Source organism: Nicotiana tabacum, chromosome 6, assembly GCF_000715075.1.
Source record: "Nicotiana tabacum cultivar K326 chromosome 6, ASM71507v2, whole genome shotgun sequence".
Taxonomy (NCBI): domain Eukaryota; kingdom Viridiplantae; phylum Streptophyta; class Magnoliopsida; order Solanales; family Solanaceae; genus Nicotiana; species Nicotiana tabacum.
In genome coordinates, this window is record NC_134085.1 from 101,447,030 (window position 1) to 101,519,118 (window position 72,089).

At 39.3% G+C, this 72,089-nt stretch overlaps 2 long non-coding RNA genes across 2 annotated transcripts; both read left to right on the top strand.

Annotated features, from left to right (window-relative positions):
• Positions 1–30,213: 30,213 nt before the first annotated feature.
• On the top strand, positions 30,214–32,425 carry LOC107772202 (uncharacterized). The gene is made up of 2 exons (XR_001645013.2): positions 30,214–30,425; positions 32,179–32,425. It is a non-coding gene; the product is annotated as an uncharacterized LOC107772202 (long non-coding RNA).
• A 2,986-nt stretch (positions 32,426–35,411) lies between these two features.
• On the top strand, positions 35,412–51,919 carry LOC142181658 (uncharacterized). Its single transcript, XR_012710542.1, has 2 exons — positions 35,412–39,231; positions 49,786–51,919. It is a non-coding gene; the product is annotated as an uncharacterized LOC142181658 (long non-coding RNA).
• The last annotated feature ends 20,170 nt before the right edge of the window (positions 51,920–72,089 follow it).

Below are 72,089 nucleotides of genomic sequence, written 5' to 3' on the forward strand. Positions count from 1 at the left end.
AAGTACAAACATAAGTAAATCAATGAGTCCTGCAGCTTATGTGCTTCAGTGCTATTGCTGGCCTGAGTCGTATCCCCTGTCGTCCGGGTACACTATTGGGATCATCATCATCAAGTTGCCTTTTTATGTGAGGATGCGCAGCAGCGTCGACAGTACAGCAGGCAGGATCGGGAAAAGAGGCTGTCGGTCGGTCAACAACCTACAAAAAAAGTACTAAGATTAGCATGTGAAAATGTATATTAGTATTGTACTTGTTAAGTCAAAAACGTTTTCTCACCGTGGTCTCGTCGGCCTCCTGAGTATATGCATCTGTGGTGTCCTCATCAGTGCATACAGTGGCCTCCGTGATGGGTTGGGACGAAGCCTTAATAAGAAAATTAAAAATTAATTAATGGCAATTCATTAAGGAAAAGAAACCAAATTGAAATTTACAGTAATAAAAACATGCCTGCGCCTGTGGTAGATCCGGATCAACCGCCGGGGATGAGGCATAACTCAACCTGCGCCCACCATCCACGTCCCGGGTCGGCCGATCCTCAGCTGCAGTAGATGGGCCTGAAAAGAACTAGTCTACATCTCCGTGGAATGTACCCGTGATCAACAATGCATCTGCTGGGGTGACCTACGATGCTGGCAGAGGTAGCTGAAGGTTGTACGACGGCATACTGCTGGAAGGCTCATCTAGCTGAGGGAAATAACCCGACTGATCATCTCTAAGATCCTCATCATGTGTCTCAACAGTTGGGTCGACAGGTGCCTCAATGCCCCTTGCTAGGGACCACCTCCTCGCCGTCCCCCACGACCTCGTGGGGCACCCCTGCCTCGCGGGATAGCCCTGCCTCGTGGGGCACCCCTCCATCATGCCCTACCCCTACCTCGTGGGATAGCCCTACCCCAATGGTACTTCTCTGGTGACGCATACTCAGCCTCGTGATCCAACCTTGCGCCATCTCTCGCTTGATACAGGGTCCGACGAGCCAGCTCTTCCATCCGCCGGCCATACTCAAATACTGCAGCACTGTCGCCATGCTGCTGCATCTTCTGTCCCAACTGGTAGAACATGTGATGCCCAATAGCCTGTGCAACATTTAAAATATTAATTAAATAACGCTATATCACAATTATAAGATATTAATAAGCCACAAAAACATACCAGTGCCTCGTGCCTCCCGGCGTATGGTCTGTACCGATTGCCAAGTACATGAATGGGGTTCCCGATCAGCAGTCGGGTGTGACGGCGGTACCATGACGTATGCAACTCAATAGTGGCCTCCTGGATATGTGAAGGTGGTGGTGGAATACGGTGCTCTTGCTGGTCCCAAATATGAACCTGCTGCTCTAGCCATCCTACAAATGCATCGTCCACCCTGGTACGATCATCCCGCTGATAATGTGTAGGCACCCATGCAGGCTCCCCCGTTATAGGCTGGGGACGGTGAAACTGGCGAAGCACACGCTCTGTGGCATGATGCTCAACCACATCGAAGAAGATCATCGGGATGGAAGTGCTCCAAGGCAGTCAGTCAACTGAGCAATAATCGGGTAGCTGAGCTAGCAACTCGTCGTTGTATGGCGTCCAGATGAACTATCAAATAATAACATAAAAGTGAGTATGTGCAACACAAGTGAATTTATAACAAGTAAGTTTAGGTACATATTTACCTGTCTGGCCACCAGCATATCTAACACATCCCTGACAAGGGGGAGATTATGATGAGCATCATTCCCTCGGTAGTTTCGACGCCGGAGAACCCACTTCGTAGCTAGAGGGAGAAATAGAGGTGCTACACCCGACTCTAGTGGTGGTAGAGGTGGCTGCAATGGCAGGATCCGCTGCCAGGCCCAAACCTAAGATAAAAGGTTAACGTAAAATTTAAGAGTCATTTTGACCATATAGAATTCGGAGTAATAAACAGAGTATTCGAAAATGTTGTCACCTCTAGAAGTGGCAGAAATCCACATATGTCCACCTAGCTGCCCATGCTCGCCTAGCACATACTCATGTACAAGTATGCTAGAATAGCAGCACCCCAGCTGTACTGGGGTAACTCATCTAGCTGCTGCAGATGATGCAGAAAGCGCATACTCACTAGATTTCCCGAAGTGTTCGGGAACAAGACACCCCAAAAAAAGGAGCATCGTGTACCGCTCAATATGGATAGCCTCTGTCTCGCCGGTAATGTCTGGGTGCAATACCTCCATATGCTCTCTGATAGCTGTAATAGAAATGCGACTGCCCCTCTAAGTGCAGCCTCACCCTGTGGTCTGTAACCAGTATACTGCCCCATCAAATCCAAATATTGGGGACGCGTCATAGCTCTCATGTACTGGGGCAGTGCAATGGCCAGTCCGTCTACACGCAGCCCATACAAAACCTGAACATCCTCAAGCGTGATGGTGACCTCTCTAGTGGGTAAGTGAAAAGTGTGCATCTTCGGTCGCCACCGCTCTATCAACGCCGTGATGAGAGACCAATCGAGCTGCATCCGTCCAATCCAAAAAATCGTAAGGAAGCTCGTAGCCTCTAGGCGCTCGACTACACGGGGATGGAAATGTTTCTGCCCAAGAAGTCCCACAAATCGTCAGGTCTCATGGCGGGGAGAGTCTGATCCAATAGATGTCCCTCCCATACATAGGAGGACCTATGGTTGCCCTACAACACTAATATCTGATCCTCGGCTGGTCCAGGATGCACAGGCAGCAAGTCCGTGTCGTCTACTGTAATTTAAACATTATTAATTTTGTGTTTGTGTTATAATAAATTAAATAATTAATTATTTAATTGGACTGAGTAATTATCTATGAGTTCCAGACTCGATATTTAAGGCCCGGTAGCACCAAGTTATCCTTAATTATTATGTGTGTCAATTTCAACATTTTTAGAATTTTGTTAGTTTAATAAATAAAATAATTAATTATTTAATTGGAACGAGTAATTATCTATGGGTTCCAGTCTCGATATTGAGGCCCAGTTGCACCAAGTTATTCTTAACTATTATGTGTGCCAATTTCAACATTTTTAGAATTTTGTTAGTTTAATAAATTAAATAATTAATTATTTAATTGGACTAAGTAATTATCTATGGGTTCCAGGCTAGATATTTGAGGCCTGGTAGTACCAAGTTATCCTTAATTATTATGTGTGTCAATTTCTAACATTTTTAGAATTTTGTTCGTTTAATAAATTAAATAATTATTTTTTTAATTGGACTGAGTAATTATCTATAGGTTCCAGGCTCGATATTTGAGGCCCAGTAGCACCAAGCTATCCTTAATTATTATGTATGTCAATTTCAATAAGTTTAAAATTTTGTTAGTTTAATAAATTAAATAATTAATTATTGAATTGGACTGAGTAATTGTTTATGGGTTCCAGGCTCGATATTTGAGTTAATTTGACAACATATATTAATTTGTTAGTTTTGTAAGTTTATTTTTATAAATTAAATAATTAATTTTGTAAAGTGTAATTGGATAGAGTTTGTAGTTAGTACATACTTAAACTACAGAGACTCTACGCTAAAAGGCTCTATATTTTACTACGCTAAAAGGCTCCATATTTTACTACGCTAAAAGGCTCTATATTTTACTATGCCATAAGGCTCTATATTTTACTATGCTAAAAGGCCACTATTACATATAAAAACAACAAACATAACATACATATGAACAAAAAACTAAATAAATAATATTTATTTATTATTTAAGCAAATAAAAACATAACATTAACAATAAAAATTATTTATCAAGTTTTAACTATTTTTTATCCCAAGGCTAATAATTCAATCCGGGTAAAAATAACATACAAATTTAAACATAAACATAACACAAATCAACGTGGAAACACATTCAACAAAACAAATATGCATATGCTCTACGAGTTTCGACATAAACAAAATCGAAATACCTCGATTTAAGTTTTTTGAAATAGATCCAAATCGAATTTTTGAACCCGAAAGAAGGAATCCAAGGCTTGTGCTATGTGCGGGACCTACACTCTTCGCTTTTTGTATGACGGGTGGGGCCCAAGATTTTTTTTAATTCGCGAGGGGAGGGGGACCAGCAGTGGTGGGGATTTTTTTTTAAAAAATGGAGGTTCTGTCGTGATCGTGGGAAAGAAGAAGGGGCCCTATATTTTATTATAGGAAAACGCATTACAATACTGTGTTTTCCTTAAACGCAGTATTGTAATGCCTTTTCCTATAATAAAATATAGGGATTTAATTAAACGCAGTATAATATAGGGTACCTATATTTTTTATAGGGAAACGCAGTACAATACTGCGTTTAAGGAAAACACAGTATTGTAATGCGTTTTCCAATAAAAAAATTAATTTTTAATAAAACGCAGTATAATACTACGTTTAACTTTAACGGCTAACTTTCCGTTAAAGTAAAATGCAGTATTATACTGCGTTTTATGTAGAAATGTAACTTTTTTAACCGTAAAAACGTATTTTGTGCCAAAAATGGCACGATTTCAATTTCGGCTTCTAGAAAATTTCCAATTACAGTTATGGAAGTAATTTAATCCATTTTAATTTCTTTCCTTTTTTCTATTTTCTGAGAAATTCATTAGTGGTGTCAGTTGATCAGTAGTGAACTAGAATTTACATCAGTAGATTAACGTACTAGTAGAATCACTACTCATTTGTGATAATAGGTGAGAAACATGTGAACCTCTAATTAATTGTGGTAATGATCCAAACTTAGTGTAAATGTCTTCTATACACTTCAAATCAGTTCAATTATTAATAGATGTGATTCATTTATCAAACATAGATTTTCCTGTAATATAAGTTGATTCAACAGGTTTTGCGAATATTGCCGGAACCAAATTAAAAAAGTTTTTTTTGGTGAAATATAATATAAAAGATATTAACCCAGATACATTTCAGGCCCAGTCGACAGAGGCCCAATCGAACAAAGGCAAGCAGAAGGCCTACTTATAAAACTTAGCCCACACTTGTAATATTTTCTTCTATGTAAATACTGTACATTTTATTTTTTTTATTTTACATCTGTAAATATATATAGACCCCAATACAATAATGAGATCAGTTTTGGTCAATTATGTTTTGACCGACTCAGTCATGTCTCTCTTTTTCTCTCAACCCTCCTAGGGTTTTCTCTCTTTTAATTCCGCCATAGCTGACAAATTCCTAAGCTAACATGGTATCAGAGCAGGAATATAGATTCCTCTCGTCACGCACTTACTTTCGATGGTAATCTTGGTTGAAATCGTCAATGTTTGATTCAGATTGTTGATGTCGAGGGTACTGCGGTGAAATTTTTGGCTTCTTTCAATCTCCACCTTTAATCGACTGTTCGTGCTTGGATCTTTGCTAATCTTCAAGTTTCTCGAAGGTTTTTGCTGAATTTCCCTACCTTGGGTTCATGACTGAACAAGACCTTACTTTTTCGAATTTTCAGAAGAAGGCCAGTAACGTTGCTACTCCTATTCACACGTTTTGATTTTTTTTACTGTTGTTGTTCATTGCATGTACTGATTTTGGTTATATCTCTGATTACCCAACACATTGTTGTAGTTACTCAGTATTAGTTTTAATTACTGTTGATAATGGGTAGTGTTATGGATAATGCTGACTCGGCTTCACTCTCCAACGGGTTTGCTTCATTTTCTGTGGATCCCTCACATCCCTTGTATATCCATTCTTCTGATAACCCCGAGAGTCAATTGGTATTTGTACCATTCAATAGATGTGGGTTTGTGTTGTGGCGTAGCAACGTGCTTACTTCCCTTTCTGCAAAGAACAAGCTCAATCTATTAGATGGCAGAGTCAACCAACCCACCCCTGACTCCCTTTGCTATCCATATTAGGAAAGATGTAATGATATGGTCAAAACCTGGATAATTAATTCAGTATCTAGAGAGATAGATATTGCTTTAAAACTTCTAAGGATGTCTGGAAAGACATAAATGAGATGTTTGGACAGTCAAATGAGTCAAAATTCATTCAAATCCAAAGGGAGACCAACTTTACTACTCAAGGCTCCTCTGATATGGCTTTTTTAGTTCACCAAAATGAGGAGTCTGTGGTAGGGGTGGACGTCGGTCGGTTCGATCGGTTATTATGAAAGTATAGTTCGGTTTATCGATTTTCGATTTTGTAATATTAATAATCAAATCAAACTAAAGTATTTACGGTTTGTTGCGTTTTTTTCAAAGTTCGGTTCGGTTATTTCTGGTTTATTTATTCGGTTTTAAACGGTTCAAGGAAATTTTAAAATCCGTATCTAATAAAGGAGGAGGGAATAACAACGTGGAAAAGTTTGATGTAAATCCTACAGTAATCTGCTTCTGATCAACAACATAATCTGCACCAAGGAGATAAATACGCTGAAGGTGGTTGGTTCACAGGATCTCCACGACCTTTCTGCACAACTACATTCACATGGAACTAACCAGATAAAATTATGCATTACTTTATTAGTCAGTAGTGTAGTTTCTACATAACTATTAGAGTAATTTTAGTAGAAACTTGTTGTCTGCCCTATTCTCGGACAGGAGCACCTTCGTCTCCAATACAGATTTAGAGGGAAAAGTTTCACTTGCTTCCGTCGAGCTAGTATTATTTCATAAACAACTACAGAAAAGAACTCTGGACGACAATTATTGTAAAGGCAAGAGCTAATTAGTAGTTTCTACAACCACCTTCAATGGAATTTCTTCACCTAACAACCACCTTCCATACCGATGTGATGTTTTAAGCGTCAATACCACACAAGAGGGGGGGTGATTTGTGTGGTATCCAATTTTCGATCTAGAAGAACCAGGTTCTTCTAGGTGTTCTAACTACTACTGTTTGCAGAATTAAAAGTACATAAAATAAAGAACACAGAGATTTTTACGTGGAAAACACCCGGCTCAAAAGGTGAAAAAATCACGACCTACTACTCAGTAGGATTTTCCCCAACACTGAGCTAAATCACTGAGCTAAAATAACATTTACAAAACTCTTTGTAAACCTAAGGATTACCTCTAATCCCGTTGTAGCAACCAACCGCTAACTGTTGCGACAACTTCAAGTTAGCCTATAACTTGAACTCTCAAAGTACCTAATACAATTGCTTATATGAAAGCTGGAAAGGTACAACTTTGAACCACCTACTCAATTGAACTAGAATAAGAAAAAACACAATGGAACTGGTTCTTCTATCTCGTTCAAGTAGCTTCAGGAGTGCACACTCAAATCTCACATAAATTGCTTGCAAAATTGCCTTGCTCTTTTGCTTTCAATTTAGTTTAACTTCTACGTTTGTACGATACCTATAAAAGAGAACAATCACTGTTATTTAATGAGCTAGTAATTAGAGTTTGATTGAGACTCAATTGCTGATCTTCTATCGAAGTTGAGTCCTTGAACAACACAAACTCCAACACTATCTTTTATCCGAATTGTATTCTCTTCACATAAGGAGACTTTCTCCCCTTATCCAATATGCAACCTTTTCGATCAGATCAGAAGATATTGCTGCTTGATCAGTGGGACTTATCTTCTTCACGTGCATCTCACATGTATAGGTTGATCATGACTGTGCTTCACATGATGGACCTGGTCCATGACTGAGTTCATTTGTTATTCTTCAAAACTTCACCTGTTCTTGGGCCAACAAATTCCCCCTTTTTGATGATGACAAACTTTGTGCTTTTTACTGATTAAAAGACCTGTAAGAACTCAACTTAACCATCAACACTAGACTTAGAAAATTTACTTCTCATCAAGGACCAGGTTAATTAGGTTATAAATATCACTTATTCAGAATAATGTATAAAGCACAATATCTCTTCCCCCTTTGACATCATCGAAAAGTTGCATACACAATATGAATTCCAGATTTTAATAAGTATTCATGGCCACTAGGCAACTGCAAGTGAAAACATGGTGCAATTATCAATAATCAACAGACATATTTAAACTATTAAGGTTAGAATCATCATAGAATAAGAGAAAGCTGGTGTTGTCATTGATCATGATATGTTGCCATTAACAGTCCACAAAAAGAAAGAAAAACTTTCAAAACATGAGCAAAAATAGAAAAATCCCTAATCCGGGTCGCTGGGGTTCACTGGGGGTACTAGACAGGTTCAGAAGACAAGTGCTAGGAGACCTAAGGCTTAGAGGAACTAGAGGGTTGAGTCTGGAGAAGGTTCAGCATATTCTGAAGGATTCCATCACTCTTCTACTTTTCTTTTTCTAGCTCAGTTCTAAGGCTATCCCTCTCAGTTTCCAATTCAGCCACACGAGCCTTGAGCCTACTAATTTCAGCATCCTTAGTTCTACATTCCTGAACCAAAGTCCTAACCTTGCTGTTGATGGGTGTCTTCAAAGATGAACCAGGTTCAACTGGGATGGCATTGACTGGATAGTCACAAGACAGAAGAGTCTTAATGCCAAAATGTTCCTTTCTTGATGCCATTTCCCATTTCTTTAAAGGCACATTTAGCCTGTCCAGAACAGTGGTCAGTATGAAGCCATATAGAGTAGCATGAGCCTTGGAGCCATTGATGACCCTGTCTAGCAATTTTACAATGAGAGCAGGCCAGTTGATCTGCTTTCCTCTCTCAAGGCACCCCATAAAAACTAGGTCCATGCAATTTGCAGTATGTCTTCTCTCTTGTCTGGGCAGTAGGCACTTGTTGACAAACTCAAACACAACCTTGTGCTCAGCCCTCATCTCACTTTTCTGCACAGCCCTGGCTTTATTCACATCCTCTGAATCACAGAACCTCTTGGTGATCTCAAGAGCAGTAGGTAGGGAATCCAGGTATGGCCACCTTTGCCTAGTGTAGTCATCAAATCCTTCAGAGAGTATATTCAGAATTTCTCCCAGTTTCGCAGCATCAAATTGCACTAGGACTGCTTTCACCAAGGTACTGACAACCCCATCCTTAACATCAACATTAGCCATGAACTTAATTAGTTCCTTTCTGGTTAGTATCCCATCCATCTGAAGGACCATGTCCTTCCAACCTTGAGCAGTTAAAGAGTCAACCAACCTCATCATCCCTGGTTCCATCAGGTCCTTCAACAATCTACCTTTCAAAATTTTTCTTCTGCCAAAAATGACAAACTTGTCCTGTTACTTCTTAGATTCCTCTTCTTCTTCTTCTCCACTCCACTCTTCATCATCTAGAACTTTTGCTTGTTTAGCTTTCACTGCAGATCTTGTTCTCTTGGCTAGTGAGGGTTCAGCAAACACAGGTACAGAAAAAGACTTCTTGGAAGAAGTCTTGGACTTTGTAGGTTTTAGTGTAAGAACCTCCACTGTTGTACCCCTTTCTTGATAGACCAGTTCCATCTCCTCTTCCTCTACAACCTCAGAGGATTCTGCAACCTTTCCCTTTCCCTTCTCCATTTTCTTTTTCTTGCTTTCTTCTAGAGCCTTTTGTAAGTCAGCTTCACTTTGTTTTACCCTTGTTCTTGTGGCTCTTCCCTTAGGCATTGAAGAGGCAGTAGGTTTTGGGAATGAAGTTTTTCTTTTCTTGGATGGCTTGGGAACGTTTGGGGCTTTTGGTGTGGTAGCTTTGCGTTTCTTTGTGTCATAACTTGTCTCAATATTTCTCAGTAGATCAGCTAAGGTCTCTTCAGTAGATGAAACAAGTTCATCTCTCCTTTTGCTCAGATGAACCAACCCCTTAGCAGCCTCCCCAAACCTACTTCCCCCTGACTTCATGACACTCTCTTCTAACCTCTCTTGTGCAACCCCACATATAACAAGAACTACTCCCTTCCCATTTCCCCTTTCTTTACCACATGCACCCTCTCTCTTTTTCTTTTTCAGACTTCTTTGTACCTGCACTCCTACTCGTCTCAACCAACTTAACATCCCTAATGGGTCCAACTAGAACAAACCTAGTTTCAAAGTTTTCAACAACAGGTGAACTTACCTCAGTAGGGAATTCTTGAGTCTTTTCAGAGTCAGAAGACCCATGTCCTTCCCCCTCAGTCATAGATTGAAAGGATTCAGACTCAGAACTGGAATCAAAATTTGGAGTTGGGCTTTCTTTCACTTGGCTAGCTTTCAATCTTTCATTTAAAACCTTTCTCAGAGCCCCATATGCTACAGTTTTTCGAGCCAACATTTTTTGCCTTCGAAACCTAGGTTTTGGGGATTCACTAGGAGGAGTAGATGAGGATGAATTTGAGGATGATGGTAGCGGAGGAGAACCAGGATGATCTTGTGGGTTAGACATTTTTGTTCGTTTCTTGAGTTAATTTGGAATTTTGGAGAAGAGAGCAATTAGAGTTGAAGAAGAGAATTTTTGACGGTTTTAGAATAATGAAGAAAATTAGAGATGTGGTGTGTATTTAAAGAGAATTAGACATTAATTCAGTAACATCAGTTTTTCAAGGGTCAAATAGAAGTCTAATCAAACTGTAATTCTGGACTTTTAATGATTATTTGGCTTCCCTAGATATTAAGCAAAAATCACGGTTTTAGAGTTCTAAATGGACGAAACTGGTTCAATGCTTCAACGGATAGAATTTTCTAGGAATTTGGCAAGTATAGGACTTCTGCTCATGATTGAATTGTTAATCTTTCTAATTGTGCAAAGTATTGAAACCATACCTGAGCTTTCACATGAACTCATATTAGTGAACCAGGAGATCAGTGAAAAACTTTGTAAGAGATCAGTGAGTCATATATACACATGTCACAGGAGTATACTAATTAAAGTATGAGACTGAGTAAGAATTAATCTAGATAATTACACAAAGTTAGAATTCCTAGCCAATTTTTTTTGTATTATGAGCTGGACCTATTACGTGATCTTAATCATCCATAATTCCAACCTGTTCCTCTCAAAGTTTTCTCTATTCAGTGCTTTAGTGAAGATGTCAGCAATTTGCTTATCAGTAGCACAAAATTCTATGGAGATCAAACCTTTCTCATAGTTGTCTCTTAAGAAATGGTGCCTAACATCTATGTGCTTAGTCCTTTTATGATGAACAAAGTTCTTTGTCATACTTATAGCACTAGTGTTATCATAGAATATAGGAATGCAACCTACTTCTATACCAAAATCTACCAGTTGTTGTTTGATCCATAGCAATTGAGCATAATAAGAAGCAGCAGCAACATATTCAACTTTAGTAGTTGACAAGGCCACATAATTTTGCTTTTTAGTAGCCCATGACACAAGACATGAACCAAGGAAGTGTGCCATACCTGAGGTGCTCTTCCTATCCACTAGAAATCATACATAATCAGCATCAGCATATCCTACGAGATTGAAATTACTGCCTTTGGGATACCAAAGACACAGGTCAGTGGTGCCTTTCAAGTATCTTAGTATCCTTTTGACAACAGTCAGGTGAGACTCTTTAGGATTTGCCTGAAAGCGAGCACAAAGCCTTACACTAAAAATAATGTCAGGTCTGCTAGCAGTAAGATACAAGAGTGAACCAATCATACCCCTATAAAACTTTTGATCAACTGATGAACCAGGTTCATTAACATCCAATTTAGTGGCAGTTGCAATGGGTGTGTCTATTTCTTTAGATTCATCCATTTTAAACTTTTTGATTATCTCCTTTGCATACTTCTGCTGATGGATCATGGTTCCATTTGGACTTTGTTTGATCTGTAAGCCTAAGAAGAAGTTAAACTCACCCATCATGCTCATTTCAAACTCACTCCCCATTAATTTTGCAAAGTCCTTGCTTAGCTTATCAGTAGTGGCCCCAAAGATTATGTCATCAACATATACTTGTACAACAAGGAGATCCTTACCTTTTTCCCTTAAGAATAAGGTACTATCAATTTTACTTCTTTTGTAACCATCACTACAAAAAAAAATGGATTTAGCTACGAACGTCGTCGCTAATCTGTCGCTAAAATGCTCGTTGCTAGAAGAATCTTTTGATAATCCGTCGCTAATCCGTCGCTAAATGAGATTAGCGACGGATTTTTCTGTTTAGCTACAGATTTTGTCCATCGCTAAACCCTGGTTTTTTTAGTAGTGCATGCTCCAGCAGGAATTTGGACAATCGTTCATACCATGCTCTTGAGGCCTGCTTGAGTTCATAGAGAGCCTTGTCTAACTTGTACACATGCTCTGGACATTCCTTGCTCTCAAACCCTGGAGGTTGCTTCACAAACACTTCTTCTTTCAGGTAGCCATTCAGGAAGGCACTTTTGACATCCATTTGATGAAGAGTGAATTCCATGCGTGCTGCAAAGGCTATGAGGAGTCTGATTGCCTCTAGTATTGCAACTGGAGCAAAGGTCTCATCATAGTCTATGCCCTCCTCTTGGCTGTAACCTTGGACCACCAGTCTTGTCTTGTTTCTTGTACTTGTTCCATCTTCATCGAGTTTGTTTCTGAAGACCCACTTTGTACCAAAGACTGATCTGTCCTTAGGTCTTGGAACTAGATGCCAAACTTGACTTCTCTCAAATTGATTGAGTTAATCTTGCATTGCAATCACCCAATGTGCATCCTGCAAAGCCTCAACAACATTTTTATGCTCAATAAGAGATAAAAGGCATCAAAAGCACACAGATTCTTTAATTGTGATCTAGTTTTGACTCCAGATGTTGGATCGGTGATAATGTTCTCAATATGATGAGAACTTTGATACTTGTGAGGTTTCACAACCAACTGGTTTCTGCTAGATGTTTCTCCCATGTTCTGTTGCTGAGGAACAGGGTCATGAACAAGTTTCTTTTAGGGGATTTATTTCAATTCCTCCTTGATTAATTCCCCATGTTAGGTTACCCTGGATGGAAGAACTTGTTCCATCACCTGTTTCTTCTTTTGGTGCCACTTTGACTTGTGCTGAGGCTTCAGTCAGATCCTTTACCAATCTAATGGCTTCATCTTCATGTTCCTGTCTCTCAGAAAGAATGTTAGTTTCATCAAATACTACATGTACACTTTCTTCTACACATAAAGTTCTTTTATTTAACACTTTATATGCTTTGCTATGTGAAGAATATCCCAAGAATACTCCCTTATCACTTTTGAGATCAAACTTACTCTAGGGAGTCTTTTCCATTATTGTGCATAAAGCACTTTCAACCAAATGCCCTAAGCTATGGGGCAATTTACTAGAAAGAAGCATAGCCCTAGACATGTCTTCAAGAGTCCTATTCTTTCTTTCAACTACTCCATTTTGTTGAGGTGTCCTAGGGGCAGAGAAGTTATGATCTATACCATTTTTATCACAAAATTTAGAAAACTTAGCATTCTCAAATTCAGTTCCGTGATCAGACCTAATTGATGCAAGTTGATTTCCTAATTATTTCTGAGTTTTTCGAACAAAGGCAGTAAACATGTCAAATGCTTCATCTATAGATGTTAGAAACAGTACCTAGGTAAATCTAGAATAGTCATCGACAAGTACCATTACATACTTCTTTCCACCTCTGCTCATGGTTCTCATTGGACCACATAGATCCATATGGACCGGTTCCAACGACTTGATTGTGCTTACCATTTTCTTGCTTTTGAAGGATGATCTTACCTGCTTCCCCCTTGCACAAGCCTCACAAACTTTGTCTTCCTTGAACTTGATGTTAGGTAACCCTATCACCAAGTCCTTAGAGACCAATTTGTTTAGCTGATTCAGACTGGCACGACCAAGTCTTTTGTGCCACAGGAGGGGATTATTATCCAGCACACTTAAGCAAGTGAGTTCATTTTCTGAAAGAGTGGACAAATCTACAATAATGTAAATATTGTTAACTCTTTTTTCCTGCAAAACAATCTTGTCAGTGGTAAGATTAATCACAAAGCATTTAGTAGAGGTGAATGCTACAAGGTTATCTCTGTCACACAGTTGTGACACACTAATAAGGCTGTATTCAAGCCATCTATCAAGTAGACATTCTCAATAGAGTGAGAGTCTGTCTTACCTACCTTTCCAACACCAATGATCTCACCTTTCTTCCCATTTCTAAAGCAGACATTGCCTCCCTTTAAGTCCTTAAGTAAAAGGAACTAGTTCTTGCTTCCAGTCATATGTTTTGAGCAGCCACTATCCATGTACCATATTTGGCTGCTTCCCTTCACTTGGACCTGCAAAAAAAAATCAGGGGTTAGTCTTAGGAACCCAAACTAGTTTGGATCCCTTTCTATGGGCAAAGGGATAAATCAGATTCCTTCTAGCCCACCCAGACAACATATTTTTTTCTTCAACAAAGGTTTGTTCTTTTGACTGGCCTTTTCTTTTGCATTACATTCATTTTTGTAATGGCCAGTCTTGCCACAATGCGTGCAAATTTTGTTTTTAGGAAGAGTGAGGTACTTGATTTTAGGATCCCACTTAGGTGCTTGAGTTCCATAACCAAGTCCTCTTTTGTTGCTACTGTGATGTTCGTGTAGCCAGGAGAGTGCATCAGAAGCCTTGTTCCATTTGCAAGTTCTGTCTAGTTCATGTTTTACCTTCCCTAGATCTTCTTTTAGTACTCTTATCTGCTCATCTTTACTGTATAGCTTATCCTTCATTTTTCCTAAGTTTTCTTCTAGGGTGAGATGAGTGTGATCAGCTTTCTTCTTTCCTATTCCTAGTTTCAGTTTTACGTTCTCAGACCTAAGTTCTAGGACACTAGTGTCAAGTTCAAGAACTTGGTTCTTCAACTCAGTATTTTCACTTTCACTCTCATTAGCCCTATACTCTAGATTTTTGCACTTGGCTTTTAGGATAATACATTCCCTAAATAGCTCTTCCTTTTCATTGTTAATTATCTCAAACTCATCAATGAAATCCTGCAATAGCTCAGACAACCTTTCTTTCGACAGGAATTTAATCTTGTCTTTGAGATGAAGAATACTTACCTCTTGTTCATCATCTGATTCTCCTATGGCCATAAGAGCTTGTTCATCTCCAGCTTCATCTTCTGATTCCTCATCTGATGTTTCTCCCCAGGCAGCAACCATAGCCTTTGTTGATCCTTTATTCTTTTTTGGTTGAACCTGTTCCTTCTTCCTGCTCCTTTGTCCAGCCCTTTCCTTCTTCTACTCAATTTCCCATTGAGGGCAGTTCTTGATCATGTGATCAGTCTTACCACACTTGTAGTATCCCTCATTGGTTTGTTTCCCAGGAGCCCTTGGTTTGTTGAAGGTTGTACCTCTTGAAGAACCCTTTCCTCTCATCAAGTAATTTTGAAATTTATAGTGATCATAGCCATTTCATCATCCTCCAGATCTGAACCTTCAGCAATTCTGAGAGCCAGACTTCTTTCCTTCTTGGGTGCATCCATTTTCATGGACTGCCTTCTCAGTTCATAGGCAGTAAGGTTTCGTATTAGTTCATCCAGCTTGAGGGTAGCAATGTTCTTTGATTCCTGAATAGTAGTGATTTTGCTTTCCCAAGAGACTGGCAGAACCCTGGTCAAAATCTTCTCAACTTTGTCTTCTTCGAGAATAATCCTTCCAAGAGATTTAAGTTCATTTGTCAGTATGGTGAACCTTATATACATCTCTTGGTTGGTTTCTCCTTCCTTCATGGTGAAGTTCTCATACTGGGAGTACAGCAGTGTTACTCTGGACCTCTTCACTTGAGGTGTTCCTTCATGAGCCACTAGCAAAGTGTCCCAGATTTCCTTAGCAGTAGTACAGCTTTGAATTCTACTGTACTCATCTGGACCTAGTCCACACACAAGCCATTTCTTGGCCTTGGAATTTTTCTCCCACTTCTTCAGGTCTTCAGCAGTGCAGTCAGCCCTTGTCTTAGGCATATCCACTCCTTCAGCATTCTTCTTTGTAGTTGGTAGAGGACCATCAGTGACTATATCTTAGAGCTCATAGTCTTCTCCTATGATGTGATCCATCATCCTGTTCTTCCACCAAGAATAGCACTGACCATTGAAAAGTGGAGGCCTAGCAGTGGATTGCCCTTCCCAGTTCCCAGGTGGTGCACTCATGTTGATCTTTTCCTAAGGTGTTAGCCTCTTCAAGGATAACCTGCTCTGATACCCATTGATGTTTTAAGCGTCAATACCACACAAGTGGGGGGGTGATTTGTGCGGTACCCAATTTTCGATCTAGAAGAACCAAGTTCTTCTAGGTGTTCTAACTACTACGGTTTACGAAATTAAAAGTACATAAAATAAAGAACACAGAGATTTTTACGTGGAAAACACCCAGCTCAAAAGGTGAAAAAACCACGACCTACTACTCATTAGGATTTTCCCCAACACTTCACTAAATCACTGAGCCAAAACAACATTTACAAAACTCTTTGTAAACCTAAGGATTACCTCTAATCCCGTTGTAGCAACCAGCCGCTAACTATTACGACAACTTCAAGTTAGCCTATAACTTGAACTCTCAAAGTATCTAATACAATTGCGTCTATGAAAGCTGGAAAGGTACAACTTTGAACCACCTACTACAATTGAACTAGAATAAGAAAAAACACAATGGAACTGGTTCTTCTATCTCGTTCAAGTAGCTTCAGGAGTGCACACTCAAATCTCACATAAATTGCTTGCAAAATCGCCTTGCTCTTTTGCTTTCAATGTAGTTTAACTTCTACATTTGTGCGATACCTGTAAAAGAGAACAATCACTATTATTTAATGAGTTAGTAATTAGAGTTTGATTGAGACTCAATTGCTGATCTTCCATCGAAGTTGAGTCCTTGAACAACACAAACTCCAACACTATCTTTTATCCGGATTGTGTTCTCTTCACATAAGGAGACTTTCTCCCCTTATCCAATATGCAATCTTTTCGATCAGATCAGGAGATATTGCTGCTTGATCAGTAGGACTTATCTTCTTCATGTGCATCTCACATGTATAGGTTTATCATGACTGTGCTTCACATGATGGACCTGGTCCATGACTGAGTTCATTTGTCATTCTTCAAAACTTTACCTATTCTTGGGCCAACATGCAGAAACGTTTGATGTAAATCCACTTCAGATTGAGAACTTCACGTCCAACGACCAACAGGGGTAAATGGAAAACAATTCCACTTGGGAAGTAACGTACGTGGTTGTGGGGGTAAATTGGGTGGGGTGGACTTGGACTATTGGCATTTGGGCTTAAGCCTAAGATCATAAGATGGGTTATAACTTATAAGTTTTGAACGTGAATTTCGGTTTTTCAGTTTAATCGAAAACCAAAATACAAAAACCGTAAACCGCACCGAAAAACCAAAAATTAATAATTTTAAAATCGTGCACCGACCGAAAAACCGATTAAACCAAAGCCAAAAAATTGAAATTCACGGTTCAGCCGGTTTTTTCGGTTCGGTCGGTATTATGCCCACCCCTAGTCTGTGGGATGATCTGAATTCTTCATATGTGGGTCCTGTTTCTTCATGTGGAGCACTGCCCATATTCATATAGGACCAACAGTTATTTCAATTTCTTAATGGCCTCAATGATTCCTACACAACTGCCAGGAGTGCCATCATGTTGATGAATCCTCTCCCACCTATCAACAAAGTTTATTCCCTCTTGCAACAAGATGAGAGTCAAAGAGAAGCTCACTCTGCTACTCCAAACTTCACTGGTGATGCCACCTCTTTCTTAGTGTCTCCTTCTATTTCTACCACAAATAGGAACTTCAGTCAAAGGGTGAACTTTGAGGCAAGAAAAAGTACTACAAATGTCTCTTACAAGTACTGCAAGAAACTTGGCTACAGTGTAGACAAGTGCTACAAACTTCATGGGTTTCCTGCTAATTTCAAATTCACTAGGAGTAAGAAGTATGCTTCTTTTGTCCAGACTGAAAGTCCACCTACTACTGCTGTCACTTCCACCTCTCAACATGCTGATACCTTAGCCCATGGATTCACCGAGGAGTAGTATTGTTGACACCTAATTTTGTCCCTCCTCCTATTGAATTTATTCCTTTGAGCTTCTATTTTTTTGTAAATTATAAAGATGCTATTTTTTACTCAAACTATATTCTAAAGGAATTGTCATTTATTATTATTATTATTATTATTATTATTATTATTATTATTATTATTATTATTATTATTATTATTATTATTAATATTATTATTATTATTATTATTATTATTATTATTATTATTATTACTATGATTATTATGTTTTTTAGTTAAAATAGTAGCCCAATGTCACAACACGAATTTCCCACCCTCGGGAGTCGTGATGGCGCATACTAATACGAACTAGGAAAGCCAATCAATTGCACAATTTACCTCTTTACCCATTTTATATTCATTAACCATTTCAAAATAATAAGTTAAATAGTAGAATTTAACATAAGCGAAAGAAACAAACAAAAGCTATCTGAACATGAATATCCAATACAACTATTTGAGTCTCGACTACCCAGAACTGGTGTCACAGTTTCACAGACGGTCTAAGATTACTACAAATAAAGGGTCTAAAAGAAAGAAATAAATATAACACTGTCTCTAAAAATGCATGAAAGAAATAGGAATAGTAGATAGAAGGAGACACCAAGGCCTGCGAACACCTGTAGGACTACCTCGGGTCGCCTGATGATCAAGAATCAACAATCTCACTGCGATCCGAAGTCCACAACACTGGGTTCTGCACAAAAGAGTACAGAATTTAGTATCAGCACAACTGAACCCATGTGCTGGTAAGTGCCTATCCTAACCTCGGCGAAGTAGTGACGAGGCTAGGACCAGACTACTAAATAAACCTGTGCAATTTAACTATATACAGCGGAAAAAGAAGTACAAAAAGAAACTGTCATATACAGTCAAGTATGGGAGGGGGAAAACATGTTGCAGGGAACATGGAATAGTAACAGAAGAGCAACAAATAAGTATGAGGTTCACCACAGTTCAATTGAAAATAGGAGGGGGAAATCATGTTGCGGGTTACAACAAGTATCAAAAGGAAACCAACAATTTAGTGTAGAGAAACCGTAACACAGTTATCAATAAAAATTTGGATATCAAATACAAGTGCACGACATCATCCTTTGTTCTTTTACTCTCTTACCAAAACAGTACACGGCATCACCCTTCGTGCTTTAATACTCTCTCAACAAAACAATACACGGCATTACCCTTCGTGCTTTATGCTCTTCCTCACCCAAACAACAATCACAAGGAAAATAGGGTAAGGGAATCTATAACCTCGAAATAAAATCAAGTAATAACATAATATCAGGAAATAAACGTAAAGGACAACATAATTCAATTATCAGCAAGAATCAGGGAAAATCAAGGATAAGTGCACGGCATCACCCTTCGTGCTTTTACTCTCGTCCTCACTATAAGAATCAATACAATAGGCACGGAATGGTACATCGTGCGGCACGACATCACTCTTCGTGCTTTACACTCTTTCCTCACCATGAAATTAATATAATAGGCACGGAATGATACATCGCGCGGCACGGCATCGCCCTGCGTGCTTTACACTCTTTCCTCACAAAAACAATGCACGACATCACCCTTCACGCTTTAACTCTCTTCCTCACCCAAACAACAATAACGAACAATAGGGCAAGAGAATAACTGGAATTTGCAATAAGAATCCCGGCAAGGGAACAATATCAACATCCCGACAAGGGAGATAACAAATAAATCAACAATAGCCCGACAACGGTGACAACATAATGATCTCTTCTCTTTCTCACTTTTACTTCACAATTCACTTCACAACTCGAGCCAATGCTCTAGAGGTTCAATTATCACTTATACTTTCACAATTCGTTATACAACTTGAGCCAACGCTCCTCAATGTTCATAGGTCATCAATCCTTCCACAAACTTTATACAACAATTAGAAACCACCACTAAGGCATGAAAGATACAATGAAGTCATGATAATCACAATATAAAGACTCACGGGCATGCTAGACACCAACGTATAGATACTCATCACCATGCCTATACGTCGTACTCAACAATTACCGCATAGCAAAATAGGACTCAACTCCTAATCCCTCAAGCTAAGGTTAGACCAAACACTTACCTCGATGCCACAAATACAATTCACGTTTCAATTATAGTTTTACCTCTTGATTCCAACACCATTTCGCTCGAATCTAGCCACAAGTTACTTAATTACATTAATAAACGCTAAATGAATCAACTCCAATGCATGAAAATGAGTTTTCAAAAGTTTTTACCCAAAAAGTCAAAAATCGTCCTGGGCCCACATGGTCAAAACCCGAGGTTCGAACCAAAACCCGATTACCCATTCCCCCACGAACCCAAATATATGATTTGTTTTGAAATCGGACCTCAAATCGAGGTCCAAATCCCCAATTTTTTGAAAAACCTAGGTTCTACCCAAAACACCCAATTTCCCCCATGAAAATCATTGATTTTGAGTTGAAATCATGTTAAAAGATGTTAATGATTGCAGAAAACTAGTTTAAAATGACTTACAATTGATTTGGAGAAGAAGAAGCCTTTGAAAAATTGCCCTAGTGTGTTTATGTTTTGAGAGGATATGAAAAATGGGTTTAAAATCATCTAAAGTTGCAGGTATGGGAAATACGAACAGGGGTTCGCAATTGTGAAACCCGACCTCTGCTAAGCTGGGAAATGTGAAACAGGGCTCGCATTTGCGAACCCTTCATAAATGCTGGACTTTCGCATTTGCGACTTGGGAATTGCAACTACAACATCACATTTGCGATCACTAGCCAAATGGGAAACTTCGCATTTGCGAGGATAACCTCGCATTTGCGAGAGGGAGCTAGCCTGGGCTTCTTTCGTAATTGCAACAAGCCGCTCGCATTTGCGAGTCAGGCTTCGCAAATGCGAAGTCTGCTGGCCTGCTATGCACAACTAAAAAACCTGCAATTTTCTAAGTTCAAAATGCACCCCGTGGCCTATCCAAAACTCACCGAGCCCTCGGGCTCCAACCCAAATATACACACAACCTCAAAAACATCCTATGGACTTATTCGTATAATAAAATCATCAAAATAACATCATGAATATCGAATTAAACTTCAAGATTAATGAAATTTCTCAAAACTTCTTTAACATCAAATTTTGCATTTAAGGTCCGAATCACGTCAAACGGATTCCGTTTCTTACCAAACTTCATAGAATTATCTTAAATCATATATAAGACCTGTATCGGGCGCTGGAACCAAAATACAGCCCCGATACCAACACGTTCTAATCAAAATTCATTTCCAAACCTTATGAACAATTTCAGAAAACGATTTTCTTCAAAAATTCATTTCTCGGGCTTGGAACTTCGGAATTTGATTCCGAGCATTCGCCCAAGTCCCATATTTTCCTACGGACCCTCCGGGTCTGTCCAATCACGGGTTCGGGTCCGTTTACCCAAAACGTTGACCGAAGTCAAATTAATTTATTTTATAGTAAAAATTTATCATTTTTTTCCAAATTTTCACATTTAGACTTTCCGGCTACGCGCCCGGACTTTGCACGCAAATCGAGGTGATGCTAAAAGAAGTTTTTAAGGCCTCGAAATGTAGAATCATTTTAAAACAATTGTTCGTCCTCGAACGGACAGAAGAAGGAAGTACCTGAGTCGGGGAAAACATGGGGATAATGGCTCCGTATATCGGACTCGGACTCCCAGGTCGATGCCTCAGGAAGCTGATCTCTCCACTGAACACGAACAGAAGGAAAAATCTTCTATCTCAACTGACGAACCTGCCGGTCTAGAATAGCTACCGGCTCCTCATCATAAGACAAGTCCTTGTCCAACTGGACAGTGCTGAAATCTAATACGTGGGATGGATCGCCGTGATATTTCCGAAGCATGGACACATGAAACACTAGATGTACGGCCGATAAGCTCGATGGCAACGCAAGTCTATAAGCCACCTTTCCCACTCGATCAAGAATCTCAAACGGGCCAATGAACCTAGGGCTAAGCTTTCCCTTCTTCCCAAATCTCATCGCGCCCTTCATAGGCGACACTCGAAGCAATACCCGCTTACCGACCATGAATGCCAAAGCACGAACCTTGCGGTCTGCATAACTCTTTTGCCTGGACTGAGCTGTATGAAGCCTATCCTGAATAATCCTGACCTTGTCTAAGGCCTCCTGAACCAGATCCGTACCCAATAACCGAGCCTCTCCCGAATCAAACCATCCAACCGGAGACCGACACCACCTACCATATAAAGCCTCATAAGGAGCCATTTAGATACTCAACTGGTAGATGTTGTTGTAGGCAAACTCTGCTAAAGGAAAAAATTGATCCCATGAGCCTCCAAAGTCAATGACAAAAGCTCGGAGCATATCCTCCAAAATCTGAATGGTCCACTCGGACTACCCATCCGTCTGAGGATAAAGTGCTGTGCTCAACTCAATCCGCGTGCCCAACTCTCGCTGAACTACTCTCTAGAAACATGAGGTAAACTATGTACCTCGGTCCGAAATGATAGAGTCAGGCACACCATGAATACAAACAATCTCCCGGATATAGATCTCAGATAACCTCTTAGAAGAATAGGAGATTGTCACAGGAATGAAATGCACTGACTTGGTCAGCCTATCAACAATGACCCATACTGCGTCGAACTTCCTCCGAGTCTATGGGAGTCCAACAACAAAATTCATAGGGATCCGCTCCCACTTCCACTCGGGAAGCTCAATCCTCTAAAATAAACCACCGGGCCTCTGATGCTCGTACTTAACCTGCTGACAATTCAAACACCGAGCCACATACGCAACGATATCCTTCTTCATTCTCCTCCATCAATAATGCTGCCACAAATCCTGATAAAATCAACTCTCGGAGTCCATCCACATTAGTCATACAAACTCGACCCTGCAATCTCAAAACTCCATTATCACCCAAGGTAACCTGCTTGGCACCTCCGTGCTGCACCGTGTCTCTAAGGACACATAAATGGGGATCATCATACTGTCGATCTCGGATCCGCTCCCATAATGAAGAACGAGCAACGGTGCAAGCTAAGACACGACTGGGCTCAGAAACGTCCAATCTCACGAACTGATTGGCCAAAGCCTGAACATCCGAAGCAAGCAACCTCTCACCGAGCAGAATATAAGCAAGACTCCCATACTGGCTGACTTCCTACTCAAACATCGGCCACCACATTCACCTTCCCCGGATGATATAAGACGGTGATATCATAATCTTTCAACAACTCCAACCACCTCCTCTGCCTCAAATTCAACTCCTTTTGCTTAAAAAAATATTGAAGACTCATGTGATCCGTGAACACCTCACATACCACGCCATACAAATAATGCCTCCAAATCTTCAACGCGTGAACAATGGCTGCCATCTCCAAATCATGAACCGGATAGTTCTTCTCATGAATCTTTAACTACCGCGAAGCGTAGGCAATGACTTTGCCATCCTGTATCAATACCGCACCAAGTCCAATACGAGATGCATCACAATAAACTGTATAGGGCCTTGAACCTGTGGGCAAAACCAACACCGGTGTCGTAGTTAGAGCTGTCTTGAGCTTCTGAAAGCTTGCCTCACACTCGTCCGACCATCCGAACTGGGCACCCTTTTGGGTCATCCTAGTCAACGGGGCTGCGATAGATGAGAACGCCTCTACGAACCAATGGTAGTAGCCTGCCAATCCCAAGAAACTTCGAATCTCTGTAGCTGATGCTGGTCTAGGCCAGTTCTTGACTGCCTCAATCTTCTTCGGATCAACCTGAATACCCTCTGCTGATACAACCATGACCTAGAAATGCAACTGAACTCAACTGGAACTCACACTTCGAGAACTTAGCATATAACTGACCATCCCTCAAGGTCTGAAGAACCACTCTAAGACACTTCTCGTGCTCCTCCCGACTACGGGAATATATCAAAATATCATCAATGGAGACTATCACAAACAAATCCAAATAAGGCCTGAATACTTGGTTCATCAAATCCATAAAAGCTGCTGGGGCATTTGTCGACCCGAATGACATCACCAAGAACTCATAATGCACATACCGAGTGCGGAAACTGTCTTAGGGACATCAGATGCCCTAACCCTCAACTGATGGTAGCTAGATCTCAAGTCAATCTTCAAAAATACCTTGGCTCCCTGAAGCTGATCAAACAAATCATCAATCCTCATCAGTGGATACTTATTCTTGATTGTAACCTTGTTCAACTGCCGGAAATCCATACACATCCTCATCGATCCATACTTCTTCTTAACAAACAACACTGGCGCACCCCAAGGCAAAACACTCGACCTAATGAAACCCTTCTCAAGCAAGTCTTGCAGCTCCTTCAACTCTTTCAACTTAGGCCGGGCCATACGATACGGCGGGATAGAAATGGGCTAAGTGCCCGAAGCCAAATCAATACAAAAGTTAATATCCCTGTCGGGTGGCATACCCGACGGGTCTGAAGGGAATACCTCAGGAAACTCACAAACAACGGGCACAAAATCAATAGAAGGAACCTCAGCACTAGAATCACGAACATATGCCAAATAGGCCAAACACCCCTTCTTGACCATACGTCGAGCCTTCACATAGAAGATAATACTACGGGTAGAATGACAAAGAGTCCATCTCTACTCTAAACGAGGTAAACCCGGTAAGGCTAAGATCACAGTCTTGGCATGACAGTCCAAGATAGCATGGTAAGGTGATAACCAGTCCATCCCTAATATGACATCAAAATCAACCATGTCCAAAAGAAGCAAATCTATACGAGTCTCAAGACCTCCAATCACAACTATACATGAATGATGGACTCGATCTACCGTAATAGAATCACCCACCGGTGTAGACACATAAACAGGATCACTCAAAGAATTACTAGGCATGACCAGATATGGTGCAAAATAAGATGACACATACGAGTATGTAGACCCTGGATCAAATAACACTGAAGCATCTCTATCACAAACTAGAACTGTACCTATAATAACTGCATCGAAAGCCTCAGCCTCTGTCTTGGCTGGAAGAGCATAAAATCGGGGCTGGGCCCCACCACCCTAAACTACATCTCTAGGACGACCTGCTGCTGGCTGGCCTCCACCCCTAGCGACCTGAGCTCCACCTCTAATACCTCTACCTCTACCTCTAGCACCTCTACCCCCACTTCTAGCTGGCTGGGCGGGCTATGGAACACCTGGTGTCTGAACCATGGCACAGGAACACTAATGTTAAGAGCTACTCAGTGCTCAAGGGTAATACCTAGAAATGTGCCTCGTGGTGCCACAAGTAAAACAAGCCCTCGGCTGCTAGGGCTGACGACCCTGGAAACACTGAAGCGGCGGTGCATTGATAGGAGCTGATGGTGCACTATAGGACTACTGATTAGAATATTGCATCACGGCCACCTGAAGCACCATGAGAAACCTGAAGTGCTGACTGAAAAGGCCTATGAGTATGGCCTCTACCATATGAATCCCTACCTCCAGACGAGGTACCACTGAATCGGACTGAATGACGGGGCTCTTGTCTGACCCATGACTACCTCCCTGCGACAGAACCATCTCCACTCTCCGGGCCATATTGGCCGCCTCCTGGAAAGATATCTCACTCCCAATCTCCCTAGCCATCTGAAAACGAATCAGCTAAATAAGTCCATCAATGAACCTCCTCACCCTCTCTCTCAGTGGGGAGTATGACAAGATCATGACGAGCCAAGTCGATGAATCTCGTCTCATACTAGGTAACAGTCATGGAACCCTGCTGAAAATTCTTGAACTGCCTCTGATAGGCCCCTCTCTAAGTGATGGGGAGAAATTTCTCCAGTAATAGCTGAGTGAACTACTCCCAAGTCAAATCTGGCGATCCGACTGGTCTAGCCAAACAGAAATCCCTCCATCAAGTCTCGGCGGATCCAAACAAGCGAAAAGTGGCAAAATCGACCCCATTGGTCTCAACTATCCCCATGTTCCTAAGAACCTCATGATAGTTGTCTAGATAATCCTGGGGATCCTCAGTAGATGCACTGCTGAAAGTAGTAATGAAGAGATTGGTGAACCTATCCAGCCTCCACAAAGCATCGGCAGACATAGCTGCTCCATCATCGGTCTGAGCTACCACACCTGGCTGAACTGCTCCAACTGGCAGAACTACTGGAATCTGAATCTGGGGAGCTACCTGCTCTGGAGTGCGAATAGCAGGAGTCTGGGCTCCTCCTCCAGCCTAAGAGACGGCTGGTGATATAGGAAGCAAACTGCCCGGGTGACACTCCCCATAAGGCCCACTAGATGGACCAGAGCATCCTGAAGAACTAGGGTAGCAATAAACCCCTCTGGGACCTGAGCTGGGCCCACCAGAAGTGCTGGGTCCGGAACCTTATCATCAAAATCAACTTGAGGCTCCGCTGTAGGTGTTGCTGCTCTGGGATGAGCTCTGCCCCTACCTCGGCCTCTAGCACGGTCTCGGCCTCACCCTCTGCCCCTCGTGGGAGCTCCTATTGGGGGCTCGGGCTGCTGGTCAGTGGATGAGGAAGCACGTGTTCTCGCCATCTGCGAAAGAACAGAGTAGAAGTTCAATTAGCATTGAGAGACCAAACCGCACGATAGGAAAGAATAAATGTGAAGTTTTTCCTAACTCTGTAGCCTCTGGGGGATAAATACAGACTTTTCCATACCGATCCCTCAGGCTCTACTAAGCTTGTCTGTGAACTGTGAGACCTATGTAACCTAGAGCTCTGATACCAATTTGCCACGACCCGGATTTCCCACCCTCGGGAGTCGTGATGTCACCTACTAATACGAGCTAGGCAAGCCAATCAATTGCATAATTTACCTCTTTACCCATTTTATATTCATTAACCATTTCGAAATAATAATAGTTAAACAGCAAAATTTAATATAAGTGGCAGAAACAAACAAAAGCTATCTGATCATGAATATGCAATACAACTATTTGATTCTCGACTACCCAGAACTGGTGTTATAGTTTCACAAACGATCTAAGAATACTAGAAATAAAGGGTGTGAAATAAATAAATAAATACAATGATGTCTCTATAAATGCAGCGAAAGAAACAGGAATACTAGACAGAAGGAGACTCCAAGGCCTGCGGACGCCTGCAAGACTACCTCGGGTCTCCTGATGATCAAGAATTAACAATCTCACTGTGGTCCGAAGTCCACAACACTGGGGTCTGCACAAAAGAGTGCAGAGTGTAGTATCAGCACAACCGACCCCATGTGCTGGTAAGTTCCTAGCTAACCTCGGCGAAGTAGTGACGAGGCTAGGACCAGACTACCAAATAAACCTGTGTAATTTAACTATATACAACGGAAAAAGAAGTACACAAAGAAACAGTCATATACAATCAAGTATGGGATGGGGAAAAGAAACAGTCATATACAATCAAGTATGGGAGGGGGAAAACATGCTACGGCGAAACATCGAATAATAACAGAAGAGCAATGAATAAGCATGAGGTTCACCACAGTTCAATTGAAAATAGGATGGGGAAATCATGTTGCGGGGTACAACAAGTATCAACAGGAAACCAACAATTTAGTGTAGAGAAACCGTAACACAGTTACCAATAAAAATTAGGAAATCAAAGACAAGTGCACGACATCACTCTTTGTGCTTTTACTCTCTCTCTCTCTCACCAAAACAATACACGGCATCACCTTCGTGCTTTAACACTCCCTCACCAAAATAATACACGGCATCATCCTTCATGCTTTACGCTCTTCCTAACCCAAACAATAATCACAAGGCAAATAAGGTAAGGGAATCTATAACCTCGAAATAAAATCAAGTAACAACAGAAAAATAGGAAATAAATGTAAAGGACAACATAACTCAATTATCAGCAAGAATCAGGGAAAATCAAAGACAAGTGCACGACATCACCCTTCGTGCTTTTACTCTCGTCCTCACCATAAGAATTAATACAATATGCACGGAATGGTACATCATGCGGCACGACATCACCCTTCGTGCTTTACACTCTTTCCTCACCATGAAATCAATATAATAGGCATGGAATGGTACATCGTATGGCACGACATCACCCTTCGTGCTTTATACTCTTTCCTCACAAAAACAATGCACGACATCACCCTTCGCGCTTTAACTCTCTTCCTCACCCAAACAACATTCACAAATAATAGGGCAAGGGAATAAATCAAATTTGCAATAAGAATCCCGCAAGGGAACAACATCAATAACGTCAACATCACACAAGAGAGATAACAAATAAATCAACAATAGCCCGGCAAGGGTGACAACATAATGATCTCTTCTCTTTCTCACTTTTACTTCACAATTCACTTCACAACTCGAGCCAATGCTCTAGAGGTTCAATTATCACTTATACTTTCACTATTCGTTATACAACTTGAGCCAACGCTCCTAAATGTTCATAGGTCACAAATCCTTCCACAAACTTTATACAACAATTAGAAACCACCACTAAGGCATGAAAGATACAATGAAGTCATGATAATCACAATATAAAAACTCACAGACATGCTAGACACCAACGTATAGATACTCGTCACCATGCCTATACGTCGTACTCAATAATTACCACATAGCAAATAGGACTCAACTCCTAATCCCTCAAGCTAAGGTTAGACCAAACACTTACCTCGATGCCACGAGCATAATTCACATTTCAATTATATATTTACCACTTGATTCCACCACAAATTCGCTCGAATCTAGCCACAAGTTACTTAATTACATCAATAAACGCTAAATGAATCAACCCCAATGTATGAAAATGAGTTTTCCAAAGTTTTTACCCAAAAAGTCAAAAATCGCCCCCGGACCCACATAGTCAAAACTCGAGGTTCGAACCAAAATCCGATTACCCATTCCCCACGAACCCAAATATATGATTCATTTTGAAATCGGACCTCAAATCGAGGTCCAAATCCCCAATTTTTTGAAAAACCTAGGTTCTACCCAAAACACCCAATTTTCCCCATGAAAATCATTGATTTTGAGTTGAATCATGTTAAAAGATGTTAATGATTGAAGAAAACTAGTTAAAAATGACTTACAATTGATTTGGAGAAGAAAAAGCCTTTGAAAAATTGCCCTTGGTGTGTTTATGTTTTGAGAGGATATGAAAAATGGGTTTAAAATCGTCTAAGTATAAAGTTGCAAGTCGCAGGTATGGGAAATGCGAACAGGGGTTCGCAATTGCGAAGCCCGACCTCTGCTAAGCTGGGAAATGTGAAATAGGGCTTGCATTTGCGAACCCTTCATAAATACTGGACTTTCGCATTTGCGAAAATAATGTCGCATTTGCGACTTTGGAATTGCGACTACAGCATCGCATTTGCGATCACTGGCCAAACGGGAAACTTCGCATTTGCGAGGATAACCTCGCATTTGCGAGAGGAAGCTGGACTGGGCTTCTTTCGTAATTGTGACAAGCCACTCGCATTTGCGAGCCAGGCTTCGCAAATGCAAAGCCTGCAGGCATGCTATGCACATATGAAAAACCTGCAATTTTCTAAGTTCAAAATGCACTCCAAGGCCTATCCAAAACTCACTCGATCCCTCGGGGCTCCGACCCAAATATATACACAACCTCAAAAACATCCTAAGGACTTATTCGTATAATAAAATCACCAAAATAATATCATGAACATCGAATTAAACCTCAAGATCAATGAAATTTCTCAAAACTTCTTTAAACATCAAATTTAGCATTTAAGGTCCGAATTGCGTCAAACGGATTCCGTTTCTTACCAAACTTCACAGAATTATCTTAAATCATATATAAGACCTGTATAGGGCACCAGAACCAAAATACGGGCCCGATACCAATACGTTCTAATAAAAATTCATTTCCAAACCTAATGAACAATTTCAGAAAATAATTTTCTTCAAAAATTCATTTCTCTGGCTTGGGACCTCGAAATTCAATTCCAAGCATACGCCGTAGTCCCATATTTTCCTACGGACCCTCCGGGACCGTCCAATCACGGGCCCGGATCCATTTACCTAAAACGTTGACCGAAGTGAAATAAATTTATTTTATAGTCAAAATTTATTATTTGTTGTTACAGATTTTCACATTTAGATTTTTCGGCTACGCTCCCGGACTGCACACGTAAATCGAGGTGATGCTAAAAGAGGTTTTTAAGACCTTGAAAAGTAGAATTTCATATTAAAGCAAGTGATGACCCAAAAGGTCATCACACCCAAATACTCCCCTATTTATCTAGCCCAACATGCGTTCTCTGTCCAAATGAAGCCCACTTCACCCAACAATATCCTAAGCCCAACCACTTTAAACCAAATCTCAACGAGACTAACCCCAAACCAATTCTCCGATATTATACCTTCCTCGCCAGCAACAAACGTCAATTTTCCCTTCTTTAGTCCATTATCTTATTTATTCTCTTACTTTCCTTCCTTTTTCTATTTAGTTATTTCTTTAATTATTTTACTACTTTATTACCAAATGTCATAGCATAGTTTCTTCACAAATCACTCAAAAATCAAAAATTATATCTCTTCCCGTAAAGAAGGAATTTTAGTGGAAGATTTGGGTACGAATTTCATTAAAAAATCTGTTCAAGTTCATAGGAGTCCCCAAATAGGTAAAGATTTTGATTTTATCGCGGGTTCCGCTTTCTTTGATTTGATATAATAATTTTCAGAGAAACTCAATCCCGTAAGTTTCTTTCCTTCTTGACATGATTTAGTATTGCTTTAATTATATTATAGTTGAATTTGATAAATATTCATATACTTTTTATATGTAGAAAGAATCACTTTTTCTCCCAAAGTTGTGGTCTCCGATTTCTGCTAATTGATTCTCTCAAGTACTAATTGTTAGCCTTAATTTCTATCCTTTTTACTTAGAGCATTAATAATTTTTAGCTATAAATACTACTACTATTAAGGCAAAGAAAAAGAAAAAAGAAAGAGGAGGAGGACTTTTGATCATTGCTCTTCATCACTTCCATAACTTTTCTTTTACTGTGATATACTCTGCATTCACTGCTCTTCGGCTACTTCTTCGCTTATTGCAAGCCAACGCAAAATTTCTTTTCTTTTATTTCACTCGACACAAGTGTTGCTCGAAATTCTTAGAAGTTTTGGTGATCTCGGAGCATCGAGATTTGAGTATTGGTTTCTTGTCACTATCATTCGAGTTTTTTTCATTGCAATCACTGCGTATTTCTGGAGTTTGTTTGGCATATTTACTGTTGTTGAAGCTCTGTCCGTGAATCATTATTTAGATTTCTAATTTTCTTATAAATTTGGTACTCCACAAACCGGTTAGTTTCCTGATGCCGCATTATGATTCCTTTATGTGTTGGTTGTTGTTAGAATAGACTAGTCCTTCTCTTTAGTTTTGTATTCTATACACTCTTGGCCATGACAAGATATCGAATGCCATGCGGCACTCTATTGAAATTATGTCAATATAATAACTAGGTACGTCTCTTAAATTCAGGTGTGTTTTTGATCTTTTGACTTTACGTGTGAGTTTTTGAATATGAGACGACCTGATCATAAATGTCTTTAGGATTTGTTCTGGCACCCTAGTAACTAGGAAATAATTTCTTTTATTTAGGACTAAAGATTGCATAAATAAAAGTAGCACCAACTTATCTGCTATGTTCAACGATTTAGTGTAGGAATTCTGCCTAAAAGATTTTGAATGATATTTGTAAGTTCCATGATCTTCATTCTTTGAATAGAGCTGAATTCATGTTGCATAAGTATCATTTCAGTGAGTATTTCTTAGTTAATAAAAGGCGGCATTGGATTGTTAAAACTTCCTCCCTTAAACCTTAAGGTTGTTTGCCGGTCTTATGTAGTTAAAACTACCCTGCCTAAATCAGTGCACTTGTTTTGACACTTAGACACCATGTTTAGGATAAACTGGCCTAATATACTGCATTTCCAGTTGTGGATAGTATGTCGGAAGCTAAGAATTATATTTGTTTGCTTTGTTGGCTATAACATTACTGCCATGATGTTCTTAAACACGGATACCATGTCCTTAGGATTTTAATTCATCTAGATATTCAGTCTATGGATAAAGCATCCAGATAACTTGTTATCCAATAATGCTTGTACTTTATTTTGTTTGAGTAATTATTTATTTGATTTGAACACTAGAGGTGCTCTATTTAGAAACTAATAGTAAGAGAAGTCAACAACTTCGTTGGTGTTATTGGCTAGCGAGTTGTATTTTTCAGCATGTTCTTTATCTTTACATGACTAAATTACAAATCGTTTGAACCAAATACTTGAAGTTATATTATTTGGAAGTAACGAGTTAAATTTATTTTTGCGATAATTCGATCACCATGTGCGCTGCATATGTGTTCTGGTTAGGCTATGATGTTACAGGATGGCCTAATTCGAGCATTGAGCGAGGATTTGGAGTCGCCTGGGAAAGGGAAGGTTTAAGAATTATTGTGTTGGAATTTACTTTGTGCCTGAAGCTCATTAGTTTAGCTTGTGTTGTAATGTTGGCCTTATAGTGCTACAAATAATCTGTAATTGTGTAAAAGGGATGATTGGGGCTGAAACTTGTTTGTCACTTGTTGCTGCTATATGCTATTTGCTATTGTGGTTTGTTTCTATTTTTACTAATCATTGAAGTCATGCTTTCATTTTCAATATTATTACCATGCGTATAGAATTTAAGTAATAGGGAGAAGTAATTTTCTGTTTGTGTTATTGTGCTAGTAATAATAATTTTTAATGCACTCAATTTTCTTTTAACAGTGGAGATTGCTAATTATTTTAAATCTATCATCAAACTAGTTTTACAAAAAACATCCTTGATTCATTTCATGGAAACAAGAAATGTTAAGTAAGTATAGTCTTCCTATAATATTTTTATTATTTATTAAAGGCTTGGGGGCTAGTAACAATCTTTGTATACAGGTAAATTTTCTGGCATACGATTTTCAAATCAGGTATCTTATTTCAATTCCTCTTTCTTATCTACCTTTAAACAAAAGAGTACGTATCTTTATACTTTAATCCAAACTACTTTATCTTCTACTTGACATTTTTAGTAATTTTATAATTATGTTTATTCTAGTATGCTTATACTTGAGTTGTGTAGTATCAATTCAAGAAAGTTATTATATTATAAGAGTTCATTTCACTACTTCAATTATCATCTCTCAATTTAATTAATTCGGAGGCCAACATGAGCCCTCACATGCCTTATGTGTTACTTGTTTAAGTCCCAATGTGCTCCCTTTTATGTGATGCTAATAAGAATAGTAATAGAAACCTGAATTTTTTTTTTATGTCTAGAGCAATCCTTTTAGAATAGTGTCCAAAGCCTCCTGGACTATAAGAAGGGACGGGTAGTTTTAAATTAAGACGCGCTTTAGAATTAACTAGTATGCTCTTAGGTTAATAACTCGAAGATAGTAATGAGGGTAGCTGGACATGATACACAAATTGCCCGAATAGCCATTGCATTTTTTGGCTATAAAAGTCTTAGCAAACTTTGTACGGGAGTTGATCCATCAGGCTTAAAAATTTAGGTCTCCCCTTTAATGTAATTAAGTAGGCTTTAATAATTTACCATTCTTATATTTTTGTCATGACTAGTTTTAATTAGTTGCTTTTAATTGATGTATATGCTTGACCACTAGGATTAATTCACAGCTTAGCAACCTACAACCTAGTTTAATTCAATAATCCCACATAGTCTAAAATTCGGCCGGGAACCACAGTTGTGGACCTCGAAGAGTGCCTAACACCTTCTCTTTGAGGTAATTTGAGCCCTTACCTGATCTTTGCTGGCGTTGTTTAGTTAAAACAGAGTTATTTGCAAACAGGTGCCCTAACGCACCTTAAAATCGTTAGGTGGCGACTCTTCTCTTTTAATACCCATTTAAAAGAGTTGTCACACGTTAAAGCCCTTCTTCACGAGAAAATGGGGCGCGACAGCATGGCGAATCTGCTGGGGATATACTTAGGCTCTTACCATAATGAATTTTGCTTGTGTAGATTATTGGATTGCTTGTTCGATTTCTTTCATGTACCTCCCTTTCCCGTTCCTTTATTTGCTCAAAATTGCTATAAACCTCCCTTCCTTTTCTCCTTTATTCGTTTCATTTAACTATGTTTTGAACTTTTTTTGAACTATGCTAACCTATTTCCTTTGTATTTTTTTTCTTCCCTTTCTCTTTTGCTTTTTTTATCGCATTATTTAATACTGCCTTTATATGCTTTCACCATGTAAATTACTTGATCATATGTTATGACTTTTGCATAAGCATATTTTAAACTCATATTCTACTCGTGCTAAATATCAATATAGCGACCCTTGATGAGTGTCCGCGCTCTTCCCATATATCACTCTTTAAATTCGAAAAGGCATATTTGCGGTAAAACTAGTCGATCAGCGGTGCATTCGATGGTTCCGTGCCTTTCCCCTTCAAGTTGTCCGCTTGAGGGTCCCAGTCTAGACCTCTATAGCAGCCTTACTCTGATCAATTGCGCATGCATCATGGTCAAACCTAGCCGGGTTAATATGTTGTCCACATAATAACCCTTTAAGATAAGCCTTGTCCAAAGTCCACCGGGATTTTCATAACCCCAATGGACACAATCACCTTATGTGCATTATTTGGAAAAAGATGTGTTAATATGCTGACTGTTGTCTTAAATTTTTAAATTTAGGAGTGTTAGGGCTAAATCAACCTTATCTCTTTTGCCATCCCCATAAATGCTTATTTGCACATTATTATGTGTATCTATATTCTCTGTCACATATTTCCATTTATTCGTTTGCTATTTATTTCAAAGTACTCATGACATATTCTTTCAAAATCACTCCATGCCTAATACAATCAATTTTAGGGCATTTCTTCGACTTCTATCCTTAGGCTAAAATCATACGAATCTTGGGTCTGAACAAACTATCTCCCCGTCCCAAGGGCATAATATCCTATTTTGCCTAACGAGAGTATTTCGTCCATTGATTACACGACTTGACTGACCTATCATTTTCATCAGATGTAGTTAATGACGTAATTTCTTCTTCAAATGATGTTACGTCTCAATTTTTCTCATATGGGTATAACATTTTCAAAATGAGATGTTTTACCCTTCAATTGCTTCTATCCTCTATTGAACTCAATCCAGATCATACTTAGGGCTATTGTCCGACTAATATTATTTTTGGGTTTTTGTTTTGTATCCCAACTTATGCAATACTAGAGTCTTCTAGTGACTTTCTCCAAACTGGCATAATATTCTATTTTTAAAAGATAGGACATTTTCACGTTCATACAATCAATCTTCCCTCTATCCGATTAATTCTATTCTGTCTTAGTAGCCCAATGTGACCTAATCTTGTTCAGACATTATGGTCCTGTGTCTTGCTCATCTTGCACCTTTTACATCCAAGCCATAAGACTTGAAATCCAAGTATGCTAGACTCATGTGTTTGGCTTTGGTACTTTATTTGCTCAATTCTAAAATACTCTCACAAGTATTAGTAATAATCTCCACGTACATGTTGAATCATAGAGACCTTCTCGAGAACTGCAGTCTCAATGGTCAATACGACTGAAGCGATACGTGTTCCTCTACTAATCTCCACCCACCGACCCGTGATACTCGTCTAAAAATTTTATTTCTAAGCTCGATCTTCTAGTCACACTCTATTCTTTTGGAGCATCCACCTAAACTTTCAACAGGTGACTACTCGATTACATCAATCTTGCACTTTCTAGCGATTCTATAAGCTTCAAATACAATCTATGTTTTTATCTGATTTCTGTTTAAAAGGGATACGTATGTAACCCATTATTTGGTTCAGTCTCATTATTATAAAAATTCAATTTCCCTCCAAAAAGGAAACTGGGGCAAAATTTTGAGTTTCCTCAAAATTTGGGATTGTATCATCAAATTCTTTGAAAAGGAATGATAGGTACAACAACGTCAAGAATATTCTCACCAGGCATACACTACAAAGCACGAACACCACCACCTACATAGGGATATACACAACAAAGCACAAAGTCTTCATCTTCATAAGGCTAAGAATTGCTTTCTCTCATTTACATAACTATCTTCCTCTACTTGCATAAGGCTAAACAATGCCTTCATCCTTGCATAAGGCTAATCCCTGCCTCCATATTTGCATGAGGCTAATCCTTGCCTCCATATTTGCATGAGGCTAATCCCTACCTACACACCTGCATGAGGCTAATCCCTGCCTCCATATCTACATGAGCCTAATCCCTGCCTCCATATTTGCATGAGATTAATCCATGTCTTCTCTTTGCATGAGACTAAGCTCTGTCTCCAATCTTGCATGAGGATAAGCCTTTCCTCCATATCTGCATGAGGCTAATCCCTGCCTCCAAATTGGTATGAGGCTAACCCCTGCCTCCATATTTGCATGAGGCTAATCCTTGCCTCCAAATATGCATGAGACTAATCCCTGCCTCCATATTTGCATGAGGCTAATCCCTGCCTCTATATCTGCATGAGGCTAATCCTTGCCTCCTATTTTGCATGAGGCTAATCCCTGCCTCCACATCTGCATGAGACTAATCCCTGCCTCCATACCTGCATGAGACTAATCTCTGCCTCCATATATGAATGAGGCTAATCTCTGCCTCCATATTTGCATGAGGTTAATTCCTACCTCCATATTTGCATGAGGCTAATCCCTGCCTCCATATCGGCATGAGGCTAATCCCTGCCTCCAAATTGGCATGAGGCTAATCCCTACCTCCATATTTGCATAAGACTAATCCTTGCCTCAAAATTGGCATGAGGCTAATCCCTGCCTCCATATTTGCGTGAGGCTAATCCCTACCTCCATATTTGCATGAGGATAATCCCTGCTTCTATACTTGCATGAGGCTGATCCATGCCTCCATATTTACATTAGGCTAATCCCTGCCTCCATATTTGCATGGGACTAAGCATTGTCCCTCCTTGCATAAATATTGCTCTATTCCGGTTTTTGCTTTTCTTTCGGGCTAAGCTCTGCCCTCAAGCTCACAAGACTAAGCCTTGTCTTGTTGATTCTATCATCATATTATTGCATCTCATGGGCTGAAACATCGCCAACTTCTCCAAAGACGTCACAGTCTAAAAGGCATCATCCTCATAGCCGGAAGACACCATGCCATAGCTTGAGGATTTATCAAATTTGAATATCATTATTCAAAGGCGTCATGGTTCAGAGGCACCATCCGCATGGCCCGAGAACACCATTTCATGGCCTGTGATACCTTATCATACGCTTCATGGCTCAGGACATCATGGTCTAAGGACATCATCCTCATCGTCCGAAGATAAATTTCATGGTTTAGAGGGAATTTGCATCATGTTTAAATATTTTTAGTAAATTACATTCATCGCATTAATGCTTACATACTAATTATCTTTTATAGCAATACTTGAAGTTTGCAAGTACAAGGCGCAAAATATCACAACAAGTTCTTGTTATCAAATTGGGGCAATTTTTGCATCCAGTATCTCTCTATTTTTTATTTCTACTCAATATCAACGCCAACTTGAGACCGGAATAATTTCTAGAAATAACATCTCCTTGAATTAGTAAGTGCGCCTTTATCCCCTTTATAATATTAGTTTTTACTACCTGCTTTTCTTTTCTCAATTTTTGCAACAATCTCTACCTTACTCAAAATCACATAACGTCCCAATCCTATTTTTCATCATACCCCCTTCTATTTGTTTACGATCACAATATCCACTATGATCATAATTCAATACTGGGGCAAATTTTTAAGGATTCATATCCTTCCCTAATCTAGAACTACACACGGCCCGATTCTCAAAAAGCCCGGAATATATGTAGGCAACTCAGAAACCGGAGTTCGACCACAATATTTTTCAAAACTCTTATTCCCAGTTATTCTTACACAACTATATCATCAGTTGGACAAAATTGGCTACTACGTCAATTTCTTTGCCCAAAAACTCTTTCATCGTTCTCGGACAAAGAGGGGCAACTGTTGACACCCAATTTTGCCCCTCCTCCTATTGAATTTATTCCATTGAGCTTCTATTTTTTTGCATATGTTAAAGATGCTATTTTTACTTATTTTATCACATACAAAGTTTATACTGCTATCATTTATTATTATTATTATTAATTATTGATTACTATAATTATTATATTTTTTAGTTAAAATAGTAGCCCAAATACTCCCCTATTTATCTAGTCCAAATGAAGCCCACTTCACCCAGCAATATCCTAAGCCCAACAACCTTAAAGCAAATCTCAACGAGACTAACCCCAGACCAATTCTCCGATCTTATACCTTCCTCGCCAGCAACAAACATCCATTTTCCCATCTTTAGTCCATTATCTTATTTATTCTCTTACTTTCCTTCCTTTTTCTATTTAGTTATTTCCTTAATTATTTTACTATTTTAATACCAAATGTCATAGCATAGTTTCTTCACAAATCACTCGAAATCAGAAATTGTATCTCTTCCTGTAAAGAACGAATTTTGGTGGAAGATTTGGGTACGAATTTCATTGAAAAATCTGTCCAAGTTCATAGGAGTCCCCAAATAGGTAAAGATTTTGAATTTATCGCGGGTTCCGCTTTCTTTGATTTGATATAATAATTTTCAGAGAAACTCAATCCCGTAAGTTTCTTTCCTTCTTGACATGATTTATTATTGCTCTAATTATATTATAGTTGGATTTGATAAATATTCATATACTTTTTATATATAGAAAGAATCACTTTTTTTTCCAAAGTTGTGGCCTCCGATTTCTGCTAATTAATTCTGTTAAGTATTAATTGTTAGCCTTAATTTCTGTACTTTTTACTAAGAGCATTAATAATTTTTAGCTATAAATACTACTACTGTTAAGGCAAAGAAAAAGAAAAAAGAAAGAGGAGGAGGACTTTTGATCATTGCTCTTCATCACTTCCATAACTTTTCTTTTACTGTGATATACTTTGCATTCACTGCTCTTCGGCTACTTCTTTGCTTATTGCAAGCCAAAGCAACATTTCTTTTCTTTTATTTCACTCTACACAAATGTTTGCTTGAAATTCTTAGAAGTTTTGGTGATCTTGGAGCGTCGAGATTTGAGTATTGGTTTCTTGTCGCTATCATTCGAGTTTTCTCATTACAATCACTGCGTATTTCTGGAGTTTGTTTGGCATATTTACTGCTATTGAAGCTCTGTCCATGAATCATTCTTTGGAATTCTGGTTTTTTTACGAATTTGGTACTCAAAAAACGGGTTAGTTTCCTTAACGATGCATTATGATTCCTTTACGTGTTGGTTGTTGTTATAATAAACTAGTCCTTCTCTTTTGTTTTGTATTTTGTACACTCTTGGCCATGCCGAGATATCGAGTGCCATGCGGTACTCTATTGAAATTATGCCAATATAATAACCAGGTACGTCTCTTAAATTCAGGTGTGTTTTTGATCTTTTGACTTTACGTGTGTGTTTTTGATTATGAGACGACCTAACCATAAATGTCTTTTGGATTTGTTCTGGCACTCTAGTAACTAGGAAATTATTTATTTTATTTAGGACTAAAGATTGTATAAATAAGAGTAGCATCAACTTATCTGCTATGTTCAACGATTTAGTTTAGGAATTCTGCCTAAAAGATTTCGAATGATATTTGTAAGTTCCATGATCTTCATTCTTTGAATATAGCTGAATCTGCATAGGTATTATAGCGACCCAAATTCTACTAAGGGTCGTGATGGCGTCGGACACCACTGTCAGGCAAGCCAACCAAAATACTTAATTAAATTCTCGTTTTAATAATTTTGAAAACTATAATTTTCCTTCATTTTTACTGGTAAAAGATAATCGTTTCAAATCAAATATGATTATTAAGCAGTTACTACAAGATACCCCATAATCATCCCAGAACCTGGTGTCACAAGTGCATGAACATTTATTAGGGAATGAAATAAAATGCGGTAACTGTCTCGAATACAAAGTGGACAGAAATGAAAAAAAATACAGTACAATACTGTGAAGGGGACTCTACGGGCTGCGGGTCGTCTCGATAAATGCAGCTCACCAAAGTCTCCATATCAACCATGCTGCTATGCCACTAAGCCACTAGCCACATATAACCTCGTGCAATAAAAATGCACAGCAAGTGTAGTATGAGTACGAAAACAACGTATACTCAATGAGTATCCCGTCTAATCTCGAAGAAGTAGAGACGAGTGGTCGACTTCGACACTTGCTAATGGTCCAATAGTAATATTATTAATGCGATGAATCACAGATTTAATAAGAACATCAGTAAATTCAAATAAGTCACGAAACAGGAAAAAGTTCCTTTTATTTAAAAGTCTCCGAATTCATAACTCATTCATTAACAATTATCTCAAGTCGGGGAGAGCAATATCAATATCAATAAATCTCCAGGCAAGCAATACAAGCATGTGCAAATCATGCCGAGGTCGTACGGCCTAATCCAACATAAATGTAAAATGTGCACTGCCGAGGGTTGAACGGCGCGAACCATAGATGCATCTATTACCCCGCTCGCGAATCATACATGTGACACCGTCAAATTTAAATAAACAATCATCCTACTCGCGAATCATACATGCGATGCAGGTACATATAAAAATACATGCTCAAACAACCAGTTAAGAATTTATCGGGGAGCATTTATCCAAATGAAAGCCAATTATCTTTTAACTATTTAAGAAAATGAAGTTTAATCCTTTTAGAAATTTATTTACCAATTCGATAGGATTTAAGCAATTCAACTGTCAATAAGATTACAGGTATTCCAAGTATAGCATGCTTTTGGGTCCTAGACTACCCAAAATTACACATATTAGTAGCTACGCACGGACTCTCGTCACTTCGTGCGTATGTAGCCCCAACAAATAGGAGCACATAACCAATTATTTCACTTATGGGGACAATTCCCTCTTGCATTGTTAGAAAGGAGACTCACCTCGCTCCAAAGATCCATAACCGGTATTCCACGCTCTTCCGAAGACTCGAATCGATGCACAACGCTCCAAAACTAGCCAATAATTATGCAATTCCATTAATATATGTTCAATTACTCATTACAATCCAATTTATAACAATTCCTAACCCCGATCAAAAAGTTGACAAAATTGCCCTCGGCCCACGTGCCTGGATTCCGAAATTTTTCAAAGATAATGTTTACCCATGAACTCACGAACTCAAATATATGATTTTCTCCTAATTTTGTACCAAAAATCGTGATCACAATCCAAGAATACGAATTTTCTAAGTTTTCCTCAAGCCCCCAAATTTCTACCAATTTACATGCAAATATTCATACATAATCAATGTATTTAACTCAAGATAGGTGGGGTAAGCTTACCTTGTTGATGATAATGAAAAACCCCACTTGAAGCTCTCTAAATCGCCCCTACCAACTAAAAATGGGAGAAAGATGACTATCTCCTGATTTTTAAAAAACATACTGCCTCCAGCATTTTCTCACCTGCGGAAATTTCTACTGCAGGTGTGGTCTCAGCCAACTCGCTAAAGTCCTCTTCTGTGGTCTCGGTTCTGCGGAAGGTTCATCGCACCTGCGGTCCCAACCAAACCCAGCCATTTTCTGCTTCTGCGACACAAGGGCTGCTTCTGCGGCTCCGCACCTGCGGCCCAAGTCTCGCAGTTGCGGTTACACCAGCAACTTCAGCTCTTCCTCCAAGTTCCAATTCGATCTGTTAACCACCTGGAATCCACCCGAGGCCCCCGGGACCCCGACCAATTATACCAACCAGTCCCAAAACACATTACGGACTTACTTGAGGCCTCAAATCATATCAAACAATGCTAAAATCATGAATTGACCTCCAATCCAAGCTTAATGAACTTTAGAAATTCAAACATCTACATTCGATGACGAAACCTATCAAATCACATCCGATTGACCTCAAATTTTGCACACAAGTCATATTTGACATTACGGACCTACTCCAACTTCTAGAATCGGAATCCGACCCCGATATCAAAAAGTCCACTTCCGGTCAAACTTCTCAAAAACATCAAATTTCTATCTTTAGCCAAATAACTCCAAAATGACTTACGGACCTCCGAATTTACTTCCGATCGCGCTCCCAATACCGGAATCACCATACAGAGCTATTCCTAGACTCGGAATCCCAAACGGGCATTGATAACACTGAAATGCACTTCAACCCAAACTTATGAGATTCTTCCAAAATGCTAACTTCCACAATAGGCGCTGAAACGCTCCCGGGTCTTCCAAAACCCGATCCGGACATACGCCCAAGTCCGAAATCATCATACGAACCTGCTGGAACCTTTGAATCCCAAATCCGAGGTAGTTTACTCAAAAATTCAATCTTAGTCCATCCTTTCGACTTAAAGCTTCAGAAATGAGAATTCTCTTTCCAAATAAACTCTGAACTTTCCGGAATTCAATTCCGACTGTGCGCACAAGTTATAATACCTGATGTGAAGCTGTTAATGGCGTCAAACTGCTGAACGAAGCACTAGAGCTCAAAACGACTGGTCGGGTTGTTACATTCTCTCCCACTTAAACATACGTTCGTCCTCGAACGTGCTAAGAACTGCATTGGAGTTGCCCGAAATCACTGTTTAACACCTCGAGCACCTACCCGTGCTACCACAACTCAGCTAGGCACCATAGCTCGATCAATCTGAAGATACCCTTTTCCACTTAGGCAAATAGGCCATAGAGCCCAATTCCAACCTCCGAAATTCTCTACCAAGACTGTTCCAACGTACGCTCACTGAATCAATAACTACACACAACACCAAAACATGACTACATACCTTAGCTGAATTCACACCTTGCACCCCTTTACTCACAGGACCACAATAACATTCTCTGATCAATTTAGTCGAAATTCCATGAATCTGATGCTCCCATTGCACCTCATGACATACATAGGTCTTGCTCTAACTCTTACAATACCGCCACGATGGAAGGGATGTGTAGAAATTCATAACCAACTGCCGAACCAACAAATCATTAGGTCTATACTCCTGACAAGAACCATCACCTCATTCTGAATCAAATAATGGTCTTAGCTCCTTAATATACTTCATATAATCAGATTGCACTGATCCTAAATTCAATGATCTCGTCTCACCTAGTACGAACTGCTTAGGCAATAAGCCAACCCGAACATGATCAAAAATCTCATATGATGCCACAATATGCCAATAGGCTACCAATTCGAACATGATACATAAAGGAAACAAACTCTGAAAAAGAAATCCAATTACCCCACTTGCGAATCATACATGCGACGCGGTCAACATAATTGAACAGACACCCCACTCGCGAATCATACATACGACGTGGGCACACAACTAATATGAGTGTTCCTCAGAAAAATAGGAAACAAAATGCATAAAAATAGATATAGGGAACTGTACTCAACATCACATTGTTGTGGCGCGCAACCTGATCCAGACAACATACCCATGGCGGCGTACCACCCGATCCACCCAGAAAATTCACATAAGGAGATACACACCGAGCTAAATTGCTCATTACAACAAAATATCGAATATCGGACACAAGCACGCTAAGTGCATAATACCATCCCTGGGGAGACATATAGTGCCATAGGCTACAAAACTCAAGCACAATTGAGGTGCGATATATGTTCTGAAGCTAAAGAGCCATCCTGCTCACATATCACCATCGCTACGCGGAACCTCAATACATAAGAAAATTATCGAGTCGTTCACAACTCACACAGCACAATATAGCATTGCATGAAATAGCTGACGATGAAATAACACCCCATGTCTGAAAATTCCTCCATAAGAAGCGCCATTCGGCCTGATATAAGGCCCATATTCACATTTAAATCCATCCACATACCTCAAGCTGATTTTGATCGCACTGAACTAGGCTAATAACCTTTCGAAGGTCCATAATAACTACCTTTTCCTCAAAACACACGAGAACTACCATCATAACCGGGACAATCCTCCACAGTCCACAACCCAATAAGTCGAGTGCCCTCCGGGCATAAATTCTCAAATTAGTGATATTACCACGATCTTCATACTTGGTTTAAATCTTTAATCAATCAAGTGACTACATGTCACACTTATACAATCTTCCCGTGAGATATGCTCCCACGACCTTCCGCACTAGATAACGAGTCTGCACATCTATACCACCGGTCACACTAATGTTATAGAGCATATCAAAAAACTGTAACCAAGATGCAAAGCCTTCAACACAAAATGCCGATCTTAGGTGACGCCGAAGGCAATAACAGCTTACTCAAAATACCCAAATCCCCTTCTTGCTCATCCGAGCTCGTGACATCCTCGTCAAACATCGAACCGCAACCTTGATCCTCACTTTTAAATTTCATACTGCTCATTGCACCTAACAAGCCAACATGCGATAGTACAAGAATTTCATCATAATTTCTGAACCACTATTAGGGTAAACACTTCATCACATAGAACCTTTTTACTTAACTCATTCCAAGAGAACCATAGCTACACGCGAGTGAATTCTCATAACTGTAGAACATTCAAATCCTCAGATAGTGGCCCAAACTACCATGATCCTTCCGGGATCCGCCTACACTTAACGAGGCCATAATACTTGAATATTTCTGAATAACATCAATTACGGCGGCCGACAAGCCTCACACTTATCGTCACAAATCACTTGCATAACTTGATCACGCTGAAGGAACTGATCACTACCACCAATATGCCAATTCAACTATGTCTAGCCAATCTATCTTCGCCCAATTTATCCTTGATTGCCTTTGAAATAATAATAACACCATTCAATACATAGTTCACTCCATCCGTACTCATCCCGAGTGACCTTGAATCACGAGACCATGTTGTCTCAAATTCCACGAACTATTTCATACCTCCCTTGTGCACACATTCGCATCCTTAATCGGTACGCCCATTCTGATAATCCCTCTATGTATCCGAAGTCCTTTCTCATTTTCCTCCCAAATGCAGCCTGCAAGTCAAAACATCATAGAACATTCTGGACCTCTTCTCATAAGCTGCTACAAAGCTTGATCCTTAACCGTATCTATAAGCTCGAAATCATTATGTACCACACTTTATCCCTTTGAATCCACTAGGACAGTTGTTGAGAGCCACCCACTCTGACTTGGCCCCGAATATAATCTACTCCATAAATCTTCTAGCACATGAATACCCTCTCGACGAAGCACCCAGCAGAATCACTTTCCTTGAAACCTGTATCTATACAAGGCATAAATCCTAAATCCTTCTCCAAGTCTGAACATGAGCCAATAAGACCAACCATAACACACCTTTAACAATGCCTTTGCTCAAATTACCACTTATGTCCTTTTCCCGTAGCTGAAATAACCCATCAATATGCTAATAACCAGAAACCTCGCAAGTAGTTAACTATACAACCCAATCATAGGCGGTGGGACTCTCCCACTTAGCTTGGAGCCACTATTACACACCTCTGGAATTCACCAAGATTCTTTATCTCTTATTGACATGACCTCGCGCAATTAAACCGCTAGATTCCTTGAAATCCTTCCATTAGCACTTCATGAACACCTTGAATTTCCATCAACATTCACATATTCGACCTCTTACTGGAATGGCCAGTAAAATCCTCCGCAGAAGCTTCGCCAACCACGCGACCCCTAACCTGCTCACAGGGAATAACCCACCTGTGGAAATTACTTTCCGACATCTTCCAATGCTGCTGCACGGGGTACAATCACTACGACATCAATAACCCATCCTGAGCCCGAGCTCACTCTTTAACTGCACAAGTCCATTCACCCCTCGTGGACATCAATTAGATGTGCGACAACATCCTTTAAATTCAAAGTTATGTTGTATCCTTCTTCATTTCAAGCAGCTCCTTTCCGTTATATCAAATCTCCTGCCGCATAATAGTCTATGCTCCAAATTAAATCCGTAGGCCCCAATCACCAATCTCTAAAACTCCCAAATCATTCCAAATTCTCCTCAAGATGCATGGTCATCCTACCACCAAGCCCATATGCAACTCCGCCACTCTCCCACTTTGGCGAAACTCACCCTTTAATCGACTACTGGACCTTAGCTTCTTATACTTGGCCTTCTAGAAATTTTAACCACCACTTAACACTCCCTACATGTCCTTCCTCATCCTTTACCGCTCAGTTGTTGCCTTAAATAAAAATCTATCTTCGTAACACTTGAACCAACAAATCGCTACTAACTTTAAACCTCTCCGAAGATTATTTTTCTCGAGTCGTCAGCATTAGAAACACCGATTCAATCTAGAACCACCGCACCCCGAGATATCTAACAATCATTTCTCCAATATTATTTCACAATATCTTACCCCAAAGGCAAATTGCAGAAGACCATAACAGCAACGAACTTAACACATTCAATCGCGGACGACGACACCACATTGCAGATGAGAATCCCATCACGCTTGAAATCACCAAGTCTTGTTACTCCATCGCTTTAAATCTGGACGTCCCTAGGCTAATTGCTTTTCCTCTACCGGAAATAAAATATCAGATATCTGAATTGTGCACTGAGTAGGCTTCCTTTGAAATCATTCACTGCACCAACACATAGGCAAGTATCCTGCTATCAAGTCATTACTGTGCGATAACCTATCGTGAGCATCATAGCAACCTGTGCATAGCCTCTAAGCTCTTAGAAGCACAACTACCGAGTCGAAACGATAGAAAAATCCTCCCACAAGGCGACGACAATAGCCCAATCAACTATACTAGGAGAAACATCTTGAACCACGTCCGCAGTACCATTACAATTCCTCAATTCTCGATTTATAACAAGCGATTCGCGTCGCGTAAGGTTGAGTACGAAGGAAATAAGGGCATAAGCCCCAAGGAATCAAATCGCACGATGAGGAATCAAGAAGGGAAGTGCTCCTAACAGCCTTGTAGCCTCTCGAAGATAAGTACAAACGTCTCTGTACCGATCCGCAAGACTCTACTAGACTCGCTCATGACTCGTGAGACCTAAGGGAACCTACTGCTCTGATACCATATAGTCACAACCCAAATTCTACTAAGGGTCGTGATGGCGCCGGACACCACTGTCAGGCAAGCCAACCAAAATACTTAATTAAACTCTCGTTTTAATAATTTTGAGAACTATAATTTTCCATCAATTTTACCAGTAAAAGATAATCGTTTCAAATCAAATATGAATATTAAGCAGTTACTACAAGATACCCCATAATCATCCCAGAACCCAGTGTCACAAGTGCATGAGCATTTATAGGGAATGAAATAAAATACGATAACTATCCTGAATACAAAGTGGACATAAATGAAAAAAACACAGTACAATACTCTGAAGGGGACTGTGCTGGTTGTGGGTCGTCTCGATAAATGCAGCTCTCTTAAGTTTCAATATCAACCATGTCGCTATACCACTAAGCCTCTAGCCACATATGAACCTGTGCAACAAAAATGCACAACAGGTGTAGTATGAGTACGAAAACAACGTATACTCAATGAGTATCCCGTCTAATCTCGAAGAAGTAGAGACGAGAGGTCGACTTCGACACTTGCTAGTGGTGCAATAGTAATATTATTAATGCGATGAATCACGAATTTATTAAGAACAACAGTAAATTCAAATAAGTCACAAAACAGGAAAAAGTTCCTTTTTATTTAAAAGTCTCCGAATTCATAACCCATTCATTAACAATTATCTCAAGTCGGGGAGAGCAAATATCTATATCAATAAATGCATTATTGATGGTCGAACGGCGCGAACCATAGATGCATCTATTGCCCCGCTCACGAATCATACATGCGATGCAGGTACACATAGAAATACATGCTCAAACAGCCAATTAAGAATTTATCGAGAAACATTTATCCAAATAAAATCCAATTAACTTTTAACGATTTAAAAAAATAAAGTTTAATACTTTTAGAAATTCATTTACCAATTCGATAGGATTTAAGCAAAAAAACTGTCAATAAGATTACAAATATTCCAAGTATAACATGCTTTTGGGTCCTAGACTACCCGGACTTACACATATTAGTAGCTACGCGCGAACTCTCGTCACCTCGTGCATATGTAGCCCCCACAAATAGGAGCACATAACCAATTATTTCACCTATGGGGACAATTCCCTCTTACAAGATTAGAAAGGAGACTTACCTCGCTCCGAAGATTCATAACCGGCATTCCACGCTCTTCCGAAGACTCGAATCGATGCACAATGCTCCAAAACTAGCCAATAATTATGCAAATCCATTAATATATGTTCAATTACTCATTACAATCCAATTTATAACAATTCCTAACCCCGAGCGAAAAGTTGACAAAATTGCCCTCGGGCCCACGTGCCCGGATTCCAAAATTTTTCGAAGATAAAGTTTACCCATGAACTCACGAACTCAAATATATGATTTTCTCCTAATTTCATACCCAAAAATCGTGGTCAAAATCCAAGAATATGAATTTTCTAGGGTTTCCTCAAACCCCCAAATTTCTACCAATTTACATGCAAAAATTCATACATAATCATTATATTTAACTCAAGATAGGCAGGGTTAGCTTACCTTGTTGATGATAATGAAAAACCCCACTTGAAGCTCTCTAAATCGCCCACACCAATTGAAAATGGGAGAAAAATGACCATCTCCTGATTTTTAAAAGACCACACTACCTCCAGCATTTTCGCACCTGCGGCTCCGCACCTATGGAAATTTCTACCGCATGTTGAGTCTCAGCCAACTCGCTCAAGTCCACTTCTGCGGTCTCGCTTCTGCGGAAGGTTCGTCGCACCTGCGACCCCATCCAAGCCCAGCCATTTTCCGCTTCTACGACACAAGGGCTGCTTCTGCGGCTCCGCACCTGCGGCCCAAGTCTTGCAGGTGCGGTTACACCAGCAACCAACAACTTCAGCTCTTCCCCCAAGTTCCAATTCAATCCGTTAACCACCCGGAATCTACCCGAGGCCTCCGGAACTCCGACCAATCATACCAACCAGTCCCAAAACACATTACGAACTTGTTCGAGGCCTTAAATCATATCAAACAACACTAAAATCATGAATCGACCTCCAATCCAAGCTTAATGAACTTTAGAAATTCAAACTTCTCCATTCGATGACAAAACCTATCAAATCACGTTCAATTGACCTCAAATTTTGCACACAAGTTATATTTGACATTATGGACCTACCCCAACTTCCAGAATTGAAATCCAACCTCGATATCAAAAAGTCCACTTTCAGTCAAACTTCTCAAAAACCATCAAATTTCTATCTTTAGCCAAATGACTCCAAAATGACCTACGGACCTCCGAGTTCACTTCCGATCGCACTCCCAATACCAGAATCACCATACGGAGCTATTCCCAAACTCGAAATCCCAAACAGGAATTAATAACACTGAAATGCACTTCAACCCAAACTTATGAGATTCTTCCAAAATGCTAACTTCCACAATAGGCGCTGAAACGCTCTCGGGACTTCCAAAACCCGATCGGACATACTCCCAAGTCCGAAATCATCAGAAGCTAAGAGTTATATTTGTTTGCTTTGTTGGCTATAATATTACTGCCATGATGTTCTCAAACATCGATACCATGTCCTTAGGATTTTAATTCATCTAGATATTCAGTCTATGGATAAAGCATCCAGATAACTTGCTATCCCATAATGCTTGTACTTTATTTTGTTTGAGTAATTATTTATTTGATTTGAACACTAGAGGTGCTCTATTTAGAAACTAATAGTAAGATAAGTCAACAACTTCGTTGGTGTTAAAGGCTAGCGAGTTGTATTTCTCAGCATATTCTTTATCTTTACATGACTAAATTGCAAATTGTTTGAATTAAATACTTGAAGTTATATTATTTGGAAGTAACGAGTTAAATCTATTTTCGCGACAATTCGATCTCCATGTGCGCTGCATATGTGTTCTGGTTGGGCTATGATGTTACAGAATGGCGTAATTCGAGCATTGAGCGAGGATTTGGAGTCGCCTGGGAAGGGGAAGATTTAAGAATTATTGTGTTGGAATTTACTTTGCGCCTGAAGCTCATTAGTTTAGCTTGTGTTGTAATGTTGGCCTTATAATGCTACAAATAATCTGTAATTGTCTAAAAGAGTGGATATTGCTAATTGTTGTCATGACTAGTTTTCCTTTTAATAGTGGATATTGCTAATTGTTTTAAACTTGTCGTCAAACTAGTTTTACAAAAAATATCCTTGATTCATTTCATGGAAACAAGAACTCTTAAGTAAGTATAGTCTTCCTATAATATTTTTATTTTTTTATTAAAGTCTTGGGGGCTAGTAACAATCTTTGTATACAAGTAAGTTTTCTGGCATACGATTTTCAATCAGGTATCTTATTTCAATTCCTCTTTCTTATCTACCTTCGCACAAAAGAGTACATAGCTTTATACTTTAATCCAAACTACTTTATCTTCTACTCGACATTTTTAGTAATTTTATAATTATGTTTATTGTAGTATGCTTATACTTGAGTTGCGTAGTATCAATTCAAGAAAGTTATTATATTATAAGAGTTCATTTCACTACTTCAATTATCATCTCTCAATTTAATTAATTCGGAGGCCAATATGAGCCCTTACATGCCTTATGTGTTACTTGTTTAAGTCCCAATGTTCTCCCTTTTATGTGACGCTAATAAGAATAGAAATAGAAACCCGAGATTTTCTTTATGTCTAGAACCATCGTTTTAGAATAGTATCCAAAGCCTCCTGGATTATAAGAAGGGACAAGTAGTTTTAAATTAAGATGCGCTTTAAAATTAACTAGTACGCTCTTAGGTTAATAACTCGAAGATAGTAATGAGGGTAGATGGAAATGATACACAAATTGCCCGAATAGCCATTGCACTTTTGGCTATAAAAGTCTTAGCAGACTTTGCACGGGAGTTGATCCATCAGGCTTAAAAATTTAGGTCCCCCATTTAATGTAACTAAATAGGATTTTATAATTAACAATTCTTATATTTTTGTCATGACTAGTTTTAATTAGTTGATTTTAATTGATGTATATGCTTGACCACTAGGATTAATTCACAGCTTAGCAACCTACAACCTAGTTTAATTCAATAATCTCACATAGTCTAAAATTCGACCAGGAACCATAGTTGTGGACCTTGAAGAATGCCTAACACCTTCTCTTTGAGGTAATTTGATCCCTTACCTGATCTTTGGTGATGTTGACTAGTTAAAACAGAGTTATTTGCAAACAGGTGCCCTAACACACCTTAAAATCGTTAGGTGTCGATTCTTCTCTTTTAATACCCATTTAAAAGAGTTGTCACACATCAAAGTCCATCTTCGCGAAAAAATGGGGCACGACAAGTATCAACACCTGTTGACCTTTTTTAAACAAGATCAGATGTCTAATACTTACACACCTAATATCTCAAATGTGGATCATTCTGCTTTTGCACACTTTACAGGTTTGTTCAATAGATATGATGTTGATTCTGAGGGTTCTCATGTGTGTGCTTCCTTACAATTAGGTGTTAATCCTTGGATATTAGACACAGGTGCCACTAATTACATGACCCCATACAAACATTTTCTTTTTAATGTTCAATCACTAGTCAAGCCTTTTCTTGTCATATTACCTAATAGATATAAAGCTAAAGTTATATCTACTAGATATCTGCATCTTAGATATGATATAATTTTACTTCGTGTTCTTCTTGTGTTATCTTTTCACTTCACTTTAATATCAGTTCATCAACTTATCTCTCAACTAGATTGTTCAATACTTTTTACCAAAACAATTTATTCTTTACAGGCCCTTCTCTGAAGAGGCCACTGGAAATTGGTAAAGCTGCAGGCAGGCTATACTATCTTCATCCAAATGCTGACCTCTTCCCCGTTTCACCTAGTTCTACGTATGTTTCCTCTTCTAGTAGTTTACCTAATTCTGTTTCGGTAGTCTCTGATAAGTCCAGCCATATTGTTACACATGTTAATAGTACTCAAGCTTGTAATCAGTCACATTGCCATAATAAATTGGACTTGTTTGGAATCAAAGATTAGGACACACGCCTTATCATAGAATAAAAACTATTCCTTTCTTGTCTGATAAAGTATCTTCCAAGCAAAAGTTTATGTGCCATGTTTGTCCTCTAGAAGGACAACAGAGATTACCTTTTCCTGAAAGTGTTATACATTCTTCTGCCCCTTTTCAATTAGTTCATATTGACATTTGGGGTCCACATAACACTAGAACTTATAATGAATTTAGATATTTTTTAACTTTGGTTGATGATTATACAAGACTCACCTGGACTCACTTTCTTTATTGTAAGAGCAACGCTCTTTCTATCCTTAAAGTTTTTACTGTCATGGTTAAAGTCCTCTTTTAGTCTTCTGTTCAAACCTTTAGTTCAGACAATGCATTTGAACTTGGTGACAGTTCTGAAGCAATACATTTCTTCCATAGCCAAGGCATTCTCCATCAGACCACTATTCCACACACCCCTCAACAGAATGGGGCGGTTGAAAGGAAACACAAATATTTATTGGAAGTATCCAGGGCTCTTCTTTTTCAATCTAACTTTCCCCTCAAATATTGGGGTGACTGTGTCCTAACTACCACTTATTTAATAAATAGACTACCTTCTGTTGTCTTAAAGAACCTTTCCCCTTATGAAAAACTTCATGGAATCTCTCCACTATATGCTCACATGAAATGCTTTGGATGTTTATGCTTTGCCACTTCACCCAAGTTTACAACAATAACAACCCAGTGAAATCCCACTAGTGGGGTCTGGGGAGGGTAGTGTGTACACATACCTTACCCCTACACCGAAAGAGTAGAGAGGCTATTTCCGAAAGACCCTTGGCTCAAGAAGACAAAAAGACAAAAGAAGACAATATTAGTAACACCACAGAAATAATATGAAAAAAAATATGAAAAATAAGAACAACATGAAATCAAGAAGAATGATACAAAGCAAAAGCAAAAACGTATCCCTACCAAACTAGTCTCACAAAGTTATGGCATAAGACAAGACTCAACTACCTCCTAACCTACAACCCTAATACTCGACCTCCACATGTTCCTATCAAGTGCCATGTCCTCGGAAATCTAAAGCCTCGCCATATCCTGCCTAATCACCTCCCCCCAATACTTCTTAGGCTGTCCTCTACCTCTTCTCATGCCCTCCACAACCATCCATTTGCACCTCCTTACCGGAGCATCAGGGCTTCTCCTCTAAACATGCCCGAACTACCTGAGCCTTGCTTTCTGCATCTTGTCATCAATGGGAGCCACGCACACCTTCTCCCAAATATCATCATTCCTAATCTTATCCATCCTAATATGCCCGCACATCCACCTCAACATCCTCATTTCTGCTACCTTCATCTTCTGGATATGTTATTTCTTAATCGGCCAACACTCAGCCTCATACACCATGGCCGGCCTAACCACCGCTTTATAGAACTTACCTTTGAGTATTAGTGGCACTCTCTTGTCACACAATACTCCAGATGCTAACCTCCACTTCATTCATCCTACCCTGATATGGTGTGTAACATCCTCGTTGATCTCCCCTCCCTCTTGGATAACCGACCCAAGGTACTTGAAGCTGTCTCTACTTGGGATGACCTGTTATTCAAGCCTCACATCCACTCCCACTTCCCTCTGCTCAACGCTGAACTTACACTCCAGGTATTCTGTCTTTGTCCTTCTAAGCTTGAAACCCTTAGATTCAAGAGTTGTCTCCAAACCTCTAGCCTCTCGTTAACACTGGTTCGTGATAAATTCCAAGAAAGAGCCATCCCTTTGATGTTTTTGGGGTACCCCTTTGGCAAGAAGGTCTACAAACTTTTTAATCTCACTACTCATTCCATTTTCATTACTAGGGATGTGGTTTTTCATGAACATGTCTTTCCCACCATCCTTCTGTTTTTCCCCCTTCTACCATATCAGATTTTGTAGATTCTGCATGTCTAATCACTTCATCTTCTAGTGCTCCTTCAGTTCCTGACTCCCAAGACTCTCATGCTTCCTCATTTACTTCTCCTAATCCTCTATCTGTTTCTCCTTCGTTGATCCCTTCTCCTCCACCCTTGAGGAAATCTACCAGAACAATCTAACAACCTTCCTATGTTAAGGACTATGTATGTTCTTCTACCCTTTCCTCTAGTTCTCTTCCTGAATTTTGCAAGGTATCTTCTGTTGACATACACATGCATGAGCCCTAGTTCTACTAGTAGGCTGCCTCACATCCTGCTTGGCAGGAGGCCATGCTAAAGGAATTCCAAGCCCTTGAGGCAAACCAGACTTGGAACATTGTCCCTCTACCTCCTCACAAGAAAGCTATACCTTGTAAATGGGTTTACAAGATCAAACAAAGGGCTGATGGTTCTATTGAGAGGTATAAGGCCAGATTAGTCATTAGAGGTGATTAGAGGTGACACTCAAAAGGAAGGAATTGATTTCACTAAAACCTTTTTACCTTTTGTCAAGCTAACCACCATTAAGTGTTTGCTCACTTTAGCTACTAAGTGGGGCTGGACTATTTTTTAGCTTGATATGAATAATGTTTTCCTTCATGGAGATCTGCATGAGGAGGTTTATATAATGGTTCCACCTGGACTTGATGTATCTGCCCCCTCTCTTTCTTCTCTCATGGTTTGCATGCTCAAGAAATCTCTCTATGGCCTATGGCAAGCTTCTAGACAGTGGTTTTCAAAACCGTCTGAAGCTTTGCAGCCCGGGGGCTACATTTCCAGGATGACTGATTATTCTTTATTCACCAAGGTCTCATCTAATTCTCTCATTATCTTGGTTGTCTATGTTGATGACATCTTGCTAGCTGGTAATGATATAGTTGAAATGAACTCTTTGAAGTCCTTCTTGGATGCCCAATTCAAAATCAAGGACCTGGGGTAAGTTCACTAGTTTCTAGGCTTAGAGATATCCCTTATTCCTCAAGGTTATGTGATGAGCCAGCATAAGTACACTTCTGATCTCTTGTCTGACTTCAACTATCAATATTTCTCTCCTGTCATGACTCCTTTGGATCCTTCTGTGAAGCTGGTTTTAGACATGGGGAAACATATTTCTGATCCCAGCTTGTATAGGAGATTGATTGGGAAGCTCAACTTTTGCAACATACTAGACCTGATATATCCTTCTCATTTCAACATTTAAGTCAGTTTCTTCAAAAGCCTCAAGTTCCCCACATGTTGGCAGTCTTGCATGTTCTCAGATATTTGCTTAATGATCCATCTCAAGGTGTGCTCCTCTCCAGCTCATCTGAGTTGTCTCTCATAGCCTACTCTGACTCTGATTGGACTGTTTGTGCCATTCTCGCAAGTCTGTCACTGGCTATTATGCTGCTCTTGGTGGAAGCCCCATTTCTTGGAAAAGCAAAAAAGTAGCCCGTTATCTCCTTATCTTCAGCTAAAGCTGAGTATAGAGCCCTTATCAAAGTTTCAACAGAGGTTTCTTGGCTACTCAAGCTGCTGAATGACTTTGGTTTGTCCATATCTAGTCCAGTTCCAATTTATTGTGACAACCAGGCAGCCCTTCACATTACCAATAACCCAGTCTTTCATGAGCGTACCAAATAATATTGAGATTGATTGTCATTATGTGCGCACTTGCTTGCAATCTGGTCTGATTTCTTTGCATTTTATCTCTAGCACATATCAGTTGACAGATATCATGACCAAAGCACTTCCTGGTCAGGTTAATCATGGGTTACTTTGCAAGCTTGGTGTCTTCTCAACCTCAAGCATGGGGGGGGGGGGGGTGGTTAACCCAGATACATCTCAGGCCCGGTCGACACAGGCCCAATCGAACAAAGGCAAGCAGAAGGCCTACTTATAAAACTTAGCCCAAACTTGTAATATTTTTGGCTATGTAAATACTGTACATTTTATGTTTTTTCATTTTACATCTGTAAATATATATATACTCCAATGCAATAATGAGATCAGTTTGGTCAATTATGTTTTGACCGACTCAGTCATGTCTGTCTTCTTCTCTCAACCCTCCTAGGGTTTTCTCTCTTTTAATTCCGCCATAGATGACAAATTCCTAAGCTAATAAAAGAAGTTAGTGGCTATATTTTTCTGATTATATTTTGGATAGTTGCTTCAAGATTAATTATCCATGAGAACTCATCGTAAGTATGTGACATAGCTCCAATTGATGTGAAGAGAAGTTGACAAGATCCGAAGATGTTTGAAACCTTCAAAGCTTCAAAATGACTCAAAAGCTAATTTATTCTATTGCATATTCGTCCTTTTATTAAAATACTTGTAGTTTTGAGCAATACGTACTATTAGATGAACGATAAAAATCACATAAGGTTTGATCGTCATCTAGATATTTTAAACTTGTTACTATATGGGGTGAAATTGGTTGATAACAGGTGGTCGAATAGCAAGATAACATGTGGAACCAAAGATAGGCAAAAAATGAGTCAGCAAATAACTGGCACCGGGTGCAAAGTGTGTAACCGGTACATGATGGATCCCGAAGGAAGCACAACCGATAATAAATATTCAAAGGTTTGATATCGGATAGCATTTAATGAGCAGTCGTTACAGAGAATTTCTACATTCAAAGTCAGTCGTTATGCACCCATCAATGATGTGTTTATTCTCATTCAAGAGAAGCTTGATTTTAGGATCTTGTCTCCCTAAGCAGGGCCATTAATAGCATGATTAACGACCATTACAGGGATAGAAAATATTTTGCATACAAAGGCCATAATCAATTATCTTGTTGCGATCTAAATAGTTTCACAATTACTTTACTTTTTCTCTCGGAAATACTGCGTTCTGAGTCAGGTTTGTCATCTCTTTTAAGTTCAGTCGTTAACCTTATTTTTGGTTCCTATTTATTTATCATTTTTGGATAAAATTGATTTGTTTGTCTATAAATCACGCTATAAATTCAGATATATTCAAAATTTTGCAAGGAGAATCCGAGCTGCTGCGGGAATTCGTATTCCGGTTCTAGAAGAAAAGAATGTTGCTACCAGTGGTTTTAGATGAGTGGGCAGCGGAGGCATTCATGAAGGGTCTAAATCCACTGAGTTCCGATGCCTCCCAAAAACTGAAGAAGAGCTTGCTCGAGTTCCAGGCAACCACATGGGCAGATGTTTGTAATCTCTTCGAGTCGAAGATAAGAATAAAGGATGATCAACTTGGTTCTTCAGTGTCATCCAAGGGACGAGGTCGCGATAAAAATTGGGATATTTTTAAAAATGATTTTCATGCAGATCAGAGATCCTATAGGGGTTGTTTTCTACTGTACGAGAGGATCGATAGGTGTAATAGTAAAGGATTTCAGTCGTCGGATAGGTTTGCTTCTGATAGAAGGATGGATTGTGGCCGGAATAATAGATCGTTGCAAGAAAAGGAGGTGTCAGGTTATCAAATTACAAATTTAATATCAGTATGGTAGAATTGGTGTCAGTGATGAGGAATATCAAAGAAGCACGGGTTCTGAAACCAAACCGATCAGATCCTAGCCAAAGGGATCCTAATTTGTTGTGTGAATTCCATGGGACTCACGGCCATAAAACTGGGGATTACTGACATCTTCGCGAGAAGGTGGCGACGTTGTTGAAGAATGGCCACCTTAGAGAGTTCTTAAGTGACCGCGCCAAAAATAATTATGGTAGAAGCCAAGAAAATGTGGAGAAATCAAAGACAATAGCAGGGTCACCTCGGATGACAATCAACATGATCTTCAGAGGGAGCAAATTCAACCGGGTGACATTTTTGGCAGAAAAAAAAGAAACAATATTAGTGACTCATGGCAAGAGAATTCGGGAAGTCTTGGAAGATGACATCACTTTCGCAGAAGAAGATGTTGATGGACTTCTCCTACTGCACAATGACGCGTTAGTAATTTCACTTAACGTCTTATATTTTACAATTAAGCATGTTTTGGTTGATCCAGGGAGTTAAGCCAATATCATGCAATGGAAGGTCCTGGAACAAGCGAAGTTGACCGGGAACATCATTCTGGCGACAAAACTTTTAGCCGGCTTCAACCTAACGAGTTTCACAACCCGAGGAGAAATCTTATTGCCGATGCACGCCAAAGGGGTAACAAAGACCACTTTGTTCGAAGTGGTAGATGGCGACATGGGCTATAATCTGAATCTCAAAAGGCCATGGATACATGAGATGAAAGATGTACCCTCGACTTATCAACCAATTATTGAAATTCCCGACACCGGAAGGGATCAAACAGATAAGAGGAGACCATCCAACAACAAGGAAGATGAATGTTGTAACCATTTCCAGCAGCAAGAACACATAATCCAACAAATAGCAATTACAGGAAATGATGTCTTCTCCCATCCCAATCGAAGATGACAAAAAGGAGGAGCTGTCAGAATTATATCAGGTACCAAGATCTTTTCAGGTACCGGAAGAGACAGATGCGACCAAATCAACCGTGGAAGAGCTCGAGAAAGTGGCCATGTTCGAGGAATTTTTGAAAGGAAAACTTTGTTTGGGATCGAGATTAAATCCCAAACTCAGGTTAGAATTTATAAATTTTCTTAAAGCTAATGTTGACTGTTTTGCACGATCACACTTGGATATGACAGGTGTTCCATTGGAGGCAGAGGTTCACAAACTAAGTCTGGATCCAAACTTTCTACCAGTAAGGCAAAAGAAACACCCGATAGTAGAGGTCAGGAACAGGTTTGTTAAGGAAGAGGTAACTCGACTACTCAATATTTGTTCAATCCGAGAGGTAAAGTACCCGAAATGGTTAGCTAAAGTATTTGTAGTACCTAAAAAGAATAACAAATTTAGTATGTGTGTGGACTATAAGGATTTAAATAAGGCATGCCTGAAAGACTCATTCTCGTTGACGAACATTGATTAAATGATTGATGTTACGGCCGAACACGAGTTAATGAGTTTTCTTGATGCTTATTTCGGGTATAATCAGATTAGGATGAACCCGGAAGATCAAGAAAAAACTTCTTTCATCAAAAACTTTGGCACATATTGCTACAATGTGATGCCTTCTGAGCTCAAAAATGCCGGAACCACGTATCAGAGGTTCGTTAATAAGATGTTTGAAAAACAGATAGGTAAAATGATGGAGTTATATAATGATGACTTGTTGGTTAAATCTTTAAATGAAATAGTTCATATGAAACATCTCCAAGAGACGTTCGACATTCTAAGGAAGTACAACATGAAGCTCAACCCAGAGAAGTATGCCTTTGGGGTTGGCTCCGGCAATTTTTGGGTTTTCTGGTCTCGCAAAGAGGGATCGAGGTAAACCCTGACAAAAATAAAGTCACCGAGGACATTCTGGACCAGTTAACAAGTGTGAAGGAAGTACAGAGTTAACCGGTAGGTTGGCAACTCTCAGCAGATTCATCTCAAGGTCCTCAGAAAAATGCCACCACTTCTTCTCACTTTTGAAAAAAAAGAACGACTTCGTGTGGACTCCGGAATGCCAGAAGGCACTGAATAACCTAAAAAGGTACCTATCCATCCCTCCATTGTTGTCAAAATGGGGGAAGGTAAACAACTGCTAATTTATTTAGCGGTATCAGAAGTAGCGATAAGTGCCATTTTGGTCTGAGAAGAAAAAGGTACACAACTTTCTATTTATTACATTAGTAAAATATTATGAGGAGCAGAGACTTTGGTTGCAGAACTTGGACTAGATCGGGGACTAGATTTTGAGGTCATCTAGATAAAGTGTGACTCCTAGCTGGTGGTAAACCAAGCGTATGGAATTTTTGACACAAAGGAGGAGTGCATGCAACAGTACTTGAACAAGGTTCAAACATTACTTACACGATTTCGTGAATGGTCAATGGTCCATATTCCGAGGGAGGAAAATGTGGAGGCAAATGCATTGGCTAATTTGGGATCATCCACAGAGATAAGAGGATCGGATTCCGGTACAGTCATCCAATTGTTGCATTCGGTGTTGGATATGGACGGCTACTACGAAGTAAATTCAACCAACTTAATATGGGGTTGGATGAATGAGTTCATTGAATACCTAAAGCATGGTAAATTACCCGATGACCCAAAGGCGTCCCGAGCACTACGAACTAAAGCAGCTCATTACTACCTTGTTGATGGACAATTATACAGGAGATTGTTCCAAGAACCATTAGCTTGGTGCCTAGGGGCCTCAAAGGCGGACTACGTGATGAGAGAAGTCCTCGAAGGAGTTTGCAAAAACAACTCCGGTGCAGACTCGTTAGTTCTCAGGTTAGTCAGGTTTGGCTATTATTGGCCCCGGATGGAACAGGACGCGAAGGCATTCGTACAAAAGTGCGACAATGTCAACGTCACGCATAGTTAGTGCATCAACCAACAGAACATTTACATTCGGTGGTGTCCCGTGGCCATTCATGAAATGAGGGGTGGACATAGTCGGTCTGTTACCGCAAGAGCCTAGGAAGGTAAGATATCTTTTTGTTTTAACTGATTATTTTACTAAATGGGTTGAATCAGGTGCTTACAAAAAAAATAGGAGAATAGAAAGTAGTTGACTTCATATGGGACCACATAATATGCCGATTTGGAATACCTAAGGAGATCGCTTGTGACAAAGGACCACAATTCATAGGTTCTAAAGTCACAAAGTTTCTAAAAGGGCTAAAGATCAAATGAATCACATCTTCTCCGTATCACCCGAGTACTAACAGACAGGTGGAGTCAACCAACAAGGTAATTCTTCAAACCTTAAAATGAGGTTAGAAGATACCAAGGGCAAATGGCCAGATGAGCTCCCAGAAGTGCTATGGGCATATTAGACCACTGCAAAGTCGAGCACGGGTGAAACACCCTTTTCGCTCGTATACGGTTAAGAGGCTTTTATACTAGTGGAAGTGGGGGAACCGACTATAAGGTTTTCCCGGATGAACGAAGAAGCAAACAATGAGGTGTTACTGATCAAATTGGATTTACTTGAGGAGCATTAGAATCTAGCACACGTAAGGATAGTGGCCTAAAAGCAAAGGATGAAGAGGTATTACAATCTTGGGGGAGTAAAGATTCATCATATGTGAGAGAGTTAAGGTTTTCCTAGTCTCGATGCACAACTAACGAAGGCAACCACCGTACGCCATATGGATGGGCCTACTTGTGCCAAGCAGGCCTGGTACCAGTGGCAAAATTTCAGAATTATTGGGTCGAGTCATTCACTCGACCCCAAGGTGAAGGGACCCAAAGTAAAGGAATATGTATAGACATGCATAAACCCCACTTTGGAGTAGGTAACTCGTTCTACCCCATCCCGGCGAATATTTTGACACTGGAGCAGTTGCAGTCCTCCTTCACTAACAGGGATGCTAGAAGGACAAATGTAGGAGAGATACCTAAGAACAGGCCAAAACTTGCTACTTGTGGAATTTGCAGATGCTTTTTGCTCCTGGAGATCAGATGCAGTACTAAGGTGAAGTAGAATGATGGTATTTATGGTTGGAGGTTTAGAATCAGCGTCAACCTCTTTGGTTTTGTTTTTCTTTGGGCCTCCATCGAAGAGAAGACTAGTGCTTTCGAAGATAGCATTGTAAGAAGACATGGTGGTAAAGATCGGTAGAGAAGTTTTTACTAAAATAGTTGAATATTATAAAAAAATTCTAAAGAAACTCAGAGAAGGAGAAAGAGTTGTGAAAGTAGTGAAAGTGAAGAAGTAAAAATGATGAGTAGCAGAGAAGTTATAGACGGCAAAAATCATAATCATGATTATCTCAAAAATCGGCGAAAATACTTGCTAAATCACAGGGCAATACGTGTTCAAGGTATTAAATGCGAGAAGACGTGCGTCCCTTCAAGTATCAGAGACCCTTCTGGAACTTTTTCGCCAAGAAAAAAGTTCTCATCTACTTCCCGATAACACTGAATTACGTCACCGAAAAGTAAAGGGACTATCTGTATGTGATGAAACTGGTTGATAATAGGTGATCGAATGGCGAGATGACACGTGGAACCAAAGACAGACAAAAGATGAGTCAACAAATAATTGGCACCGGGTGCGAAGTGCGTAACCGATACAGGATGGATCCGGAAGGAAGCATAGCCGATAATAAAGATTCAAAGGTTTGACATCGGATAGCATTTAATGAGAAGCAGTTAGAGAGAATATTTGCATTCAAAGCCAACTGTTATGCACCCATCAATGATGTTTTTATTCTCATTCAAGAGGAGCTTGATTTTAGGATCTTGCCTCCCTAAGTAGGGCTATAAATAACAGGATTAACGACCATTATAGGGACATGAAACATTCTGCACACAAAGGCCATAATCTATTATCTTGTTGCGATCTAAATAGTTTTACAATTGCTATTACTTTTGCTCTCGGAATTACTGAGTTCGGAGTCAGTCTTGTCATCTCTTTTAATTTCAGTCGTTAACCTTATTTTTGGTTCCTATTTATTTATTATTTTTGGATTAAATTGATTCGGTTGTCTATAAACCACGGTATAAATTCAATTGTACCATTTTACGGGTAAACAATTACTTTAGTTGAAATATTCAGAGAACCAGAATTGTTAAGTGTTTATATTGAGATAATTTCCAAAAGATGCTAAAATAGGACATATATTACTCCATTTATTGGAGTTTTCAGTTTGAAAAAGTAACTAGATGTTTATTATAACTTATATGCTTTCACACTTAAAATGATCCCAACGGCCGAATACTACCTTAATTGTATCATGATTAACGCAAATCTTTAAGGATTTCAGTTTAAAAATATATTAGGCGATTCACCTAGAGCTATACAGATCATCCTCCCAAAAATACTCATGTTTCACTCTCAAAGGCAAATTGCCATTGAGGATCAAGGTAGAGCTTTAAAATTTGTCAAAAATTGGTACAATTTGTTGCAATAAAAAACAAATAGCAGGAATCAACATACAAAAAATGGTGGCGTGGACTCCACCTTGGCATTTTAGTTGATAGATCTGATAACAGGATAGACTACCGTTAGGGAAAGGGGTAAATTTATTTAGTATGCTAAATAGAGGTAAATTTAGATATAAAGTATAATGGAGGGTAAATATAGACTATTTTCTATAACATAGGAGTAAATATGTGTCTTATTTCTCTATGTGTCTTAATTCTCAAGTTTGTTAAGATTAAATTCTTATTCTCTATTTAATTAGTTAGCTTAAAGCAATGTAAACATTCACTATAACTATGTTGAGAATCAAGATTATTCACTATAACAAAGTAATACTCCTATTTTTATTTTATTTTTTGGTTAACAAAAATTAGAGAAAGTGAGTCGGATCATGGAGCGGGTCAGGTCATGGTTTAAATGGGTATTTTTAATTTTTAAATTGTTGGATTAAAAGAAATATAAAAGATAATATTTAATATGCTCTAAAAGTGTAAAATGACTTTTGGGTTACAATGGCCAAAATATAATGACTTTTTAGTTATAAAACAAAGTAAAGTGACGTTGATAAACAATTTCTATTAGTTCAATGACTGGAATGGACTCCTTTTTATTGTATTTAACATTCATTATTTTCAGAAACTTGAATTTGTGTCCTTTAAATTTTATTTTTATAACTCAAATATATTTTAATATAATATCTAATAACGTGATTTTAAAAAGTTTATACTCATTGATATAAGGTACACACGTATCTTGAGACCGGTAAACATTAAAGGAAGAATAGCTACTTACATTAATAATACCGAAAGTAGAATTAGGAATCAGATTAGTTACTTGTTCTAGACTTGCTGTTAGGGAAAACAAGGAGAAGATGAACTTTATTATAGGGTACAGTAATCTGCATACCAACTGTACTACTGAATATACTTATATACACACGTACAATACCTGTATATAAAAAATGAACACTTGTTTCTCTAAATTATAAAAGGAAAGAGTACATATGTTTCTATCTTCGTTTTTTCTCATTACATAGGGAAATCGATCGATGAAGGGGAAGGAAGATGATAATGTAATTGAACAGACACATGGCTATTGGCATATAGAAGACTCTCACTAATATCACTAAACTATAATCTTCGGTAGTATTATACATTTTATTTTTCTCATTAATATCACTAGACTATAATCCTTGGTGGTATTATACATTTCTATGTGGAATCATTACAAGTCTTAACTGCGAATTTCTAGAAGAAATTGAGATCAATCGTTCAGTTATCTGTTGGCAAACAACTCATATTAGGTTGTTAATGGAATAATAAAAATAGCAAGTAGGAGATGTCTTACATTTTTTGTTCCCAAAACACTGGGCTTTCACAACTGTGAAGTGTGAACCTAACCCATGGTTATAGGCAGTATAGCACCTACCCCAGATGAGCACTGCCCATAATATTACTCCTATTCGGTAGTTAAGTCTGTGCCAGATACTAAAAGGCTGCTAGCTGATCACTAATGATTTGGTGTCTTTTTCACTTGCCCATATCATTATCGTATATATGGATAAACATTCGAAGGCGTTATACAATTTTTTTTTGAAATTCTTGGGTAAGGCTGGCAAACGGGCCGGGCCGGGCCCGGGTCTAAACGGGCCTTTTGGGCCGTTCCTAAGTGGGACGGGCTTTGTGGGCTCTTGGAGGTAACCGGATCAGCACCGGGATCACGAACTAAAGGTCCCGGGTTAAATGGGCCTGGCCTATTTTTTTTTAAAACTTTTTATCTAAGGCAATTTCTTGTAAATTATATGTATACATACATACATACATACATATATATATATATATATATATATATATATATGTGTGTGTGTGTGTGTGTGTGTGTGTGTGCGCGCGCGCGTGTGTGTATGGGATATGGGAAAGGTAGGCCTGGCTTTTTTTTTAAATTTTTTTTTTATCTAAGACAATTTCTTGTAAATTATATTATATAGTTGTGACTTCAAATTTTTTAATTCAAGTTTAAAAGACAAAATATTTTAAAAAGATATTCAAAGAAATGCGTTATAATTTTTATTATTATGAGATTAACAAAATATGGCCCATTCTTTCTTAGTCTTCCCCCTCAACCCCCTTTCCCCCAATGGAACGAGCACAACCAAGGTGCTAATACCACCATTGAGAAGAAAAGGAAACTAATCAAGATGTGTCAAAATACAAGTTACATATTAATTTTACATGGTATCTCTTACAAATTTCATAAATCCATCAAGGTTCGGAGGAATTTCCATTGGTGGTGGCAGAAAAGAAGTTTGTTCATCACCGCTTCCGGGCGAAGCTGCATCCTCCGCAAGTTCAGCTAGCATTTCTTCGTAAGCTTCGTCTACCTCTGGTTGTGATTCAGCAAGTCCAAAATTTCTTCGTTCCGAACGGATCCAATCTCTGAAAAGTACTGATTTTTCCAAGCTCTCCCTCATAGACGCTCTATAATCACTGAGTCGAAGTCTTGCTTGACCGAAAGCGCTTTTCGATGCCACTATTGAAGCTTGAATGGTTAAAATATCTCGGGTCATCCTTGAAAGGATCGGAAAGTGTTTTTCTTCGTCATTCCACCATTCCAAAAGATTAAATGAGCCGTCGGGATTCACTTCTTCAAGTCCCTGTGATAAATAAACTTCAAACTCATTTAGTTGTGAACAATCACTAGTACTATAACCTTGAGAACCCCTGAACCCGGTCCAAGCAGTAAGTGCTCTTACTCCTGCAGTTCTTTTAGATGATTGAGAACTAGAAGAAGAAGAAGGAGTTGGAACATTTGGTCTAACATTATCTATTGCAATTTGATAAGCACTATAAATAGTTTGAGATTTTAATTGAGGCTTGTGCGTCCAAAAGTGTAGACAACTCCGCATCTTCAAGTTCTAAACCATTATAAATAGATTGATACCAATATTGAGGACCTCCTAATTTCATAGTAGGATTTAACAAGGCAGCACACCATAAATAGGAGGCATAGGGAAAAAATATTTTTAAAATTTCTTTCTCATAGAATCAATAGCTTCTTCATAAATTTCCCCACCCTCTGAAAAATAAGCAAATAAATTTGCAAATTCTGCAAGATAAACTAAATAGTTAGAAATAGTAGAATAATATTGCCTAAAAAATTCATTTGTAGCAACATGAAATCTTTCTAAAAATCTACAAGCATTTTAACATTAGTCCAATTCGCATTTGTAAGGTGCTCATCATCATCACTTACATGAGCATTAAACGTTGAGTTTAAGGGGTTTCGATATTCATATGCAACAGCTAAACTTTCATACATGTAATTCCATCTAGTTGGACAAGGTTTATGAAACTTTCTTTCTCTTAGGCCAATTTCATCACATCTTTAAAAATATTCCCTAAGTCTACTTCTACGATTTGAATAAAAAAGCCAGTGAAGAGCCATTTTAACCTTTTTAATTTTAATATTTAAAATTCTTATACCATCACCCACAATTAAATGGTAAATATGACACATACATCTAACATGAAAAATGTTACTAAATGCAAGATTTAGTGTAGTGGTAAGCAAAGCTACAACATTAGTGTTACTAGTAGCATTATCCATTAAAATTGACATTATTTTATCACCAATACAAAATATCTACAAATATCCATAACTGTGCTAGAAATAAACTGCCCTGTGTGACGTGAATAAATTATTCTATAAGCAATAATGCGCTTTTGCATTATCCAGTCCACATCAATCCAATGACTTGTAACAGTAAGATAATCACAGTCATTACCACTTCTACCAATATCAGTAGTAATAGCAACACGATAATTAATATGAGTAAATAAATAGAGTAAATATTGTTCATATTCATGGTTATATTTATAAATATCGCTCTTTACAGTTGTGCGAGACCATCCTTTATAGGTAAGATTAAAAATTCTTCTAATATAACGCACAAAGTGATGGTTAGAAGGGGGTAGTAACAGGGGGTCAACCGGGGCATCATTTGGATTAGTTGGGTTAACTTCAGCAACAGGACTAGTGGGTGTATCATCATCCGGTTGCGTTTCATCTAAATCTATTTCCTGTTCATCTTCTTCATCAATAGTTGGATTACCATAAAGAGAATTCATATATTCATCATCTAAGTGTTCAGCACCACCAACATTATGCACATATTGACTCTCAATAAATTATAATAAAGTATTATCACTATCAAGAATAGGAGCAGGTTGAGGGCAGGTATGGGGTTTGGGTAGGGGAGCCCGGGGAATTAGAGGAGGAATAGATTGGCCACTAGATTCACCACTCTTGAATTTTTCCTTATTTTTACTAAATACTTTTTTAAGGAATATGTCATCTTAATTATAATTATACAAAGTAAATAAAACAAAAAAACTATAATATTAAAACTAAAGAGTTGGAACGAGTTTACCGAATTGACGAACAACTTGTTGAAAATAAATTATCGTTGAAGACTTGAATACTTCAATTCACCAACATCACAATTTTTCACAATAAAGTAACCAATTATAGAAGAAAATTAGAGAGATATTGATGATTTGTGAGAAAAATGAAAGAATGAAGGGGTATTTATAGTTCAAAATAGGAAAAAGTATAATTATAAAAAGTTTGGGGTTAAAACAAAATTGGAGAGTAGGGGGTTAAATGGCTATTTTACAAAGCCCAAACGGCTACTTTTGCAGGCCAACAGCCATATTTTAAACCCCCCAAAAAATTTAGTCGTTGGGCCCATTTGAGCCCGTTTAGGACCGGTTGAACCGGCCCACTTAGGACCCGTGCCCGAGCCCAAACGGTCCGGTCCTAATGGTTTTTTTGGCATAACCGGCCCACTTATCAGGCCCACCCCTGGTCCCGACCTTAAACGGTTAGGACCGTTTAGGCCCACTACCCATATGGGATCGTAGTCCGGGGCCGGGCCCGGACCTAACCGGCCCATATACCACCCTTATCCTTGGGCGTGGAAAGCAACCTAAGTAAATATATCTAAGAAAATTGACATTGCGTGTAATTCAACTTCAAAATCTAATTTATAAGGTGAGTGTTGTCTATGACCATTAAGGAGAAAAAACCTCATTCAATCAACCAATATGTAACATTTTAACAGTTACTGCACAATTCTTGTATCGAGAAGTAATCTAGGATTGGCAATTAATTGTTTGAGCTTAGATAAAATAGTCCCTTAGGGGACATGTCACGACCCAATTCTCTTATAGGTTGTGATAGTGCCCAACGTCGCTGCTAGGCAAGCCAACAGTGAATTAACCACGTGATTTCTCTTTTTAACAAATTTTCAAGTTATTAAATTTTTCCTTAATTAAAAGATTTATGAAACAACAGGTCTAAATAAATAAGGGGAAAGTAGCTGAGTTCAATCATAACTATAGAAATAATCCTCATAAAAAGCACTACTCTGCTAGTGTGTGTCAAGACCTGGTGTCACAAGTGTATGAGTACTAATAGATTATACAAATCTCTAGCTACTGTCTGAAATGAAAATAGACAGAAATTAACGTAAAGGAGAGACTCTAAGTGCTGCAGAACAGCTCAAGAAAGCAGCTCACCACTAGGCCTCCGGGTAACGGGGATGCACGCTGGTGTGATCGCCAGATGCACCTGTCTCAGATCCTACATGGTCAGTGCAGAAGTGCAGCGTGAGTACATAAACAACATGTACCCAGTAAGTATCAAGTCTAACCTCGAAGAAGTAGTGACGAGGGGTCGACTTCGACACTTACTATGGGCTAACAATGTGAATACAGAAATTCTAAATAAACATGAGTTATGTAAATAATAACAATAACTCATTAACAAGAAGGAACAAATAATTCTTTCGCAAATTAATAAACTCCAGGTAAATTCCTGTCATTAAATAATTTTAACCTTACAAACCACAAAATAATATTAAGTATGATTAGGCTCCGAGTATTATTAAGCACGATTTATGCCAAGGTAGTACGGCCCGCTCCAGAATAACATGTACACTACCGAGGGACGTGCTGTACGATGTATCAATGCATCTATTCTACTGTCGAGGCGTTTGGCCTGCTCCACAAGAAGAGAGGATACCTTATAAGCATTTGACTTAAACGTTATAACAAGGCTAATACACAATGTAGTACAATTTTTATTAATGGTCAATTAATCCGCTCACAATTCTAGCAAGTGAAATTTGGCCCTTTACAATTCCTCTAACAAGTTCTAATTTAATTTAGGCACTTTAATTAACAAGTAGGATGCAAACATTACAAGCAATTTATGATTTGAGTCCTAAACTACCCGAACATAAGCATAAATAATAGCTATGCACGAACTCCCATCACCTCGTACATACGTAGCCCCCACAATTAGAAGCAAATATTAATTTAAATTATCTATGGGGTAAATTCCTCTTACAAAGTTAGACAAGAGGCTTACCTCGTTTCAAAGCACACTTTTCGGTCACAATTTCATTCTAAAGCCTCAACTCGGTGCCGAACAATTCAAAACTAGTCAAATATTGTATAAATTAATTAATACATATTCAAAAGTTCATACTTAACTATTAGAGTAATTACCCAATCCTAAATTGGAAGATTCCTAAAATTCACCTCCGGGCCCACGTGCCCGGATTTCGAAAATTTTCGAAGAAAGTTATTACCCATAAACTTACGAACTCAAATATATAATTTTCACTCAACTCCATAACCATTTTTGTGGTTAAATCCCATTTTTATCAAAACCTAGATTTTTCATCTAAACCCATGATTTCACAAATTTTACATGTTAAATCTACCCATAATCTATGTATTTACCTCATATTGTAGAGAAATTACTTACCTCAAAGTGCTAGGTGAAAACCCCTCTCTAAGATCTCCAAAACTCGCCCAAGGAATGCAATAAATGAACCCAAAATGTTTGAGCCCCGACTTAAATAAAGGTTCTGCCCAGCAGAACTTTCGCATCTGCGGTTACTAGCCCGCATTTGAGGTACCGCATCTGCGGTACTAGGTCCCCTTTTGCGAAATTCCTCAGGCCCAGCGCTGGCCACTTCTGCATATAGGATCCCGCTTCAGCGGAGTGCGTGCCGCTCCTATGGCTTAGGTCGCTTCTGCGGTTTCCTCCATCGCACCTGTGCGTTCGCAGGTGACACAGTCACCCGCATCTGCGGTTCCTACACTGCTCTTGCTGGGCCGCTTCTGCAACTGCTAGCTCGCACCTGCAGCTAGCCCTCCGCAAGTGCGACTGCACCAGAAGCTGGATTGTTCAGCTGCTCACCAAGGCCAAACGACCTCCGTGCATCGTCTGAATGGCATCCGGGGCTCCCGAGGCCCCATCCAAACATACCAACAAGTTTGAAATCATAAAATGGACTTGCTCACACCCTCTGAACGCGGAAAACAACATTAAAACTAAGAATTGCAACCCAAAACCAATAGGATCAACTCATGAGCTTCAAATTCTTCCAACTTACTCCGAACGCGCCAAAACATGCTTTAACTACTCGGAATGACACAAAATTTTGCATGCAAGTCTTATATCACCATACGGAACTATTCACAGCATCAGAATCCCAAACGGACCTCGATAACACCAAAACCTAATACAAACCAAATTTAAAGAACTTTAAAACCTTCAAGGTGCCAACTATCAATTTTAAGCGCCAAAATGTTCCCGGGTCATCCAAAACCCGATCCGAACATACGCCTTAGTCCAAAATTATCATACAAACGTATTGGGACTATCAAATCCCGATTCTGAAGTCTTTTACTCAAAATATTGACCAAAATCAAACTTAGCCTTTTAAAGCCAAACCAAGAAACCAAGTGTCCCGATTTCAACCCGAAACCTTCCAAATCCCGAACTAACCATCCCCGCAAGACACAAAATAGCTAAAGCACATACAGAGAGTCTTATTTAGGGAAATGAGAATCTAGAAAGTAAAACGACCGGTCGGGTCGTTACATTCTCCACATCTTAAACTAACGTTCGTACTCGAACGGGTCTAGAATCATACCTGGAGTGCTGAATATGTGTGGATATCTGCTCCGCATGTCCTCTTCGGTCTCCCAAGTCGCCTCCTCAACTAGTTGACCCCTCCACTGAACCTTTACTGTAGAAATCTTCTTGGACCTTAACTGGCAAACCTGCCTATCAACAAATGCAACTGGCTCCTCCTCATAACCCAAGCTCTCATCTAACTGAATAGTGCTGAAATCTAACATATGCGACTTGTCGGTATGATACCTATGGAGCATAGACACATGGAAAATCGGATGAACTCCCGATAGGCTGGGAGGCAAAGCAAGCTCATAAGCAACCTCCCCAACTCGTCTCAACACCTCAAATGTACCTATAAACCTTGAGCTCAACTTGCCCTTCTTCCGGAACCTCAGGATTCCCTTCATCGGCGAGACATTCAAGAGAACTTTCTCGCCCACCATAAATGATAAATCACGCGCCTTTTGATCCGCATAAATCTTCTATCTAGAATGTGCTATGCGAAGTTGCTCCGAACCAACTTTATCTTATCCAAGGCATCCTTCACCAAATCAGTACCATATACCTTAGCCTCGCCGGGTTCAAACCATCCGATGGGCGAACGAAATTGCCGACCATATAAAGCCTCAAATAGAGTCATCTCAATGCTGACTGATAATTGTTATAGTATGAAAACTCCGCTAAAGGCAAGAATCAATCCCACTGCCCTCCGAAGTCAATCTCACATGCTCTGAGCATATCCTCCAAGATCCGAATTGTCCGTTATGATTGCCTGTCAGTCTGCAGATGAAAGGTTGTGTGGAGCTCTACACGGGTCCCCAACTCACTATGTACTGCTCTCCAGAAATGCAAAGTAAACTGAGGGCCTCTATCTGATATAATGGAAACAGGTACACCATGCAACCGAACAATCTCCTGAATATAAATCTGGGCCAACCTCTTTGAAGAGTACGTGGTCACAATCGAAATGAAGTGTGCCGACTTGGTCAACTTGTCGACAATGACTCAAACTGCATCAAATTTCCGCAAGGTACGCGGAAACCTAACCACGAAGTCCATAGTAATGCGCTCCCATTTTCACTCAAGTATAGTCATCTGCTGAAGTAGGCCACCTGGCCTCTGATGCTCATACTTAACCTGCTGGAAACTTAGATACCTCGCAGCATACTCAACTATGTCCTTCTTCATCCGCCGCCACCGATAATGCTGCCTCAGGTCGCGATACATCTTTGTAGCACCTGGATGAATAAAATATCGAGAACTGTGTGCCTCATCTAGGATCTTCTCCCTCAAGCAATCAAGTTGATATCATATTCCTTGAGGGAGAAGTTGATTTGTGGCTTGTGATAATGGATGGTAATATCATATTCCTTTAGTAAC